The sequence below is a fragment of the Triticum urartu genome, chromosome 3A (assembly GCF_056163025.1).
Source record: "Triticum urartu cultivar PI428250 chromosome 3A, HENAU_Tu73, whole genome shotgun sequence".
NCBI classification, from domain to species: domain Eukaryota; kingdom Viridiplantae; phylum Streptophyta; class Magnoliopsida; order Poales; family Poaceae; genus Triticum; species Triticum urartu.
Genome location: NC_141875.1, coordinates 290,713,577 through 290,785,665, shown reverse-complemented (window position 1 = coordinate 290,785,665; position 72,089 = coordinate 290,713,577).

The following is a 72,089-nucleotide window of genomic DNA, read 5'->3' as shown; positions in this document are numbered from 1 at the left end:
GAAAGATCACCTCTATATGACACCCGTCCAGAGGCGTGTCAAGCAGACAGGTGGAAGGTGACTAAGCGGCACAGAAGGACCGCTGGCTGCATCAAAAGTGTGACACCTAGCAGTGCATTTAATGCAGTTTGTCCTAACTGCCAGAGTTATGTATGATATCACAGTTAGCTATCTAATCACTGGATAATGACCGTCTTGCCATTGTAGTAACCCAGCCTATAAAAGGAGGGCTGATGTCTACTACACAACCTTCTTCTTGTAGAAGTGTGTTGGGCCTCCAACCACGGAGTTTTGCAGGACAGTAGCAAATTTCCCTCAAGTGGATGATCTAAGGTTTATCAATCCGTGGGAGGTGTAGGATGAAGATGGTCTCTCTCTAACAACCTTGCAACCAAATAACAAAGAGTCTCTTGTGTTCCCAACACAACCAATACATTGTTAAATTTTATAAGTGCACTAGTTCGGTGAAGAGATGGTGATACAAGTGTAATATGGATGGTAGATATAGGTTTTTGTAACCTGAAAATATAAAAACAACAAGGTAGAAAGTAGTAAAAGTGAGTGTAAACGGCATTGCGATGCTTGAGAGCAAGTCCTAGGTTTCATACTTTCACTAGTGCAAGTTCTCTCAACAATGATAACATAATTAGATCATATGGCAATCCCTCAACATGCAACAAAAGCCACTCCAAAGTTCCTATCACGGAGAACATAAGATGAAATTGCTTGTAGGGTACGAAACCACCTCAAATTTATTCTTTCCGATCAATCCATTGAGCTATTCCTATAAGTTTCACAAACAACCCTAGAGTTCATAGTAAAATAACACCATATGACAAACATCAATCAACCCTAATGTCACCTAGATACTCCAATGTCACCACAACTATCCATGGGTCAATTATACTATATGCATCAAACAACTTGAGATTCATAATATTCTATCCAACATAAAGAACCTCGAAGAGTGCCCCAAGATTCCTACTGGAGAAACAAGGACGAAAACATGCATCAACCCCTATGCATAGATTACCCCAATGTCACCTCAGGAATCTGCGCGTTGAATGCAAAAACATACATCAAGTTAATCAATAGAACACCCCATTGTCACCATGGGTATCCCACGCAAGACATACATCAAGTGTTCTCAAATCCATAAAGGTATTCAATCCAATAATAGTGAAACCTCAAAGATAAAACTCGATTCATCACAAGAAGGTAGAGGGGGAGAAACACCATATGATTCAACTATAGTAACAAAGCTCGCGGTACATCAAGATCGTGCCAAATCAAGAACACGAGAGAGATAAAACACATAGCTACAAGTACATACCCTCAGCCCCGAGGGTGAACTACTCCCTCCTCGTCACGGAGACTGCTGGGATGATGAAGATGGCCACCGGTGATGGAACAGGCTCCCGATTGGTTTTTCATGGCTATAGTGGCTAGCGGCGGCGGAACTCCCGATTTGGTTTCTTTCTAGGTTTTATGGATTTATAAGAATTTTTGGCGTCGGTTTCACGTGAGGGGGGGGGGGGGGGGGTCCACGGGGCAGCGACAAGGTAGGGGGAACGCCCTCCCTCCACCCTTGTCGTTGCCTCGGGACTCTTCTATCCCAACTCTTTTGCTTCGGGGGCTTCTTCTGGTCCCTAAAAAATCACCATAAATTTTCAGCTCATTTGGACTCTGTCTGATATTCCTTTTCTGTAAAACTCAAAAACAAGGAAAAAACTAGCACTAGGATCTAGGTTAACAAGTTAGTCCCAAAAATAATATAAAATAGCATATAAATGCATATAAACCATCCAAGATGGATAATATAATACCATGGAATAATCAAAAAGTATAGATACATTGGAGAAGTATAAAGCATCCCCAAGCTTAATTCATGCTCGTCCTCGAGTAGGTAAATGATAAAAACAGAAGTTTTGATGTGGAATGCTACCTAACATATTTGTCAATGTAATATTATCTATTGTGGCAAGAATATTCAGATCCATAAGTTTCAAAAGAAAAGTTTAATATTGACATAAAAACAATAATACTTCAAGCATACTAATAAAGCAATCATGTCTCTCAAAATGACAAGGCCAAAGAAAGTCATCCCTACAAAATCATATAGTCTAGCTATGCTCCATCTTCATCACACAAAGTATTTAAATCATGCACAACCCCGATTACAAGCCAAGAAATTGTTACATGCTTTTGATATTCTCAAACCTTTTCAATTTTCACGCAATACATCAGCGTGAGCCATGGATATAGCACTATAGGTGGAATAGAATATGGTGGTTGTGGAGAAGACAAAAAGAAGGAGATATTCTCACATCAACTAGGCATATCAACGAGCTATGGAGATGCCCATCAATAGATATCAATGTGAGTGAGTAGGGATTGTCATGCAACGGATGCATGTAACATCCCAATTTTCCCAGTTTGGATGTTAATAGATCATTCATATGCATCTCATATTTTTCCATGCATTATTTGTTTTCTGCAATATTCTTTTCATTATGCAACTAAAGGAAATTTATTGGAGTGGAGATATCATGACTTCTCCCCTGTTTAAAAATGTTCATAATGTGCAGAATATTATTTCCAGTTCATCTGTTATCTTTTGGTAATTTTTGCAATCTTCAAAATATTTTATTTGATTGTTTTATTGCTGTTTTGTGTGGCCTATTGCATAATTTTTTTCAAAACTGCATTAGAGTAGGAACTAGTTGTTCCTGTAGTTTATATTAGGTGTATAAATTTTACTGTGTGTCTAGGTATTTTTATTTAGATTTTATACTGTGTATTTTATTTATTTATGTTGTTTTCTGCTGTTGTCCTTAAAAAAAGAGAACACAACAGCGCAGCTAGCCACAACCCGGCCTAGCAAGCCCCGTCGCCCGCAGCCCACTTCAAACGAAGCAGTACGCACCAGCGCTCCACCACCTGACCCGACTCGCCCGCACCCGATCCACTCTGAGCCGCTGACCAGTGGGCCCCCCGTGCCCCTGTTCAACCATCTTCTCCTCGAGCCGGACTGGGACGCTGCCAAGCCCGAGTACGCACGCCGAGGCCGACCCGGGTCGAACCCCTTGGACGCCTAAGAGTTCCTAGGGCTCCCCGCAGCCTCGCACGCCCCTTCTCGCTTCGCCACCGCCGATAGAGCTCGACCGCTCGGGATTTGGATCTCGCCATCGAGCTCTGTGTCCATTGCCATTCACCGGATGCTGCCGTCGTTGTAAGAGCACCCCGAGCCTTCCCTCTTGCCCCGTCCAATTCCCCTATCCACACAATTTTCTCCTGACATCTTCTAGTGGCCAGAGACGCAGTAGAGCGAGAGCAACGAGCTCGTCCGCCATTGCCGGAGCACCGCCGCCATTCACGATCTCACCTCCGTCGATACAGTGCGCCTCGCCTCCGTCCAACACCACCACCACCTCCGCCGCTCGAAGCCGCATCCGCCCGCCCCTTCTACCTCATCGGAGCAGCGCTGGAGGGCCACCTCCGCCGCCATTTTCCCTTGTTCTGGTGAGCACACGCGCACACCACACGCACCCAGCCAATCGGCAACGGACACATGGTGCTCGGCTATAGTGTCGCACAGGAGTTTTCTGCTATTTTTTTCAGTTTTCATTAAAAGTTCAATTAGCTATAAGTTCTTTTCTAGATATCCTTTTTAGGTGATTCTTTTTCCTATGCACTCATAAAAATCAGCTCTTTAGGTCAGTACCAATTTTGTACAAGTTTCCACAATTCAAATTTGAATTTGTTTGAATCCGAATCAAATTTTCCGGAGGCCGTAACTTTTAAACTATTTATCAGAATCGAGTGTTTCTTTTTGCGTTGTGACCTAGTGCAATTTAGGTGCTGTTAAGCTACTGTTGTTGGGTTTTGAATGGTTTTCTTGCTGTTGGTTTTATCTTGGCTTTATTCGAACTTCGGTGATTGATTTGTTGTATTGTGTGAATGCATTTAAAACTTGGAGGCCATATCTTATTGGTAATCACTGTGATATATTAGCTGATCATAAGAGCATGAAGTATATTTTTACTCAGAAGGATTTGAACCTCAGGCAGAGGAGATGCTTGGAGCTTATTAAGAATTATGATTTGAATGTGTAGTATCACCCTGGTAAGGCTAATGTTGTTGCTGATGAATTGACTCGTAGGAGCCATGCTAATGCAATTAATATTGATGATATGCCATCGGAGTTATGTGAGCAGTTTAGGAATCTTAGGTTGGAGATGGTTCCTAAGGGATATTTAGAAACACTAGAGGTAAAGCCTACTTTTCTTGACAGGATCAGAGAAGCTCAAAAGGATGATAAAGAGATTGCTGAGATAAAAGAGAATATGGTTAAAGGTGAGGCAGAAGGTTTCCATGAGGATGAAGATGGAGCCATATGGTTTGAGAAGCGTATTTGTGTACCTCAGGATGCAGATATCAGTAAGTTGATTCTTTAGGAGGTGAATGATGACCCACAAGTGTAGGGGATTGTGATGCCCCAAGGCCGGCGCTCTAGATGCCTTCCATGTATTCTGAGATTCGTCGTGTGAGTTGTTGGTTTGTTGCATTCATCATTGCATCATGTGCATTGCATCTTGTCATATGGCACCCCTTTTTAAAAACTCAACTAAATAAACCATATGGATCTTTGATCCATTTAAATCGAGGGAATTCACATGGTGATTGCTCTTTATAACATACCCTCCCAATATTAGGGAGCTATTATAAAATATTCGATTCTTTAGGAATAAACCATAATACACTTATCGTTTAAGTCCCATGCCTTTTCCTTCTTGATTCCTGGCCTCCAACCTTGCTATAAAATCTTTTGTCACCTTCCGAAGCTCCACCAAATGTTCATCGTTTTTGGAAACTTCTAAATCCTACGTCCACTTCTAACTCATTTGGTTTAAATTCAATCATATTGAATTTAGACATTTTTTCAAATTGTTGGAACTGTCTTTGTTGGCTTGGTTTTGCTCCAGTAAGTCCCACAAAAATGCTGCATATTTTTGCCAACCCCTTTTGCTATTTATTTTCTGCCCTTTTCTTTATTCTTTTCTTTTTAGGAGAGAGAGATCGTAGCAGTGCCCCTTGGGCCTCTTTGTTCAATGCCCAGCAGCCTGGGCCTCCCAACCTCCCGCGCCGGCCCAAGGCCAAGGCCCAGCCGACCCCCACCAACTCTAATCCTAGCCGCTCCCTTGCCCGCTCCACCCCTCATCCCTCGATCCCATCTCTCTCCCTCACGCCACCACTCACGCATCGCCATGGAGAGGAGATGCCCTCGCTCGTCTTCCTCCAGACACCGTCGCCCTCCCCTCCTATCCGTGCTCTGCCTCCCGGCCACCAGGATCTCAAGACGCCGCCGCCCCTCGCTAGATCCTGTAGCCCCGCGCTGCCCTCTCCTCCACTCCTTATCCGTCCTCCTGTGCGAGCTGCTCCGGCGCCGCATCCCCACAAGTGCAGCTGCGCATCTCCTCTGCGCCAACACCACGGCCTTCCGAGTTGCCGCCCTGAGCCGCATGGGAGACGAGCACCCCGCAACGGCGCCCGACCCCGCGCTTGTCTCCTCGGCCGGACGGCCACCTCGCTGGCGACCAGGCGCCACTCCACATCCGGCATGCCCCTGCTCCCTTCTCCTCCTCGCCGCTACTCTGCTGCGCATCGGCCAAGTTCCGTTGCCTGCTCGCCGCCATCGCCCTAGCAGGAGCACTGCTTCCCTTGCTCCACGCCAAGGCCGACGCCGGCCCGACTTCGTCTTGCTGCTAGTCTGCCATCGACCTCCTGTTGCTGCCTCCATGCACATGTGGCGCTCGTTGGACCGAAAGCATCCGGCCCCAAACCGACAAGTACCCCGGAGCCCACTTCGACGCCATGTACCTCGACCGTCGCTTGCATCGGTGAGCCGCCAAGGCTGGTTACAACCCATGTACCACTACTATCGCCAAGACCGAACCTGAAAGACCAAGGATGCGCCAAGTACCTCGTCGATACGTGTATGACTACCGTCGCCGAAGACCGCGAGTACAACGACTTCCACAACGCGTCGTGTACGACTACCGTTGCTTGGGTTCGATAAGGCGCTGAGTACCACTACGTTTGCCATGTACATCTACACCAAGACCGGTTCAACAAGTACCCCGAGAACGTCTGTACCTCTACCATCGCCGTGGATCCGAGAAAACCAAGTGTACAACTACCGTTGCCCCGAGGACGTTGGATTCGTCAAGTACCTCTCTGAAAATGAACATGCACCACTACTTCCACTTCCGTCGCAGAGGACAGATAGTACCACTACTTCCCATGAACGTCCCGAGAACGTCTACTTTCGTCTACATCCCATCGAACCCGATCCACTTTGAAAACGCATGCTTCAAAGGTATACCGTGAGACGACGCCCGTGAACGAATGCTTGTGTTGTATGAGATGCATGTTTGGATGTTGTATCCTCCCATGAACGTTAGTTGTTTCCCTCCCTTGGCACCGTCGTCAACCCATGGGAACCCAGTATCCAGGAGCACCCCACCATCCATGCATGACACGCTACCGTCACACTTCCTTTTGCACCGGTATCTCCATGAGCTACCGAAACCGATATTTTGCCGTGGCATCATATTGGGATTCGTTGCCATGGCACCCCTTTCATTTCCGCCATGATGACAAATGCTTCATAACATGCTCTTATCAACATATTCATAAATATTGCATAAAACTTGCAAATGTCATCCGCATCATGATAACAACATCAAGAATGTTTAAATTGTTGTTTGCTTCATTTGCTAGATATGCACATGGGGATTTTCCGGAATGGTTGTTGTTATTTCTGGCCTCGTTTAAACTTGCCTAAATGTGTAGTTTACTTTTGCCTCACCTATTGCCATGTTTAACAACATTTAATATTGTTGGGTACCTAAACGGGAGAGAACTAAATAAATGAATGTGGTGTTTCGTCAATATGCAACTTGTTACATATTGAGCTCCACTTAATTTGTAGTATTGCTTGTTGCACTTTGCCATGCCATGCATATTTAAACCGGCCATGCCTCATCCTTGGTTGTGCATCATGCCATTTTTATGCTTGTTGGTTTACCATGTTGTTTTCTCATTTCCGGTGTTGCTTCTTCTTGTTAGTTCCGGTAATGTCGCGTTTGTGAGGATCTGTTCGACTACGTCTGTTTGTCTTCTTCATGAACTCGTTCTTCTTCCTTGCAGGATTTCAGGCAAAATGACCATACCCTCGATATCACTTCTATCTTTGCTTGCTAGTTGTCCGTTTTATCGCTATGTCATGCTACCTATCACTTGTTTATCATGCCTCCCATATTGCCATGTCAAGCCTCTAACCCACCTTCCTAGCAAACCATTGTTTGCCTATGTTACCGCTTTCTCTTAGCCTCTCTAATAGCGTTGCTAGTTGCAGGTGAAGTTTGTTCCATGTTGGAATATGGATATGTTGGGATATCACAATATCTCTTATTTTAATTAATGCATCTATATAGTTGGTAAAGGGTGGAAGGCTCGGCCTTATGCCTGTTGTTTTGTTCCACTCTTGCCATGTTAGTTTCTGTCATACCGGTGTTATGTTCCTCGATTTTGCGTTCCTTACGCGGTTGGGTGTTATGGGAACCCCTTGGCAGTTTGCTTTGGATAAAACTCCTCCAGCAAGGCCCAACCTTGGTTTTAACATTTGCCACCTAAGACTTTTTCCCTTGGGTTCTGCGGACTCAAGGGTCATCTTTATTTTAAACCCCCGGGCCAGTGCTCCTCTGAGTGTTGGTCCAACCTGTCAACCGCCGGTGGCCACCAGGGGCAACTCTGGGCTGGCCTACCATAAGTTTGGACAATCCGGTGTGCCCTGAGAACAAGATATGTGCAACTCTTATCGGGATTTGTTGGCACATTCGGGCGGCTTTGCTGGTCATGTTTTACCATTGTCGAAATGTCTTGTAACAGGGATTCCGACCTTGATCAGGTCTTCCCGGGAGAAGGAATATCCTTCGTTGACCATGAGATCTTGTGATGGGCTAAGTTGGGACACCCCTGCAGGGTTAAAACTTTCGAAAGTCGTTCCCCGGTTATGTGGCAGATGGGAATTTGTTAATGTTCGGTTGTAGAGAACTTGACACTTGACTTAATTAAAATGCATCAACCGTGTGTGTAGCCGTGATGGTCTCTTTTCGGCAGAGCCGGGAAGGGAACACTGTTTGGGTTATGTTTGAACGTAAGTAGTTTCAGGATCACTTCTTGATCACTTCTAGCTTCATGACTGTTGCGTTGCTTCTCTTCTCGCTCTTATTTGCATACGTTAGCCACCATATTTGCTTAGTGCTTGCTGCAGCTCCACCTCATTACCTTATCCTACCCATAAGCTTAAATAGTCTTGATCTCGCGGGTGTGAGATTGTTGAGTCCCCGTGACTCACAAATACTTCCCAACAGTTGCAGGTGCCAATGATACCAGTGCAGGTGACGCAACCGAGCTTAAGTGGGAGCTCGATGAAGATCTTGGTCGTTGTTATGTGTCCTTCCGGATGATCAGTAGCGGTGCCCAGTTGGGACGATCGGGGTTCTAGCATTTGGGGTTGTCTTCTTTTATTTTGGTTCCGTAGTCGGACCTTGATTGTACTCTGGATGATGTATGTTTAACTTGTTATTTGTGTGAAGTGGCGATTGTAAGCCAACTCTTTATCCCTTTCTTATTCAGTACATGGGATTGTGTGAAGATTACCCCTCTTGTGACAAAACCACAATGCGGTTATGCCTCTATGTCATGCCTCGACACATGGGAGATATAGCCGCATCGTGGGTGTTACAGGTTGGTAATCAGAGCCATCCCCGACTTAGAAGCCCCCTGCTTGATCGAATCATTGACGTTGTTGAGTCTCGAACAAAATGTTTTGAGTCTTAGGATTATATTTATCGGAGAGTAGGATTCTTTTTACTCCGCAGTCCCTTCGTCGCTCTGGTGAGGCCTCCTGACGTAGATGTTTTGACTTTCCTCTCCTCAATTTCATGAAAAAAAATTAGGATCATGCGGGTATCTTGGAATCATTTCGATAGTCTTGTGACGAGAACATTGTTCTTGGTGCCTCCTGACATTTAGGGGTTGTGGCAGTGTCCCGGGGAGTTGAGCTCCGTGGTGTTGTCGTCACAATTTTGTCGTTGCAGTTCTGGAATACCTGAGTCCACCGACATCGAAAATCTCTTTTATGAAGTTGTTGGTGAGATAACCTCAACGCCACCCAGTACTGGGGCGGGAGTTCGGGAGTATTGCCATAACTCATATAACAGATGCTTTTTGAAGGTTGAGGTACATGATTTCCGAAGGGTCTTGGTTATGTGTTGAAGGATGGATACAGCTGGATGTAGGGATTGTTAGTTTGGGTGAGATATTATGCTTCCCCTGTATCCCCAACACCTGATTGGATAAGCACACAGTTTTGGGAGTTTATAAGTGGGAATTCAAGTATCTCGTACGATTTCTTTCCAACAGACACATGATACGATATGGGGTCTATCATATGTTTGTTTCTGGCTTATTCTGCAAGCCAAATCCTTTGTTTTGTTTTTGTTGTGGTATTCGAGTTGCTTCAATGTCAAGTGTTGATTCCATACCTTTTCCATGTGGTGTTCTCATATTTCTATGTGGATGCTAATCCTTCATGATCATCGAGATTGTCATGTCAGTTCTTTCCAACCAGTGTGATTCTCTTCAAGATGATGATATCATTTTCCGCATTCGCGAGATCACCTCTCAGTTTTCCCACCGTTGTTCGTTTCATCCTTACCCAAGTTTCCTTTGTTTTCCAGCCCTCCCACCCTTTTTATTCAAGGACTCAGAGATATCATATCAAATATCCATTTTATTCATGTGAAGTCTCTTTATTCTTCTCTTTCAATGTTCTTATCCGGTGATTCTCGGAAAGACACTAACGAAGCTTCAAGTTCATCACTCTTCGTTCTCTTTCTTCTCCACTGGTTTCAAGTCAAGCTTTGTCGATCATATCTTGTCCTCATTTCAAATGTTTTCTCATGCCGGTGCACCTCTTAATCATCCACTTCTCGCTATTCAATTGTCCCGGAGTGCTGAAGATATCTCAGAAGATTCGTGTTTCCACTCTGCATTCGTTCAAGCTCTTTCGAGGATGTTATCTCATTCAAGCCATTTAAATCAACTGGTGCAATCTCCCTTTCAAGTAATCATTTCAACGGAGTTTCTCTTGAGTGGGCCCTAACCCACAGGTCTTTTCCCAGGTTCTTACCTGACTCATCTAATTTTTTTCAGAGCTATTCTCAAATCTTTTCAAAGTTTGAAGTAAGAATGAATGTTTCATCTGTCAGATGCCTTCCCAAGATTGCTTTCAAATTCTTTTCATCATTGGTTCAGCTTTTCTATTCTTCATTCCGGAGTGCCTCAACAATTCATGGTGGTGTTTCTCGTCGTCATTCTCAGATTTTGAAGACTGAAAAGGAGTTCCTCTTAAATCCTCACCCGTTCTCTCAAAGATTCATAGTTCAAGCTTGATGCCATCCTCTCATAATTGTTTTCGATTGTGAGAATTCTTTTCACCCATCCGGAGCAATTCAGGAGTGTTTTCAGTTTGATTCTCCAGAGCCCATCATCTCAGAATTATTCATTCCAACTTCCATTTCTCGTTCTCCAAATCTTACCGGTGCATCATTCAAGTATTCTCTAATCAGCTCACAATCTCTTCGTTCACTTGTATCTAAATTACCTCAAGTATATTCATTGGTTTTCTAATTCTTCCCGGTGTTTCTTTATCTTTCTTCGTTCATTTTCAATTCTTACGGTGGTTTGTTCAAGATTCCTCTTGCTATGTTCTCATATCAATTCATTCATTCTTTCCAATCCTACCGGCCGATTGTTGAAGACCTTTCTCAAGTTTGCGCTATATCTCTCGTAATCCTTTCTATGAGAATAAGTAGTTTGCCAAATCCGTTGCTTGTCATCAATTTAAATTGGTAAAGGATACACATAACGTAATTCTTATTATTGTTTCATCCAAGTGATCTAATTTATTCTTTTCGGGTTGTTCATCATATCACATTCTCGGTTCGAGAAGCTTCATCTTTTCTTTCCGGAGTTCCAAGTTTTCCGCTTTATCTCATCGCAAAGCTCCATCCAATCATTGCAAGCCTTCAATCTTATTATTTTCATCCTTCACTTCTTTTTGATCATTCTTTACCGGAGTTCTTCATGGAGGCTCAACATGGTGTCTCATCAAGTATTCCTTTCATTCTTCATTCGTTCTTCAAGATTTCTCTTAAAGTTATGGTCCACCAAGCTATACTCAAAGATAAACAGGGTGCTCAACACATGTTTTTTTTGAGTAGTTTAAGTATTCTTCATCTTGCATTCGGAAATGCAATTTGTTCTACCTTATCTTTTGAGGTGGTGTTATGTCACTCTTGAAAATTTCCCTTCGTGTGTCATGATTCAACAGTTGTCAAGAATGAGATAGTTAAACCCATCAATTTCTTCAAGCATGAGCTCTTCGCAATCCATCAATCTCTTCGTTGGAGATATCTTGGGTTATATTTCACCTAAAGCTTTCCCTAAGGATTTTTGCTATCTATGGTGCTCATAAATGACCCAAGTTCTTCATTTATCCTCCCGGCGAAATAAGTTTCTAGTCTCCTTGTTGATATCAATCCAATCTATTTTTTCCGTTGGTGGCAGAATTTCACCCTATAATTTTGAGATGTTTTCCATAAGCCCACTACAAGCTTATTCGTTTCGTTGTTGGTTTTCCAACAATTCCATTATAACTTTCTTGGAAGGGTGCTCTCCAAGCTCAGTTGTGGCAGAAGTTGGCTTTTTCTTCTCCATTCTTATATTCCAATGATCCATCTTCTATTCTTTCTTCGGGAGGCATTGTGATGTTGCACTCTTCGACCCATCATCCCATTTTTGTCAAAGATCATGTTCTTTCCTTTTCTTATCCATTTAACTGGAGTGTTGTGTCCTCTGCTCAAGTTCTTTTCATCTTATCAAGTCTTGTATCTCTTTTCAACGGGAGTGCTGTTTGAATTTTTTATTCCTTGTTTCTTGTTTATCTCGTTTCAACCAGAGTGGTTTCAATTCTTTCTCCTCCATTGTGCTTGGCATTCATAGTTTTGCAACCTCCAAGGTTGACATGGTGTTCCTTGTTCCTCTTTCCTAACAGAGTGTTTTCAAATTCGTTCATGTCCTTCGTTTTTTTATTCTTTCCAGTTGTTCAACCTCTCAAGGTTCTTTGGTTTCACTTGTTTGTCAAGGAAGCAACTTTGTTTTACCTCTTCCTCTTTCGTTTCTCCCCGGTGCCATCCTAGATCTCGGGACGAGATCCTCTTGTAGTGGTGGAGTGTTGTGATGCCCCAAGACCGGCGCTCCAGATGCCTTGCATGTATTCTGAGATTCGTCGTGTGAGTTGTTGGTTTATTGCATTCATCATTTCATCATGTGCATTGCATCTTGTCATCTGGCACCCCTTTTTAAAAACTCAACTAGATAAATCGTATGGATCTTCGATCCATTTAAATCGAGGGAATTCACATGGTGATTTCTCTTTATAACATATCCTCCCAATATTAGGGAGCTATTATAAAATATTCCATTCTTTAGGAATAAAATATAATACACTTGCAGTTTAAGTCCCATGCCTTTTCCTTCTCGATTCCTGGCCTCCAACCTTGCTATAAATTCTTTTGTCACCTTCCGAAGCTCCGCCAAATGTTCGTCATTTTTGGACACTTCTAACTCCTACGTCCACTTCTAACTCATTTGGTTTAAATTCAATCATATTGAATTTAGACATTTTTCAAATTGTTGGAAATGTCTTTGTTGGCTTGGTTTTGCTCCATTAAGTCACACAAAATGTTGCATATTTTTGCCAACCCATTTTGCTATTTCTTTTCTGCCCTTTTCTTTATTCTTTTATTTTTAGAAGAGAGAGAGATAGCAGTAGTGCCACTTGGGGCTCTCTGTTCAATGCCCAACAGCCTGGGCCTCCCAACCTCCCGCGCCGGCCCAAGGCCAAGGCCCAACCGACCCCCACCAGCTCTAACCTTAGGCGCTCCCTTGCCCGATCCACCCCCTCATCCCTCGACCCCATCTCTCTTCCTCGCGCCACCACTCACGCATCGCTAGGGAGAGGAGATCCCCTCGCTCGTCCTCCTCCAGACCCCGTCGCCCTCCCCTCCTGCCCGTGCTCCGCCTCCCGGCCACCAGGAGCTCGAGACGCCGCCGCCCCTTGCCGGATCCTGCGGCCCCGTGCCTTCCTCTCCTCCGCTCCTTCTCCGTCCTCTTTTCCGAGCTGCTGCGGCGCTGCATCCCCGCAAGTGCAGCTGCGCATCTCCTCTGCGCGAACACCACGGCCTCGCCAGCCGGCCATCGAAGTTGCCACCCCGACCACCTCCGTGATCTCCGGCCTCCCCTTTCTCTGCTCCTCTTGACTCCCTCACGCCCGAGCCGCATGGAAACGAGCACCCCCACAATACCCGCGCTCGTCTCCTCGGCCGGACGACCACCTTGCCGGCGACCAGGCGCCACTCCACATCCGGCATGCCCCTGCTCCCTTCTCCTCCTCGCTGCTGCTCTGCTCCCCACCGGCCAAGTTCCGTTGCCTGCTCACCGCCATTGCCCTAGCAGGAGCTCTGCTTCCCTTGCTCCACGCCAAGGCCGACGCCGGCCCCACTTCGTCTTGCTGCTGGTCTGCCATCGACCTCTTGTTGCTGCCTCCATGCACATGTGGCACTCGTTGGACCGAACGCCTCTGGCCCCAAGCCGACAGGTACCCCGGAGCCCACTTCGACGCCATGTACCTCGATCGCCGCTGGCTTCGGTCACCCGCCAAGGCCGGTTCCAACCCATGCACCACTACTATCTCCAAGACCGAACCTGAAGGACCAAGCATGCGCCAAGTACCTCGTCGATACATGTACGACTACCGTCGCTGAAGACCGCGAGTACAATGACTTCCACCACGCGTCATGTACGACTATCGTCGCTTCAGTTTGATAAGGCGTCGAGTACCACTATGTTTGCCATGTACATCTACACCAAGACCGGTTCGACAAGTACCCCGAGAACGTCTGTACCTCTATTGTCGCCGTGGGTCCGACAAAACCAAGTGTACAACTACCGTCGCCCCGAGGACGTTGGATTCGTCAAGTACCTCTCTAACAACGAACATGTACCACTACTTCCACTTCCGTCGCAGAGGACCGATAGTACCACTACTTTCCACGACCGTCCCGAGAATGTCTACTTCTGTCTACATCCCATCGAACTAGATTCGCTTCGAAAACGAATGCTTCAAACGTATACCGCGAGACGACGCCCGTGAACGAATGCTTGTGTTGTATGAGATGCATGTTTGGATGTTGTATCCTCCCGTGAACGTTAGTTGTTTCCCTCGCTGGCACCGTCATCGACCCGTGGGTACCCAGTATGCGGGAGCACCCCACCATCCTTGCATGACACGCTCCCGTCACATTTCCTTTTGCACCGTATCTCCATGAGCTACCGGAACCGATATGTTGCCGTGGCATCATTTTCGGATTCGTTGCCATGGGACCCCTTTCATTTCCACCACAATGACAAATGCTTCATAACATGCTCTTATCAACATTTTCATAAAATATTGCATAAAACTTGCAAATGTCATCCGCATCATGATAACAACATCAAGAATGTTTAAATTGTTGTTTGCTTCAGTTGCTAGATATACACATGGGGATTTTCCGGAACGGTGGTTGTTATTTACGGCCTCATTTAAATTTGCCTAAATGTGTAGTTTACTTTTGCCTCACTGTAACGCCCCAGATATAACTTTCCCAATTTGTACTCCAACTCTTGCCGTTTCCGGCATTAAGTTATATTTATTTCTCGGGTTCGGGTATTTGTCTCCGTGTGTTGTTTTCGTTGTCATGCATCTCATATCATGTCATCATGTGCATTGCATTTGCATACGTGTTCATCTCATGCATTCGAGCATTTTCCCCGTTGTCCGTTTTGCATTCCGGCGCTTCGTTCTCCTCCGGTGGTCATTTCTAGCTTTCTTTCGTGTGTGGGGGTTAAACATTTCCGGATTGGACCGAGACTTTCCAAGCGGCCTTGGTTTACTACCGGTAGACCGCCTGTCAAGTTTCGTACCATTTGGACTTCGTTTGATACTCCAACGGTTAACCGAGGGACCGAAAAGGCCTCGGGTGTGTTGCAGCCCAACACCCCTCCAATTTGGCCCAAAACCCACCTAACTCTGCTCCATCATCTAGAGCGTTCGATCACGATCGCGTGGCCGAAAACCGCACCTCATTTGGACTCTCCTAGCTCCACTTATGCCTATATATAGCCCCCCCGCTTTCGGATCTCTTCTCCTCCCACGAAACCCTAACAAAAAAAATATCAGATCTCGGTCGCGCCGGACACGTCCGACCCCCCCGGACAAAAATCGCCGCCGCCTACCGAGGCGCGCCACGTGGCGCGGGTGCCCCACTTCGCCGCCTCTGGCCCGCCTGGCCCGCGTTGGGCCCCCGAGGCCCGGGCCACCGCCGCCGCCGCCCGGGACCTCGTCCCCGACGCCGATCCGCCCCGCCGCTGCGCCGCACCACCGCGCCATCGCCGCCTCCGGCCGCCACGGCCACCACCTCGCCTCGCCGCCCGAAGCTACCGGGACCACGCCGCCACCTCGCCTCGTCGCCCGGCGCCGCTCCGCCGCCGCCCATCGCCTCGGCCTCGCCGGATCCGGCCCGGCCCCGCCGTCCTCCTCTTCCTCCGCCTCGACGCCGGCCATCCTCAGCTTCCGTGCTCCGATGAACAGTGCGTGCCGGTGAGCCTCAGGAAGCGTGCAGATCTGAGATATGAAATTTGACGGTTTACTTTTCTCCTCCAAACCCTAATTTTTGAGCAAACTTTGACCGGCCATATCTCCGCGTCCGTACCTCTGATTTGGACATATAGTATATCAAAATGTTCGTCTCGACGAGTACATCATTTCATTCCATTGCATCATTTTTATTTGAGTGCATCTTGATGCCCGAGATGCTGTTAGAAGGAGGCTTCGTGAGTTAATTGGCAGATCTGCTAGTTCATCTTAGACTTTTGTCATTTTTGCCATGATTGTTGTGTGCATGATATGTCTGTGAGTCCTTCATACGTTTTGTTAAGCATCTTGTTATCTTTCCACAGGTGCAACCCAAGCATTTTTAGGATGTGTGTGGTGACTTGTGCAAGCTTGCAAAGAGAGTCACCCGGTAAATCTGTTTTCAGGGACTTAGTAGTTTTCACTAAGTCTGGGATTATTTAGTTCATGATGCCATATGTTCATGCTGTTTCCTAGTGATCCGTGCCTCTTTTGAGGATGATCGGTAAAGGAGTTTTGTTAATCTTGTTATGATCTATCCGTCCATGTCTTTAGTTGCAATCATGGAGCAACCTAGCCTGAGTCAATCGAGCTCTACTTTTGCTTCGTTGTGAATCTGGGCAGATCGTCAACTTGTTTGCGATTTTGCCGGTGTTATGGTAGTTGATCCGTGCATGCTATGCCATTGTTCTTGCCATGTCTAGATAGCATTTTGTGCCTTCTTAATGGATGTATGCTTGCCTTGCCATGACTTGCACCGTAGTGAGTGCATCGAGCTCGTTTACATGCCTTCGTGAGTTATTTTTCAGCATGTCTCAGTTTTCACTAAGTCTGAAAACTGATTGTGTTTTAGCTATGTTCGTGTGCTTGTTAGTGTATTTTGCGATCCCTTTTGGCCCCAGGTGACTTAGGGTCTTTTGTTAAGATTGTTGATTATCTCCATGCCATGTTCTTCTTTGTCCTAATCAGGTCATGTATCATGTTGTTTTGTTGCTCCGAAGAGGGCTTCATGATCTGAGATTTCAGACAAGTGTTAATTTCACCAAGTCTGAAATCTGTTTTGCATTTGCGTTTGTGCCATGCTTGTTTGAACCTGTTAGTTGATGATTTGGCCGTAGCTCAGTGCTAGACTTTTGTTAAGCATCTTGAATTCATCCCTGCCATGTATTTTGTTGTCATGTTTGGGTGCCGTAGCATGTTCATCTCATTGCATTTAGATGGTTACTTGCTGTAAATCGCAGACCGGTGTCATATTTCAATCTCTTGCCATTTCCAAACCGTAACTCCGATTCCGGTGTTCTTTATATCGTTTTCAAGCGATTTCATCTCATCTTTCCAGTGGAACACTTGGATTTCCATGTTGAGGCCAGATTCATGCATTCCTTGTCAAATCTCGCATATGCATCCCGCATCGCATCCCGCATAGCATATCATCTTTGCATCATGTTGTTTGAGCTTTGCACGTGGTTGATTGTGTCCTTGTTTCTTGTTTGTCTTATTTGGGTAGAGCCGGGAGACGAGTTCGCTAACGAGGAGCCCGTTGAGTTTGCTTTCGAGGATCCAGTCAACTCTGACAACTTTGCAGGCAAGATGATCATACCCTCGAAATCACTACTATCTTTGCTTTGCTAGATGCTCGCTCTTTTGCTATGCCATTGCTACGATGCCTACCACTTGCTTTAAAGCCTCCCAAATTGCCATGTCAAACCTCTAACCCACCATATCCTAGCAAACCGTTGATTGGCTATGTTACCGCTTTGCTCAGCCCCTCTTATAGCGTTGCTAGTTGCAGGTGAAGATTGGAGGCCGTTCCTTGTTGGAACTTTTATTTACTTGTTGGGATATCATTATATTATCTTGTTATCTTAATGCATCTATATACTTGGTAAATGGTGGAAGGCTCAGCCTCTCGCCCAGTGCTTTGTTCCACTCTTGCCGCCCTAGTTTCTGTCATATCGGTGTTATGTTCCCGGATTTTGCGTTCCTTACGCGGTTGGGTTATAATGGGAACCCCTTGATAGTTCGCCTTGATTAAAGCTTTTCCAGCAATGCCCAACCTTGGTTTTACCATTTGCCACCTAGCCTCTTTTTCCCTTGGGTTTCTGGAGCCCGAGGGTCATCTTATTTAACCCCCCCGGGCCAGTGCTCCTCTGAGTGTTGGTCCAACAGAGCCACTTGCAGCGCCACCTCGGGGCAACTCGAGGGTTGGTTTTAGTTGTACGTAGTGTTCATCTGAGTGTGCCCTGAGAAAGAGATATGTGCAGCTCCTATCGGGATTTGTCGGCACATTCGGGCGGTGTTGCTGGTCTTGTTTTAACCTGTCGAAATGTCTTGTTGTACCGGGATACCGAGTCTGATCGGAATGTCTCGGGTGGAGGTCTATTCCTTCGTTGACCGTGAGAGCTTGTCATGGGCTAAGTTGGGACTCAACCTGCAGGGATTGAACTTTCGAAAGCCGTGCCCGCGGTTATGGGCAGATGGGAATTTGTTAATGTCCGGTTGTAGATAACTTGAACTTTAAATTAATTAAAATGAATCAACCGTGTGTGTTACCGTGATGGCCCCTTCTCGGCGGAGTCCGGGAAGTGGACACGGTGTTGGAGTAATGCTTGCGCAGATTGTTCCTCTAGATTCTCGCTCGCGCTTTGCCTCCTCTTCTCGCTCTCTTTTGCGTATAAGTTAGCCACCATATATGCTAGCCGCTTGCTGCAGCTCCACATATACTTGCCTTATCCTTCCTATAAGCTTAAATAGATTTGATCGCGAGGGTGCGAGATTGCTGAGTCCCTGTGGCTCACAGATACTATAACTCCAGATGTAGGTCCAGGTGATTCCGCTCCAGGTGACGAGTACGAGCTCAAGTGGGAGTTCGACGAGGATTCTCAGCGTTACTATGTGTCTTTTCTTGATGATCAGTAGTGGTGCCTAGTTGGGGTTTGATCGGGACCGTGTCGCATGTTGGGTTATTTTCCATTTTGGCGCCGTAGTCGGGACATGAGTGTTTTGAATGATGTATGTTATTTATGTACTTTGATGTGACGTGGCGAGTGTAAGCCAACTATATATCTCCCCTTTTGTTCTATATATATTACATGGGATGTTGTGATGATTGCCTAACTTGCGACATTGCTTTCAATGCGGTTATGTCTCTAAGTCGTGCCTCGACACGTGGGAGCTATAGCCGCATCGAGGGCGTTACAAGTTGTTATCAGAGCCTTCCCCGACCTTAGGATCCCCAATGCTTGGTCGTTTTTAGCAGCCGAGTTGTGTCTAGAAAAATATTTTGAGTCATTTAGGAATTATATATCGGAGAGCTTAGGCATTCTTTTTACTTCCCAGTCTCCTCATCGCTCTAGTAAGGCATCCTGACGTAGAGTTTTGACTCTTCTCTTCTCAAATTTCAGTAAAAAAATTTTTAGGATCACGCGAGTATCTTGGAATCGTTCCGATGGTTTTATGATGAGAACATTGTCTTGGTGCCTCCTGTCAGGGGTTTAGTGGAAGTGTCCCGGGGAGTTGAGCTCTGAGGTGTTGTCATCATAATTTTATCGTTGCAATTCTGGAATACTTGAGATATGTTCGCCGACATCGAAAATCTCTTTTATGCAGTTCGTTGGTGAGATAACCTCGATGCCACCCAGTACTGGGGCGGGAGTTCGGGAGTATCGCCATAACTTGTATAACGGATGCTTTTCGAAGGTTGAGGTAGATGGTTTCCGAAGGTTTCTTGGTTATGTGTTGAAGGATGGATACAGCTAGATGTAGGATTTGCTAGTTTGGGTGAGATATTATGCTTCCCCTGTATCCCCAACACCTGATTGCATAACCGGAAAATTTCGGGAGTTTCATAGGTGGGAATTCTCGTAGCTCTAGTTCTTCTTCCACGGATATTGGTTTGAGATTGGGATTTCTTACCGATTATTCGTTCTTGAGCCGTACCTTGTTGATTTATTTATCTACCTTCATTCTACGTGACTTCGCAATTTATGGATATGTGACTACTTCAAGAGAAATGCATTCGTTCATTTTGTTCGAATGTGAAGACTTTATGTTGCAATTTTCATTCCGTTGGTTTCAGCTTCATTTGTCTACCTATGTGCTAATGGTGGTCAACCTCTTTAGGATGGCTCCTCCAACGCGCTTGACTCTGAATCCTGATCCGCCACCACCTCCACCTCCTCCGGAGGCATGGCAAGCTGTGATGGCCGCAACTAATGCAAACACACACTTGATGATGCAAATTCTCCAAGAGCGCAATCAAGGCAGTCAAGGGAATCAAGGCAACAATCAGCATCATTTTGCTACACTGAACCAGTTCCTTGCTAATGGGCCAAAGACGTTCAGCAATTGTGTTGAGGCATCCGATGGTGACGATTGGCTTGTGGATCTGGGTAAGCATTTTGAATGCAGCAACGTCAGGCCTGAAGATTTCGTCAAGTTCGCTTCCTTCCAACTCAAAGATCAAGCTGCAGAATGGTTCCAGCAGTACAAGGATTCCAGAGGTGGACGTCTGATCACTTGGGATGATTTCCGTCGAGATTTCCAAGCTCATCATATTCCACAAAATGTGGTTGAAAGTAAGCGTGAGGAATTCCGCAATCTGAAGCAAGGCTCTTTGTCTGTCTATGACTACAAGAAGTTGTTCCAGAAGCTCGCCCGCTTTGCCAAGCAGGACGTACCTGATGAGAAGAGCATGATATACCAGTTCAGGGGTGGTCTCAGAGAAGAAATTCAGCTCGCTCTTGTCCTCTTTGAGCCGTTGAGATACGATGAGTTCTACAACATGGCACTGAAGCAAGAGGCTGCTCAGTTGAGGTGTGATGCTTCCAAGAAGCGAGTCAGAGATGCTACTCCTTCTTCCTCTACTCAAGTGGCCAAGCAGCAGAAGTTTTGGCTTCCTCCTCCTCCGTTCTGTCAGCCATATCAGCAGAAGAGCAAAGGTGGCAGTGGTTCTTCCCACCCACCCAACCCTGGCTTTCAGAACAAGTCTTCGTCTCAACCTCCAAGATCGAGTGCTCCGTACCACCGTCCGCTTTCAGAGGTCACCTGCAACAAGTGCCAACAGGAGGGTCACTATGCCAACAAGTGTTTCAACCAGAGGCGTCTTCCTCCTCCTCCTCCTGTGAGATCGACAAGTACAACTGTGGTCAAGCATAACCCCAAACATGCCAAGGTCAACTTGCTGAATGCAGCTCAGGCAGAGGACTCGCCAGATGTGATCATGGGTAACCTTCCTGTTAACGATATTCCTGCAAGAGTTCTTTTTGACACTGGTGCATCGCTTTCTTTTATTTCAACTCCATTTGTGGCCAAGCATGATTTTGTGACCGAAAGGATTCCTGTTCCGTTGAAGATTATGTCTCCGGGCAAGCAAATGACTTCTAACAATTGCGTCCCGGATGTCTCTATCACACTGGGTGATTACAAGTTTCTCTCTTCTCCGGTGGTTCTTGGTAACTCGGATATTGATCTTATTCTCGGAATGGATTGGCTTTCTAAGCACAAGGCTCAGCTTGATTGTGCAGCCAGGCAGATTCAATTGACTCATTCGTCTGAGGATGTAATTGTCTTTGCCGCTCGTGATGATACCATTCGTCTGTTTTCTCTCAATGAGAAGGGTGAACTGGATGCTATCTCACAAATTCCAGTCGTTTGCGAATATCAAGACACCTTTCCAGAAGAGCTCCCAGGAATGCCTCTGCACCGGCCAGTTGAATTCGTTATTGATCTTGAGCCTGGTACGGAACCTGTGTGCAAACGTCCTTACAAGCTCGGACCTGAAGAGTTGAAGGAGCTGAAGAAGCAACTCGATGAGCAAGAGAGAATGGGTCTCATCCGGCCTAGTTCTTCTCCGTGGGGTTGTGGTGATCTTTTTGTGAAGAAGAAGGATGGTTCGGAACGACTTTGTGTTGATTACCGCCCATTGAACAAGAAGACCATCAAGAACAAATACCCACTTCCCAACATCAATGAGCTGTTCGAACAACTCAAAGGTGCTCAAGTATTCTCCAAGCTTGATCTCCGTATGGGTTATCATCAGATTCGTATTCGTGAACAAGATATTCCCAAGACGGCTTTCAGGACAAGCTTTGGTTCATATGAATACACTGTCATGTCTTTTGGCCTCGTCAACGCTCCTCCGACGTTCTCCCGCATGATGAACTTCATCTTCAACGCCTACACCAATGACTTCGTTTTGGTCTATCTCGACGACATTCTGGTTTTCTCGAAGAACAAGGAAGATCATGCCAAGCACTTGCGTTTGGTTCTTGATAAGCTCAGGGAACATCAGTTCTACGCCAAGTTCTCCAAGTGTGAATTTTGGCTCGATGAGGTTCTTTATCTTGGTCATATCATCTCTGCCAAGGGCATTGCCGTGAATCCTGAGAAGGTGTCTGCAATTGTGAATTGGGAACCTCCTCAGAATGTGAAGCAACTCCACAGTTTCCTCGGTCTCGCAAGCTATTGCCGAAGATTCGTTGAAAACTTTTCTAAGATCGCGAAGCCTCTCTCAAATCTTCTTCAGAAGCACGTCAAGTACGTTTGGTCTCCGGAGTGTGATATTGCTTTCAACACATTGAAAGAGAAGTTGATCTCTGCTCCAGTTTTGACTCCGCCCGGTGAATCCAAGCCGTACGAGGTCTTTTGTGATGCCTCTCTCCAAGGTCTTGGCGCAGTTTTGATGCAAGAGAAGAAAGTTGTTGCTTATACCTCTCGCCAGTTGAAGCCTAATGAGAAGAACTACCCCACTCATGATCTCGAGTTGGCGGCAGTTGTGCATGCTCTTTTGACTTGGAGACATCTTCTATTGGGAAGAAAAGTGGACATTTTCACTGATCACAAGAGTCTCAAGTACATCTTCACTCAGCCTAATATCAACCTCAGGAAAACTCGATGGGTCAAAATGATTCAAGAGTATAATTCGAGTATCAAGTATACTCCAGGCAAGGCCAATGTGATCGCTGACGCTTTGAGCAGGAAAGCGTATTGCAACAGTCTGATTCTTAAGCCTTATCAACCCGAGCCTTGTGAAGCTTTCCGCAAACTTAATCTGCAAGTTGTTCCTCATGGTTTCCTCGCCAACCTTCAAGTCTCTCCTACCTTGGAAGACCAGATTCACCAAGCCCAGCTTCTTGATGCTATGGTGAAAAAGGTGAAGATTGGGATTGCCAAGAGTCAGTCCAAGTACAAGTGCTACCGCCTTGATGACAAGGACACTCTCTTCTTCGAGGATCGAATTGTTGTACCCAAAGGTGACCTCCGTAAAGTGATCATGAACGAGGCTCACAATTCTCTCCTCTCCATCCACCCTGGGAGTACGAAGATGTATCAGGACCTCAAGCAAGCTTATTGGTGGACTCGAATGAAGCGCGAGATCGCTCAATTCGTGAATGAATGTGATGTCTGCAGAAGAGTGAAGGCAGAACACCAAAGGCCAGCAGGTCTCCTCCAACCTCTTGCCATTCCAAAATGGAAGTTTGACCACATTGAAATGGACTTCGTGACTGGGTTTCCAAAGTCCAAGCGTGGCAATGATGCTATATTCGTTGTCATCGACAAGCTCACCAAAGTGGCTCATTTTCTGCCTATCAAAGAGTCGATCACTGCAGCTCAATTGGCGGAACTCTATACCTCTCGTATTGTCTCTCTGCACAGTATTCCTCAAGTGATATCTTCAGACCGTGGCAGCATCTTTACCTCCAAGTTTTGGGATTCTTTTCAGAAGGCCATGGGCACCAACATCCGTTTCAGCACTGCTTTCCATCCTCAAACAAGCGGTCAAGTCGAGCGTGTCAACCAGATTCTTGAAGATATGCTCAGGAACTCTCAACTGGTCCGAAACCGGTGAACGTCAGCTACTGGGTAATGACTTAATCACAGAGGCAGAAGAAATGTGCAAAGTCATTCGTGATAACCTCAAAGCAGCCCAATCCCGTCAGAAGAGCTACTATGATAGTAAGAACCGTGATTTGGCTTTCAAGATCGGAGGTCATGTTTACCTCCGCGTCTCTCCTATGAAAGGTACTCGTCGCTTCGGTATCAAAGAGAAGCTTGCCCCTAGATACGTGGGACCTTTCAAGATTGTCAGCAAGAGAGGCGACCTCGCCTATCAACTCGATTTTCCTTCAAACTTTGCAAATGTTCATGATGTGTTCCATGTCTCTCAGCTTCGAAAGTGCTTCAAGACTCTTGACCGCACAGTCAACTTCGAGGACATTGAGCTCCAAGAAGATCTCGCCTATCGTGAGCACCCAGTTGCTATTCTTGAAGAGACTGAACGCAAGACTCGCAACAAGTCAATCAAATTCCTCAAAGTCAAGTGGTCACACCATTTCGACCGTGAAGCTACCTGGGAACGCGAGGATCACCTCCGTTCTGAGTACCCGGCGTTCTTTCAGTCCTAGATCTCGGGACGAGATCCTTTCGTAGTGGTGGAGTGTTGTAACGCCCCAGATATAACTTTCCCAATTTGTACTCCAACTCTTGCCGTTTCCGGTGTTAAGTTATATTTATTTCTCGGGTTCGGGTCTTTGTCTCCGTGTGTTGTTTTCGTTGTCATGCATCTCATATCATGTCATCATGTGCATTGCATTTGCATACGTGTTCATCTCATGCATTCGAGCATTTTCCCCGTTGTCCGTTTTGCATTCCGGCGCTTCGTTCTCCTCCGGTGGTCATTTCTAGCTTTCTTTCGTGTGTGAGGGTTAAACATTTCCGGATTGGACCGAGACTTGCCAAGCGGCCTTGGTTTACTACCGGTAGACCGCCTGTCAAGTTTCGTACCATTTGGACTTCGTTTGATACTCCAACGGTTAACCGAGGGACCGAAAAGGCCTCGTGTGTGTTGCAGCCCAACACCCCTCCTATTTGGCCCAAAACCCACCTAAATCTGCTGCATCATCTAGAGCGTTCGATCATGATCGCGTGGCCGAAAACCGCACCTCATTTGGACTCTCCTAGCTCCACTTATGCCTATATATAGCCCCCCCGTTTTCGGATCTCTTCTCCTCCCACGAAACCCTAACAAAAAAATATCAGATCTCGGTAGCGCCGGACACGTCCGACCCCCCCGGATAAAAATCGCCGCCGCCTACCAGAGCGCGCCACGTGGCGCGGGCGCCCGACTTCGCCGCCTCTGGCCCGTCTGGCCCGCGTTGGGCCCCCGAGGCCCGGGCCACCGCCGCCGCCGCCCGGGACCTCGTCCCCGACACCGATCCACCCCGCCGCCGCGCCGCACCACCACGCCATCGCCGCCTCCGGCCGCCACGGCCACCACCTCGCCTCGCCGCCCGAAGCCGCCGGGACCACGCCGCCACCTCGCCTCGTCGCCCGGCGCCGCTCCGCCGCCGCCCATCGCCTCGGCCTCGCCGGATCCGGCCCGGCCCCGCCGTCCTCCTCTTCCTCCGCCTCGATGCCGGCCATCCTCGGCTTCCGTGCTCTGGTGAACAGTGTGCATCGGCGAGCCTCGGGAAGCGTGCAGATCTGAGATCTGAAATTTGACGGTTGACTTTTCTCCTCCAAACCCTAATTTCCGAGCAAACTTTGACCGGCCATATCTCCGCGTCCGTAGCTCCGATTTGGACATATAGTATATCAAAATGTTCGTCTCGACGAGTACATCATTTCATTCCATTGCATCATTTTCATTTGAGTGCATCTTGATGCCCGAGATGCTGTTAGAAGGAGGCTTCGTGAGTTAATTGGCAGATCTGCTAGTTCATCTTAGACTTTTGTCATTTTTGCCATGATTGTTGTGTGCATGATATGCCTGTGAGTCCTTCATATGTTTTGTTAAGCATCTTGTTATCTTTCCAGAGATGCAACCCAAGCATTTTTAGGATGTGTGTGGTGACTTGTGCAAGCTTGCAAAGAGAGTCACCCGGTAAATCTGTTTTCAGGGACTTGGTAGTTTTCACTTAGTCTGGGATTATTTAATTCATGATGCCATATGTTCATGCTGTTTCCTAGTGATCCGTGCCTCTTTTGAGGATGATCAGTAAAGGAGTTTTGTTAATCTTGTTATGATCTATCCATCCATGTCTTTAGTTGCAATTATGGAGCAACCTAGCCTGAGTCAATCGAGCTCTACTTTTGCTTCGTTGTGAATCTGGGCAGATCGTCAACTTGTTTACGATTTTGCCGGTGTTATTGTAGTTGATCCGTGCATGCTATGCCATTGTTCTTGCCATGTCTAGCTAAAATTTTGTGCCTTCTTAATGGATGTATGCTTGCATTGCCATGACTTGCACCGTAGTGAGTGCATCGAGCTCGTTTACATGCCTACGTGAGTTATTTTTCAGCATGTCTCAGTTTTCACCAAGTCTGAAAACTGATTGTGTTTTAGCTATGTTCGTGTGCTTGTTAGTATATTTTGTGATCCCTTTTGGCCCCAGGTCACTTAGGGTATTTTGTTAAGCTTGTTGAGTAGCTCCATGCCATGTTCTTCTTTGTCCTAATCAGGTCATGTATCATGTTGTTTTGTTGCTCCGAAGAGGGCTTCGTGATATGAGATTTCAGACAAGTGTTAATTTCACCAAGTCTGAAATCTGTTTTGCATTTGCGTTTTTGCCATGCTTGTTTGAACCTCATAATGGATGAATTGGCCGTGGCTCAGTGCTAGTCTTTTGTTAAGCATCTTGAATGCTTCCCTTCCATGTATTTTGTTGTCATGTTTGAGTGTTGTAGCATGTTCCTTTCATTGCATTTAGATGCCTACTTGCTGTAAATCGCAGACCGGTGCAAATATTGAAACGCTTGCCATTTCCAAACCGTAACTCCGATTCCGGCGTTCTTTATATCGTTTTCAAGAGATTTCATCCAATCTTTCCGGTGGCACACTTGGTTTTCCAAGTTGAGGCCAGGTTAATGCATTTCCTGTCATATCTTGCATATGCATCCCGCATCGCATCCCGCATAGCATACCATCATTGCATCTTATTGTTTGAGCTTGCACGTAGTTGATTGTATCCTTGTTGCTTGTTTGTCTTGTTTGGGTAGAGCCGGGAGACGAGTTCGCTAACGAGGAGCCCGTTGAGATTGCTTTTGAGGATCCAGTCAACTCTGGCAGCTTTGCAGGCAAGATGATCATACCGTCGAAATCACTACTATCTTTGCTATGCTAGTTTGCTCGCTCTTTTGCTATGCCAATGCTACGATGCCTACCATTTGCTTGTCAGCCTCCCAATTGCCATGTCAAACCTCTAACCCACCATGTCCTAGCAAACCGTTGATTGGCTATGTTACCGCTTTGCTCAGCCCCTCTTATAGCGTTGCTAGTTGCAGGTGAAGGTTGGAGCCGTTCCTTGTTGGGACATTTATTTACTTGTTGGGATATCATTATATTGTTATGTTATCTTAATGCATCTATATACTTGGTAAAGGGTGGAAGGCTCGGCCTCTTGCCTAGTGTTTTGTTCCACTCTTGCCGCCCTAGTTTCCGTCATATCGGTGTTATGTTCCCGGATTTTGCGTTCCTTACGCGGTTGGGTTATAATGGGAACCCCTTGATAGTTCGCCTTGATTAAAGCTTTTCCAGCAATGCCCAACCTTGGTTTTACCATTTGCCACCTAGCCTCTTTTTCCCTTGGGTTTCCGGAGCCCGAGGGTCATCTTATTTAACCCCCCCGGGCCAGTGCTCCTCTGAGTGTTGGTCCAAACAGAGCCACTTGCAGCGCCACCTCGGGGCAACTCGAGGGTTGGTTTTAGTTGTACGTAGTGTTCATCTAAGTGTGCCCTGAGAAAGAGATATGTGCAGCTCCTATCGGGATTTGTCGGCACATTCGGGCGGTGTTGCTGGTCTTGTTTTAACCTGTCGAAATGTCTTTTTGTACCGGGAAATCGAGTCTGATCGGAATGTCTCGGGTGGAGGTCTATTCCTTCGTTGACCATGAGAGCTTGTCATGGGCTAAGTTGGGACTCCCCTGCAGGGATTGAACTTTCGAAAGCCGTGCTCGCGGTTATGGGCAGATGGGAATTTGTTAATGTCCGGTTGTAGATAACTTGAACTTTAAATTAATTAAAATGAATCAACCGTGTGTGTTACCGTGATGGCCCCTTCTCGGCGGAGTCCGGGAAGTGGACACGGTGTTGGAGTAATGCTTGCGCAGGTTGTTCCTCTAGATTCTCGCTCACACTTTGCCTCCTCTTCTCGCTCTCTTTTGCGTATAAGTTAGCCACCATATATGCTAGTCGCTTGCTGCAGCTCCACATATACTTGCCTTATCCTTCCTATAAGCTTAAATAGTTTTGATCACGAGGGTGCGACATTGCTGAGTCCCTGTGGCTCACAGATACTATAACTCCAGATGCAGGTCCAGGTGATTCCGCTCCAGGTGACGAGTACGAGCTCAAGTGGGAGTTCGACGAGGATTCTCAGCGTTACTATGTGTCTTTTCCTGATGATCAGAAGTGGTGCCTAGTTGGGGTTTGATCGGGACCGTGTCGCATGTTGGGTTATTTTCCATTTTGGCGCCGTAGTCGGGCCATGAGTGTTTTGAATGATGTATGTTATTTATGTACTTTGATGTGACGTGGCGAGTGTAAGCCAACTATGTATCTCCCCTTTTGTTCTATATATATTACATGGGATGTTGTGATGATTGCCTAACTTGCGACATTGCTTTCAATGCGGTTATGTCTCTAAGTCGTGCCTCGACACGTGGGAGCTATAGCTGCATCGAGGGCGTTACACTCACCTCTTGCCATGTTTAACAACATTTAATATTGTTGGGTACCTAAACAAGAGAGAACTAAATAAATTAATGTCGTGTTTCATCAATATGCAACTTGTTGCATATTGAGCTCCACTTAATTTGTAGTATTGCTTGTTGCACTGTGCCATGCCATGCATATTTAAACCAGACATGCATCATCCTTGGATGTGCATCATGCCATGTTTATGCTTGTTGGTTTACCATGTTGTTTTCTCCTTTCTGGTGTTCCTTCTTCTTGTTAGTTCCGGTAACGTCGCGTTTGTGAGGATCCGTTCGACTACGTCCGTTTGTCTTCTTAATGGACTCGTTCTTCTTCCTTGCGGGATTTCAGGCAAGATGACCATACCCTCGATATCACTTCTATCTTTGCTTTCTAGTTTTCCGTTCTATCGCTATGTCGGGCTACCTACCACTTGTTTATCATGCCTCCCATATTGCCATATCAAGCCTCTAACCCACCTTCCTAGCAAACCGTTGTTTGGCTATGTTACCGCTTTCGCTCAGCCCCTCTTATAGCGTTGCTAGTTGCAGGTGAAGTTGAAGTTTGTTCCATGTTGGAACATGGATATGTTGGGATATCACAATATCTCTTATTTTAATTAATGCATCTATATACTTGGTAGAGGGTGGAAGGCTCAGCTTATGTCTGGTGTTTTGTTCCACTCTTGCCGCCTCAGTTTCCATCATATCGGTTTTATGTTCCTCGATTTTGCATTCCTTACACGGCTGGCTGTTATAAAACTCCTCCAGCAAGGCCCAACCTTGGTTTTAACATTTGCCACCTAAGCCTTTTGCCCTTGGGTTCTGCAGACTCAAGGGTCATCTTTATTTTAAACCCCCAGGCCAGTGCTCCTCCGAGTGTTGGTCCAACCTATCAACCGCCGGTGGCCACCAGGGGCAACTCTGGGCTGGCCTACCATAAGTTTGGACAATCCGGTGTGCCCTGAGAACGAGATATGTGCAGCTCCTATCGGGATTTGACGACACATTCGGGAGGCTTTGCTGGTCTTGTTTTACCATTTTTGAAATGTCTTGTAACCGGGATTCCGAGCCTGATCGGGTCTTTCCGAGAGAAGGAATATCCTTCGTTGACCATGAGAGCTTGTGATGGGCTAAGTTGGGACACCCCTGTAGGGTTAAACCTTTCGAAAGCCGTGCCCATGGTTATGTGGCAGATGGGAATTTGATAATGTCCGGTTGTAGAGAACTTGACACTTGACTTAATTAAAATGCATCAGCCGCGTGTGTAGCCGTGATGGTCTCTTTTCAGCGGAGTCGGGGAAGGGAACACGGTTTGGGTTATGTTTGAACGTAAGTAGTTTCAAGATCACTTCTTGATCACTCCTAGCTTCACGACCGTTGTGATGCTTCACTTCTCGCTCTTATTTGCATACTTTAGCCACCATATTTGCTTAGTGCTTGTTGCAGGTCCACCTCATTACCTTATCCTACCCATAAGCTTAAATATTCTTGATCTCGCGGGTGTGAGATTGCCGAGTCCTCGTGACCCATAGATACGTTCCAACAGTTGCAGGTGCCAATGATACCAGTGGAGGTGATGCAACCGAGCTCAAGTGGGAGCTCGATGAAGATCTTCGTCGTTGTTATGTGTCTTTCAGGATGATCAGTAGTGGTGCCCAGTTGGGACGATCGGGGATCTGGCATTTGGGGTTGTCTTCTTTTATTTTGGTTCCGTAGTCGGACCTTGATTGTACTCTGTATGATGTATGTTTAACTTGTTATTTGTGTGAAGTGGCGATGGTAAGCCAACTCTTTATCCCTTTCTTATTTAGTACATGGGATTGTGTGACGATTACCCCTCGTGCGACAAAACCACAATGTGGTTATGCCTCTAAGTCGTGCCTCGACACGTGAGAGATATAGCCGCATTGGGGGTGTTACCGGGATCTATCGTAGTCCTTTCGATAAGTAAGAGTGTCGAACCCAACGAGGAGTAGAAGGAAATGATAAGCAGTTTTCAGTAAGGTATTCTCTGCAAGCATTGAAATTATCGGTAACAGATAGTTTTATGATAAGGTAATTTGTAACGGGTAACAAGTAATGAAAGTAAATAAGGTGCAGCAAGATGGCCCAATCCTTTTTGTAGAAAAGGACAAGCCTGGACAATCTCATATATAAAGGAAAACGCTCCCAAGGACACATGGGAATTATTGTCAAGCTAGTTTTCATCACGCCCATATGATTCGTGTTTGGTACTTTAATAATTTGATATGTGGGTGGACCAGTGCTTGGGTACTGCCGTTCCTTGGACAAGCATCCCACTTATGATTAACCCCTCTTGCAAACTTCCTCAACTACAAAAGAAGTATTAAGGTAAACCTAATCATAGCATGAAACATATGGATCCAAATCAGCCCCTTACGAAGCAACTCATAAACTAGGGTTTAAGCTCCTATCACTCTAGCAACCCATCATCGACTTCTTACTTCCCAATGCCTTCCCCTAGTCCCAAACAATGGTGAAGTTTCATGTAGACTACCTTCACATGACACCACTAGAGGAGAGACAACATACATCTCATCAAAATATCGAACGAATACCAAATTCACATGACTACTTATAGCAAGACTTCTCCCATGTCCTCAGGAACAAACATAACTACTCACAAATCATATTCATGTTTATAATCAGAGGGGTATTAATATGCATTAAGGATCTAAACATATGATCTTGCACTGAATAAACCAACTAGCATCAACTACAAGGAGTAATCAACAGTAATAGCAACCCATGAGTACCAATCTGAGGTTTTGAGACAAAGATTGGATACAAGAGATGAAGTAGGGTTTGAGATGAGATGGTGCTGGTGAAGATGTTGATGGAGATTGACCCCCTCCCAATGAGAGGATCGATGGTGATGATTTCCCCCTCCCGGAGGGTAGTTTCCCTGGCAGAATAGCTCCGCCGGAGCCCTAGATTGGTTCCGCCAAGGTTCTACCTTGTGGCGGTGGAGTTTCATCCCGTAAGCTTGCTTATGATTTTTTTCTGAACGAAAGACCTCATATAGCAGAAGATGGGCACCGGAGGCCTGCCAGGGGGGCCACGAGGCAGGGGGTGCACCCAGGTGGCAGGGCGCGCCCCACCCTCATGGATGGTGAGTGGCCCCCCTCTGGTGCTCCCTTCGCCCAATATTTTTTATTCTGAAAATGACCCCATGGAGTTTCAGGACTTTTGGGGCTGTGCATAATAGGTCTCTAATATTTGCTCCTTTTCCAGCCCAGAATCCAGCTACCACCATTCTCCCGCTTCATGTAAACCTTGTAAAATAAGAGAGAATAGGCATAAATAATGTGACATAATGTGCAATAACATCCCATAATGCAATAAATATCGATATGAAAGCATTATGCAAAATGGACGTATCAACTCCCCCAAGCTTATACCTCGCTTATCCTCAAGCAGAAGCCGAAATTGAAAAATATGTCCACATCTTTAGAGATAGAGGTGTCGATAAAATAAAATACGGACATGAGGGAATCATGACTATTCTTATAACAGCAACATATATATATATATTGTCATATGATTTCTTATGCTAAAGTAACAATTCATTCACAATTTCAAGTATGAATCAGAAACTTCATTGAAAACTAACAAACTATAATCTCGACCATTGAAGCAATTGCAATTTATCATAACATCAGAAAGAATCAATATAAGAGCTTTTCAGCAAGTCCACATACTCAACTATCATTTAGTCTTTCACAATTTCTAACACTCACACAATATTTATGGGTATGAAGTTTTAGTCGGACACAGAGAAAGGTAGGGGCTTATAGTTTTGCCTCCCAACATTTTACCTCAAGGGTAATGTCAACAATAATAGTTCATGAAAACTCACATCCAATTAGCTATATGTATCAGGATCTTTCTAGCACATAGTGCTTGCCAAAGGATAAAATGTAAAAAGGAAAGGTGAAGATCACCATGACTCTTGTATGAAGTATAAGACAAGAATAAAAGATAGGCCTTTCGCAGAGGGAAGCAGAGGTTGTCATGTGCTTTTATGGTTGGATGCACAAAATCTTAATGCGAAAGAACGTCACTTTATATTGCCACTTGTGATATGGACCTTTATTATGCAGTTCGTCGCTTTTATTTCTTCCACATCACAAGATCGTATAAATCTTATTTTCTCCACACTAATAAATCATACATATTTAGAGAGAAATTTTTATTGCTTGCAATGATGACAACTTACTTGAAGGATCTTACTCAATCCATAGGTAGATATGGTGGACTCTCATGGCAAAACTGGGTTTAAGGATATTTGGAAGCACAAGTAGTATCTCTACTTGGTGCAAAGAATTTGGGTATCATGAGAGGGAAAGGCAAGCTCAACATGTTGTAAGATCCATGACAATATAATTTATTTCAAATGTAATAAAACATAACCCATTATGTTGTCTTCCTTGTGCAACGTTAACTCTTTAGGATGTCATGTTTTAATGAGTGCTCACAATCATAAAGGATGCCCAAGATAGTATGTTTATATGTGAAAACCTCTCTTTATTTATTAATTCCTATTAATTGCAAAGATGACCAAAACTATGCTTGTCAACTCTCAACAACTTTTATTCATCACACTCTTCATATGTGGAGTCATTACTCTCCATAAGATCCATATGATCTCTTTATTTCTTTTTATTATTTCTCTTTCATTTTATTTTTATTCCCTCAAGATCATAGCAAGATAATCAAGCCCTTGACTCAACACTAATCTTTATTATATATAGCTCACAGACTCGATTACATAGAACGATCATAAAGCAAAACTCAAAACTAGATCATACTAAAACATTATTCTACTAGATCAAGATATTACCAAAAGGATCGAACTAAGAAAAACGGTAAAGATAGAAGTGTGATGGTGATATGATACCGGGGCACTCCCCCAAGCTTGGCAGTTGCCAAGGGGAGTGCCCATACCCGATACTCATTTCTTCTTTGGTGGTGAAGAAGATGTTGGTGATGATGACAATTGTGCCTTCAGCTTTTTCATATTTTAATTGAGAAGAGCAATCTCCTCCTTTAAATCGTCGACCTCCGATTCCAGCTTCAAGATCTTGTCACATAAATCTCCTTTGCTTTTTTGCCGAAAACGATAAGGAATAGATATGTTATTAGACAGTTTAGCCCTCTTGTGGAGACAAGACTTCTTGAACTTCACGTGCATATCCCAAGGTTGAGGTAGAGGGACATCCTCCTCCTCCGAACATGAGTCATTGATCATCCTGAAGTGAGCATCTTCCTCATCATCCATAGTTCGACCACAAGGAGATAGGTCCCAATAGGTCTTTGGGTCAGCAACGAGATGTGAGACATAGCTCTCTCCATCGGAGTCTTGAGAAGACATCTTGATCTAATCTGCAACAGAACATCTCGAAGCAAAAACAGAGGATCTTTGCGTGGTATAGTGGTCAAAACCTCCGGGACATTATATAATGAATTTTAACCGACCAAAAGAAGTATCATGCAAGAAAACGGAGTCCGGAGAGCACACGAGGTGCCCATGAGGCAGGGGGCGCGCCCTCCACCCTCGTGGTAGCCTCGTTTCCTTCCCAGACTGCTTCTTATTTTCCTATTTTCTTAAATATTCCAAAACATAGAAAAATTGCTATTAGAACTGTTTTGGAGTCAGTTTACTTACCCTACCACATACCTCTTCCTTTTCGGAGTTTGAAACATTCTGGAAAGTGTCCCTTATGTATTCCTCCAAGGTTACGGTTTCAATAACATTAGTTTCAACATTTATAGGATTACCTGAGATATAATGTTTGATTCTTCGACCGTTCACCACCCACGGATTTGTGCCTTTGAAGTTGTTGATTTTTATGGCACCGGAACGATAGACCTCCTCGATAACGTAAGGCCCTTCCCATTTAGAAAGGAGTTTTCCTGAAAAAAAATCTTAAACGAGAGTTGTATAGCAATACATAATTACCTACATTAAACTCACACTTTTGTATCCTTTTGTCATGCCATCTTTTAACTTTTTCTTTAAAGAGTTTGGCATTCTCATAGGCATGGGTTCTCCATTCACCAAGTGAGATAATGTCAAAAAGCATCTTCTCACCAACAAGTTTGAAATCATAATTGAGCTCTTTAATGGCCCAATATGCCTTATGTTCTAGCTCAAGAGGTAAGTGGCAAGCTTTACCATAAACCATTTTATGCAGAGACATACCCATAGGATTTTTGTATGCAGTTCTATAGGCCCATAATGCATCATCAAGTTTCTTGGACCAATTCTTTCTAGATCTATTGACAGTCTTTTGCAAAATTAATTTAAGCTCTCTATTACTCAATTCTACTTGACCACTAGACTGTGGATGATATGGAGATGCAATTCTATGATTAACATCATACTTAGCAAGCATTTTATGAAAAGCACCATGAATAAAATGTGAACCACCATCAGTCATTAAATACCTAGGGACTCCAAACCTCGAAAAAATAACTTCTTTAAGCATCTTAATAGAGGTGTTATGATCAGCACTACTAGTTGGAATAGCTTCTACCCACTTAGTAACATAATCAATAGCAACTAAAATATGTGTATACCCATTAGAGGAAGGAAACGGTCCCATATAATCAAAGCCCCAAACATCAAATGGTTCAACAACAAGTGGATAATTCATAGGCATTTCTTGATGTCTACTAATATTACCAATTCTTTGGCATTCATCACAAGACAAGACAAACTTATGGGCATCTTTGAAGAGAGTAGGCCAATAAAAACTGGATTGCAGTACCTTATGTCCTGTTCTATCTCTAGTGTGGTGTCCTCCATAAGCCTTGGAGTGACACTTGCGTAGGATCTGTTCCTGTTCATGCTCAGGTACACAATGTCTAATAACACCATCTACTCCTTTATAAAGGTGCGGGTCATCACAAAAGTAATGCCTTCAATCATAGAAAAACTTTTTCTTTTGCTGGTATGTGAAACTAGGTAGTATAAATTTAGCAACTATGTAATTAGCATAATCAGCATACCATGGAGCAGTACAAGAAGCATTTATGATAGCTAGTTATTCATCAGGAAAGCTATCATCAATAGGTAGTGGGTCATCAAGAACATTCGCTAACCTAGACATGTTTTCAACAATGGGGTTCTCAGCTCCCTTTCTATCAATAATATGCAAATCAAATTCTTGTAGCAAGAGAACCCATATAATAAGTCTAGGTTTAGCATCTTTATTTTCCATAAGATATTTAATAGTAGCATGATCAGCGTGAACAGTTACTTTAGAATCAACAATATAAGGTCTGAACTTATCACAAGCAAATACAACTGCTAAAAATTCTTTTTCAGTAGTAGCATAATTTCTTTGGGCACTATGTAGAGTTTCACTAGCATATTGGATAACATTTAATTTCTTATCAACTCTTTGTCGTAGAACAGCGCCTACATCATAATCACTAGCATCAGACATAATTTCAAAGGGTAAATTCCAATCAGGAGGATGAACAATGGGTGCAGAAATCAAAGCTTTCTTAAGTATTTCAAATGCTTCTACACAATCATCATCAAAGACAAAAGGAACATCTTTTTGTAAGAGATTAGTTAGAGGCCTAGAAATTTTAGAGAAGTCCTTAACGAACCTTCTATAAAAACCGGCATGACCAAGCAAACTTCTTATACCTTTAATGTACTTAGGACACATCATCTTTTCAATAGCATCAACTTCAGCTTTATCAACTTCAATACCTCTTTCAGAAATTGTATGCCCCAAGACAATACCTTCATTAACCATAACGTGGCACTTCTCCCAATTCAAGACAAGATTAGTTTCTACACATCTCTGCAAAACTCGATCAAGGTTGCTTAAGCAATCATCAAAAGAAGTCCCATATACGGAGAAATCATCTATGAAAACCTCAACAATCTTTTCACAAAAGTCAGAGAATATAGCAGTCATACATCTTTGAAAGGTAGCCGGTGCATTACATAAACCAAACGGCGTATGCCTATAAGCAAAGGTACCGAAAGGGCAAGTAAAAGTTGTCTTTTCTTGATCCTTTTTTGACATAGGTATTTGAGAGAAACCAGAATAACCATCTAGAAAGCAAAAATGTGTATGTTTGGATAATCTTTCTAGCATTTGATTAATAAAAGGTAAAGGGTAATGATCCTTTTTAGTAGCTTTATTTAATTTGCGGAAATCAATTACCATTCTATAACCTGTAACAATTCTTTGCGGGATCAATTCATCTTTATAATTAGGAACAACAGTAATACCTCCCTTCTTAGGGACACAATGGACATGACTTACCCACTGACTATCAGCAAGGAGATAAATTAAACCTGCCTCCACAAGCTTTAGTATTTCTTTTCTGACCACTTCTTTCATCTTAGGATTTCACCGTCATTGGTGATCAACAACCGGATTCGCGTCCTTCTCCGATTTTATTTTATGCTGGCATAGAGTGGGACTAATGCCCTTAAGATCATCAAGAGTATATCCAACAGCAGCACGGTGCCTCTTCGGAGTTTTCAATAATTTCTCTTCCTGCTGCTCTGAAAGGTTAGCAATAATAATAACAGGATATATCTTCTTTTCAACAAGATAAGCATATTTAAGAGTATCAGGTAAGGGTTTAAGCTCAAACACGGGATCACCCTTGGGTGGAGGAGGATCCCCTAGGATTTCAACAGGCAAGTTGTGTTTCAAAATAGGTCCCTGTTTAAAGAATACTTCATCTATTTCCCTTCTTTCATTCATAAACATATAATTTTCATGGTTGAGCAAATATTGTTTTAAAGTATCATTAGGAGGCACAACAATAGAAGCAAGACCAATAATTTCATCTTTACTAGGTAATTCTTTATCATGGGGTTGTCTACGAAATTTAGCAAAATTAAACTAATGAGACATGTCCCCCAAACCAATAGTAACAACATACTTTTTGCAATCTATCCTAGCATTAATAGTATTGAAGAAGGGTCTAACAAATAGAAAGGGACAAAAGTTATCTTGTGGGGAACCAAGAACAAGAAAATAAGCAGGATATTTAACTTTCCCACACAAGACTTCAACATCTCTAGCAATCCCAACTGGTGAAATAGTGTTTCTATTGGCAAGCTTAATTATAACATCAATATCCTCTATCTCAGCAGGTGCAATATCATGCATAATTTCTTCGTATAACGAATGAGTTATTGCACTTACACTACCACCCATATCACATAAGCCATGATAGCAATGATGTCCTATTTTAACAGAAATAACAGGCATGCCTACAGCAGGTCTATGTTTATTTTTAGTATTGGGTCTAGCAATTCTACCAGCTTCATCACATAAGTAAATAACATGCCCATCAATATTATCAGCCAAGAGATCTTTAACCATAGGAATACTAGGTTCAACTTTAATTTGCTCAGAGGGTGTAGGTGTTCTAGTATTACTCTTACAAACCATAGTTGAAGTTTTAGCATGATCCTTTATTCTAACGGGGAAAGGTGGTTTCTCAATATAAGTAGTAGGAACAACATGATCAACATTATAAGTGATAGTCTTTTCTTCAAATTTAATAGGTGCAACTACTTTTACTTCAGTGGGAGGATTATATTTAAACCACTTCTCCTTAGGGAGATCAACATGAGTAGCAAAGAATTCAAAGAAAGAAGCTACTATCTCAGAGTCAAGTACATATTTAGTGCTAAATTCACGAAATGCATCGGTATACATAAAAGATTTAAAACAATCAAACTTTGGGGTTATATCTGACTCCTTACCTTCATCGAGATCCCAATCTTCGGAGTTTCATTTAATTCTCTCCAAAAATCCCATTTGAATTCAATAGTCTTCATTATAAAAGAGCCAGCACAAGAAGTATCGAGCATGGAGCGATTACTGAGAGAAAGCTGAGCATAAAAATGTTGAATACTAATTTCTCTTGAGAGCTCATGATTGGGGCATGAATACAACATTGACTTAAGCCTCCCCGAAGCTTGAGCGATGCTTTCTCCTTCACGAGGCCAAAAATTATATATATAATTACGATCACGATGAACAAGATGCATAAGATAAAACTTCTGTTGAAATTCCAATTTCAATCGGTTGTAGTTCCATGATCCCATATAGATTAAATAATCCACGAACTTCATCCACATAGATTAGGTGCAAATCAGGATGTAATGTTCCATCACCTGTGAAAGGATTAGCTAGCAGTTTCTCTATCATACCCGAAGGGATTTCAAAGTAAACATTTTCAGTAGGTTCAGTAGGTTGAGGAGAAACTCTTTGCTCTACTGATCAGGGTGAAGATACCCCGAACGAGCCCCTCAAAGTATTATGTTCCATAGTAACAAGTGACAGTAAATTTCAGCACACTATACAAATTTTTCCTTACCAAATTCCACCTACCAAAGGCGTTTCACTCCCCGGCAACGACGCCAGAAAAGAGTCTTGATGACCCACAAGTGTAGGGGATCTATCATAGTCCTTTCGATAAGTAAGAGTGTTGAACCCAACAAGGAGCAGAAGGAAATGATAAGCAGTTTTCAATAAAGTATTCTCTACAAGCACTGAAATTATCGATAACAGATAGTTTTGTGATAAGGTAACTTGTAATGGGTAACAAGTAATAAAAGTCAATAAGGTGCAGCAAGATGGCCCAGTCCTTTTTGTAGCAATGGACAATCCTGTACAAGCTCTTATATAAAGGAAAACGCTCCCAAGGACACATGGGAATTATCGTCAACCTAGTTTTTGTCACGCTCATATGATTCGCGTTCAGTACATTGATAATTTGATATGTGGGTGGACAGGTGCTTGGGTACTGCCCTTCCTTGGACAAGCATCCCACTTATGATTAACCCCTCTTTCAAACATCCGCAACGACAAAAGAAGTATTAAGGTAAACATAAGCATAGCATGAAACATATGGATCCAAATCAGCCCCTTACGAAGCAACTCATAAACTAGGGTTTAAGCTTCTATCACTCTAGCAACCCATCATCTACTTATTACTTCCCAATGCCTCCCCCTTGTCCCAAACAATGGTGAAGTGTCATTTAGTCGACGTTCACATGACACCACTAGAGGAGAGACAACATACATCTCATCAAAATATCGAACGAATACCTAATTTAGATGACTACTTATAGCAAGACTTCTCCCATGTCCTCAGGAATAAACGTAAGTACTCACAAATCATATTCATGTTCATAATCAAAGGGGTATTAATATGCATTGAGGATCTGAACATATGATCTTCCACCGAATAAATCAACTAGCATCAACTACAAGGAGTAATCAACACTACTATCAACCCACGAGTACCAATCTGAGGTTTTGAGACAAAGATTGGATACAAGAGATGAACTAGGGTTTGAGATGAGATGGTGCTGGTGAAGATGTTGATGGAGATTGACCCCCTCCCGATGAGAGGATCGATGGTGATGACGATGGTGGTGATTTCCCCCTCCCGGAGGGAAGTTTCTCCGGCAAAACAACTCTGCTAGAGCCCTAGATTGGTTCCGCCTCGTGGCGGCGCAGTTTCGTCCCGTGAGCTTGCTTATGATTTTTCCGGACGAAAGACCTCATATAGCAGAAGATGGGCACTGGAGGCCTGCTAGGGGGCCCATGAGGCAGGGGGTGCGCCCCCACCCTCGTGGATGGTGGGTGGCCCCCCTCTGGTGCTTCCTTCACCCAATATTTTTTTATATTCTGAAAATGACCCCCGTGGAGTTTCAGGACTTTTGGGGCTGTGCAGAATAGGTCTCTAATATTTGCTCCTTTTCTAGCCCAGAATTCTAGCTGCCGGCATTCTCCCTCTTCATGTAAACCTTGTGAAATAAGAGAGAATAGGCATAAGTAATGTGACACAGTGTGCAATAACAACCCATAATGCAATAAATATAGATATAAAAGCATGATGCAAAATGGACGTATCAACACATGGTTCACCTTATTCTATTCACCTAGGTAATACTAAGATGTATTTGGATTTGAGGGAAAGATTTTGGTGGCCTAGCCTGAAGAGGGAAATTGCTGGATATATTGCAACATGTGATGTGTCCAGAGAGTTAAAGCAGAACATCAACAACCAGCAGGTTTGTTACAACCATTGCCTATACCTGAATGGAAGTGGGTTGAGATTGGTATGGATTTCATTATAGGTCTACCCACGACTCGGTCAGGTTATGATTCTATTTGGGTGGTTGTTGACCGTTTGACTAAAGTTTCTCACTTCATCCCCGTAAAGACTACTTATACCAGTGCTCAGCTAGCAAAGATTTATTTGTCTAAAATTGTTAGTCTGCATGGAGTTCCAAGGAAGGTAGTGTCTAATAGAGGTACTCAGTTCACATCCAAATTTTAGCGTCAGTTGCATGAATCCTTGGGCACCAGCCTGGAGTTCAATATAGCTTTCCATCCACAGACAGATGGGAAGACAAAGAGGGTAAATCAGATTTTGGAGGATATGATGAGAACTTGTGCTTTGGACTATGGGTCCAGTTGGGATGATAATTTACCTTATGCAGATTTCTCATATAATAACAGTTATCGGGCTAGTTTGAAGATGGCACCATTTGAGGTATTGTATGGCAGAAAGTGCAGGACACCATTGATGTGGGATGTGGTTTGAGAGCGTCAATTCTTTGGACCAGACTTGATTAGAGATGCTGAGGAGAAGGTCAAGTTGATTCGTGATAGGTTGAAGATAGCACAGTCCAAGCAGAAGAGTTATGCAGATGCAAAACGTAAGGAGGTGACATATGAGGTAGGAGACCGTGCATATCTCGGAGTTTCACCACTTCGTGGAATTAAGAGGTTTGGAATCAAAGGTAAGTTAGCACCATGTTTTGTGGGGCCTTACGAGATCTTGGAGCATAGAGGAGAGGTAGCTTATCAGCTAGAGTTGCTAGAATCCTTGTCAGGAGTTCATAATGTGTTTCATGTATCTCAGTTGAAGAAGTGCCGTGCAGAGATGATCGATGTTCCACTGAGGGACACAGTGCCACTTGAGGCAATTCAGTCGGAGAGTGATTTGACATATGAGGAGAAGCCTGTTAAGATTTTGGAGATAGCAGATAGAGTTACTCGCACCAAGACAATTAAGTTATGCAAGGTTCAATGGGATCATCACACAAAGGAGGAAGCTACCTTGGAACGAGAGGACGATCTCAGGCAGGATCACCCACATATATTTGCTAGCCAGCCCGAATCTCGAGGGCGAGATTCATCTTAAGGGGGGTAGTTTTCTAACATCCCAATTTTCCAAATTTGGATGTTAATAGATCATTCATATGCATCTCATATTTTGGGCGAGATTCATCTTAAGGGGGGTATGTTTCTAACATCCCAATTTTCCAAATTTGGATGTTAATAGATCATTCATATGCATCTCATATTTTTTCCATGCATTATTTGTTTTTTGCAATATTCTTTTCATTATGCAACTAAAGGCAACTTATTGGAGTGGAGATAACATGACTTCTCCCCTTTTTTAAAATGTTCATAATATGCAGAATATTATTTCCAGTTCATCTGTTATGTTCTGGTAATTTTTGTAATCTTCAAAATATTTTATTTGATTGTTTTATTGTTGCTTTGTGTGGCCTATTGCATAAAAATTATTTTCAAAACAGCATTAGACTAGGAACTAGTTGTTCCTGTACTTTATATTAGGTTATAAATTTTACTATGTGTCTAGGTATTTTTATTTAGATTTTATACTGTGTATTTTATTTCTTTATTTTGTTTTCTGCTGTTGTCCTTACACCGCCCGCAACTCACTTCGACCGAAGCTGTGTGCAGCAGCGCTCTGCCACCCGACCTGACTTGCCCGCACCTGATCCGCTCTGAGCCGCTGACCAGCCCCCCCCCCCCCCCCCGCACCCCTGTTCACCCATCTTCTCCCTGAGCCGGACTGGGACACCGCCATGCCCGAGCGCACACCCCAAGGCCGACCCGGGTTGAACCCAACGCCCTAGCCGACCCCATGCCCCCCTGGATGCCTAAGAGTTCCTAGGGTTCCCTACAGCCTCGCACGCCCCTTCTCGCTTCGCCACTGCTTCTAGAGCTCGGCCACTCGGGATTTGGATCTCGTTGTCGAGCTTCGTGTCCGCCGCCGTTCACCGGACGCCGCCGTCCCCGTAAGAGCACCCCGAGCCTTTCGTCTTCCCTCGTCCGATTCCCCTCTCCCCACCGTTTTCTCCTAACCTCTTCTAGTGGCCAGAGATGCAGCAGAGCAAGAGCAATGAGCTCGTCCGCCGCCGCCGGAGCACCGCCGCCATTGATGAGCTCACCGTCACTGGTACAATGCACCTCGCCGCCGTCCAACACCACCACCACCTCCGCCGCTCGAAGCCGCATCCGCCCGCCCCTTCTACGTCGTCGGAGCACGGCCAGAGGGCCACCACATCCAACGCCCAACCGCCGCCGCCGTTTCCCCCTGTTCTGGTGAGCACACGCGCACACCACACGCGCCCAGCCAATTGGTAGCTGACACATGGCGCTCCGCTACAGTGCCGCACAGGAGTTGCTACAGCCTAGGAGTTTTCAGCTGTTTTTTCTTGTTTTTCATCCAAAGTTCAATTAGCTACAACTTGTTTTCTAGATATCCTTTTTAGGTGATTGTTTTTCCTATTCACTCACAAAAATCATCTCTTTAGGTGATTCTTTTTCCTATGCACTCACATGTTTGCACAATTCAAATTTGTATTCGTTTGAATTCAAATCAAATCTTCCGGAGGCCGTAACTTTCAAACCGTTTATCAGAATCGATTTTTTCTTTTTGCGTTGTGCACGTAGTGCAATTTAGGTGTTACTAAGCTACTGTTGTTGGGTTTTGAATGGTTTTCATGCTGTTGTTTTTATCTTAGCTTTATACGAACTTGGGTGATTGATTTGCTGTATTGTGTGAAACGTGTAGATTGTCCGGAGTGTGACGCGAGCTATTGTCAGGAGTGTGACTTTCTGAACCAGAACCAAGGCAAGTTACATGTTGACCATCCTTTACCTATTGTATTCTATGCATGGAGTTATATCACACTATGAATATATGCATGTATAGGATTATGATATTATTATGCTATATTATTAGCTATATCCTGTCATTGCAGATCGTGGTAGTTGTAGTTTTGCTATGCTTTGTAGACGGGGTGGTTCGAGTATTCATTGAGCTTGTGTGAGGATTATATATTTAACAAATTGAGTGGTAACTAAGGATTTAACTCAGCTCTGGGCGGAAGTGGTATTGCTTGGTATTGAGGGAAGGCATCATGGGGTCTTGCACATTTTCTAAGGCCATGCGCTCATGAGAGTGCACCCTAAGTGGAATGTCGCCTAGGTTCAAAAAGATCAGACAGACTTAGTGACTAATAGCTTCCATATGCGGCCACTGGCTATATGGTCTCTGGCTTAGTTGATTAGTTGTTGGAACCCTGGCCCAGACATTGTCGACAGATGTAGCATATGTAGGTGGGATGTGGCCGTCAGGTGGTTAAGGGAACCTCTTCTGAAAGACTTCAACTCAATCTTCGGATTGGGTCCAGTTGGTAAAGCTGACTGAACTCTGTATAGTATTAAAACTAATCATGATTAGTCGCGCCCCGGTTATGGGTAAATTTGAGTGACTATGCCATTACAGTTGTTGGATGATCTTGACAGATGTGACACTTAATAAATTTATGGGCAACTTAATAAAGGTTAGGTTGGAGTTGATTTTGCCAACTCAACCTTGTGTATATAATTGTAGTAATAAAATAACTAAATAAAAATTTGACTATTAGGTAGTTATGAGGACAAAATCAGCTTTCTGCAAAAATAAACCCTCAAGCCTTCCTTTTGATATACTATGCTTATGCATGTAGGTCTGCTTTATTATTATTCCTGTGTAACTTGCCAATACATTCAAAGTATTGACCTATATGGCTGCAACGTCTCATGTTGCAGGATATTTCAACAAAGAGTAAGGTACCGTTAGGGTCGCGAGTCTGCACTCAACATCGCCAGTGGGCTATGATGGGACTCATTGTTTTTTCTGCTACTTTCCGTTGTTTGATTGAATAAAGCTAGCTATGTGCTATGCAGATTTTTTTATTTTATATACTCTGGATCATAGGTTGTAATAAATGATGCACATGCTATTCTGGTATTCATCTATACTGTGTGTGCTAACGAGTTCGATCCAGGGACTGCACGGTAAGCACAGAGACTCAAATCCTTCAAGGTTTGGTTGTTACAATGCACTAGAGCTATAAGTATATGAATGCTCAAAAGAGAACTAAGTGGGTGTGCATCCAACTTGCTTGCTCACGAAGACCTAGGGGAATTTGATGAAGCCCATTGTTGGAGTATAGAAGCCAAGTTCTATAATGAAAAATCCCACTAGTATATGAAAGTGACAACATAGGAGACTCTCTATCATGAAGATCATGGTGCTATTCGAACCACAAGTGTGGAAAAAGGATAGTAACATTTCCTCTTCTCTCTTTTCTCTCATTTTTTTGGTTTGGCTTCTTTGGCCTCTTTTTTTGGATTCTTTGGCCTCTTTTATTTTTGCTCACATGGGGCAATGCTCTAATAATGAAGATCATCACTCTTTTATTTACATACAACTCAAGAATTACAACTTAGAATAAAATATGACTATTTGAATGCCTCCGGCGATGTACCAGGATGTGCAATGACTCAAGAGTGACATGTATAAAAATTATGAACGGTGGCTTTGCCCCAAATACTATGTCAACTACATGATCATGCAAAGAAATATGACAACGATGAAGCGTGTCATAGTAAAATGGAATGATGGAAGTTGCATGGCAATATATCTCGGAATGGCTATGGAAATGCCATAATAGGTAGGTATGGTGGTTGTTTTGAGGAAGGTAAAAGGTGGGTGTAAAGCACCGGCGAAAGTTGCGCGGTACTAGAGAGGCTAGCAATGGTGGAAGGGTGAGAGTGCGTATAATCCATGGCCTCAACATTAGTCATAAAGAACTAACATACTTATTGCAAAAATCTATTAGTCATCAAAACAAAGTACTACGTGCATGCACCTAGGGGGTAGATTGGTATGAAAAAACCATCGCTCGTCCCCGACCGCCACTCATAAGGAAGACAATCAATAAATAACTCATGCTCCAACTTTGTTACATAACGGTTCACCATACGTCCATGCTATGGGAATCACAAACTTGAACTCAAGTATTTCTATAATTCACAATTACTCACTAGCATGACTCTAATATCATCATCCTCATATCTCAAAACAATCATAAGGAATCCAACTTCTCATAGTATTCAATGCACTTTATATGAAAGTTTTTATTGTATCCCTATTGGGTGCCCATCATATTAGGACTAAATTCATAACCAAAGAAAATTACGATGCTGTTTAGAGAGACTCTCAGAATAATATACGTGAAGCATGAGAGTTCATCAATTTCATCAAAATAAAACCACCGCAGTGCTCTAAAAATATATAAGCGAAGCACTAGAGCAAATGACAAACTACTCCAAAAGATATAAGCGAAGCACAATGAGTAGTTGAATAATTATGTAACTATGTGAAGACTCCTTCTCATAAATAAAATTTTAGATCTTAAGTACTTTATTCAAACAGCAAGACAAAACAAAATAAAATGACATTGCAATGATAGCACATATCATGTGAAGAAGCAAAATCTTAGGCTCAACCAAAACTGACCGATGGTTGTTGAAGAAGAAAGGTCGGATGCCAACCGGGGCATCCCCAAGCTTAGGCGCTTGAGACTTCTTGAAATATTATCTTGGGGTGCCTTGGGCATCCCCAAGCTTGAGCTTGTGTGTCTCCTTAATTCCTCTCATATCACAGTCTCCCTAAATCTCACAGGCTTCATCCACACAAAACTCAACAAGGACTCGTGAGATAAGTTAGTATAAACCATTGCAAAAACTTTATCATACTCTACTGTAGCAAATCACTAAAATTATTATTCAACATTGCATACTAAATGCCTCTGCATATTTAATAGTCCTATCCTCAAATAGAATCATTAAAGAAGCAAACATATCCAAACAATGCAAACATAACAGCAATCTGCCTAAACAGGATAGTCTGTAAAGAATGCTGCAACATCCATACTTCCCTAGCTCCAAAAATTATGAAAGAAAATTCCCACTGTAGTAAATTTATCAGAGGTAAATATGCAAAAGGTTTCAACATTTTATCACATTCTGAATTTTCTAGGGAATTATTTCAACAGCGGTAAACTTTCTGTTTTCAAACAGCAGCATGTATACTTGTAACATAGGCATAGTAAAGGCTATCAATGCCACTTTTATTGAAATAAAGGATGCAAAAAATTGTTCTAAATAACAGCAAGCAAATCCTAACAAAATAAATTGACGCTCCAAGCAAAACATATATCATGTGGTGAATAAAAATATAGCTCCAATAAAGTTACCGATGAACGAAGACGAAAGAGGGGATGCCTTCCGGGGCATCCCCAAGCTTAGGCTCTTGGTTGTCCTTGAATATTACCTTGGGGTGCCTTGGGCATCCCCAAACTTAGGCTCTTGCCACTCCTTATTCCATAGTCCATCGAATCCTTACCCAAAACTTATCATTCTCTAATGTAGAAATCACTAAAATTATAATTTGACATTGCATACTAGATGCCTTTGCATATTTAACACTCATCCACAAATAGATTCATTAAACAGGCAAACATATGCAAACAATGCAATCATTATAGCAATCTGTCTAAAGAAGATAGTCTGTAAATAATGCAAGAGGAATCATACTTCTTTAACTCGATTTTTTTAAAATTACCACACTGTAGATAACTTGTTTTTACTGATTGTGTAAAAATTTCAAGATTTTATCATGTTCTGACTATTCACCAATATTCAAAACATTACATCAAATTTTCTGTTTTCAAACAACAACATATAGACTTGCAAAATAAGCATGGTCAAGGCTATACTTGAACTTTTTATTGAAATAAAAGATGCGAAAGATTATTCTAAATAGTAACAAGAAAATATCAACAAAAGAAAATGACACTCCAAGCAAAACTCATATCATGTGGTGAATAAAAATATAGCCTCAAGTAATTTTACCGATGGATTTGAAGATAGAAGAGGGGATGCCATCCGGGGCATCCCCAAGCTTAGGCTCTTGGTTGTCCTTGAATATTACCTTGGGGTGCTTTTGGCATCCCCAAGCTTAGGCTCTTGCCACTCCTTATTCCATAGTCCATCAAATCTTTACCCAAAACTTGAAAACTTCACAACAGAAAACTTAACAGAAAACTCGTAAGCTCTGTTAGTATAATAATGCAAATCACTACTTAGGTACTGTTGTGAACTCATTCTAAATTTATATTGGTGTTATATCTACTGTATTCCAACTTCTCCATGGTTCATACCTTCCGATACTACTCATACATTCATCAAAATAAGCAAACAACACATAGAAAAAAGAATCTGTCAAAAACAGAACAGTCTGTAGTAATGTGGAAACTTTCCATACTTATGTAAGTCCAACAATTCTGAAAAAATAGGATAACTTAGAAAATGTTCATATAAATCCTGTGCAAAAGAATCAGTACTTGATCACATTCCAGTGAATTTTCAAAATTCTTGGACCGAGAGCAAAAGTTTCTGTTTTTGCATAGAATCAAGTCAACTATCATCCACACTATCCCAAAGGCTTTACTTGGCAGTTTATTGAAACAAAAGCTATAAAACATGATTACTACAGTAGCTTAATCATGTGGACACACAAAAACAATAGGGGTAAATGTCGGGTTGTCTCCCAACAAGCGCTTTTCTTTAATGCCTTTTCTAGCTAGGCATGATGATTTCAATGATGCTCATATAAAAGATAAGGATTCAAACATAATGGAAGCATCATGAAGAATAGGACTAGCACATTTAAGTCTAATGCACTTCCCATGCATAGGTATTTTGCGAGAAAACAATTTATGGGAACAAGAATCAACTAGCATAGGAAGGCAAAAAAGCATAACTTCAAGATTTTCAACACATAGAGAGGAAACTTGATACTATTTCAATATGTAAAAGCATATGTTCCTCTCTCATAGTAATTTTCAGTAGCATCATGAATGAATTCAACAATATAACCATCACATAAAGCATTACTCTCATGATGCAAAAGAATATAAATTTTACTACTCTCCACATAAGCAAAATTCTTCTTATTCAGAATTGTGGGAGAAAATTCAACAAAATAACTATCATGTGAGGCATAATCCAATTTAAAATTAAAATTATGATGACAAGTTTCATGGTTATCATTATTCTTTATAGCATACATGTCATCACAGTAATCATCATATATAGCAACTTTATTCTCATAATCTATTGGAACCTCTTCCAAAATATTGGATTCATCACTAAATAAATTCATGACCTCTCCAAATCCACTTTCATCAATATAATCATCATAAATAGGAGGCATGCTTTCATCATAGTAAATTTTCTCATCAAAACATGGGGGACAAAAAATATCATCTTCATCAAACATAGCATCCCCAAGCTTATGGCTTTGCATATCAGTAGCATCATGGATATTCAAAGAATTCATACTAACAACATTGCAATCATGCTCATCATTCAAAGATTTAGTGCCAAACATTTTATAAACTTCTTCTACTAACACTTGAGCACAATTTTCCTTTCCATCATTTTCATGAAAGACATGATAAAAATGAAGCATATGAGGCAACCTCAATTCCATTTTTTGTAGTTTTCTTTTATAGACTAAACTAGTCATAAAACAAGAAACTAAAAGATTCAATTACAAGATCTAAAGATATACCTTCAAGCACTAACCTCCCTGGCACCGGCGCCAGAAAAGTGCTTCATGTCTACTACACAACCTTCTTCTTGTAAACTTGTGTTGGGCCTCCAAGCGCAGAGTTTTGTAAGATAGTAGCAAATTTCCCTGTAGTGGATGACCTAAGGTCTATAAATCCGTGGGAGGCTTAGGATGAAGATGGTGTCTCTCGAACAACCCTGCAACCAAATAACAAAGTGTCTCTTGTGTACCCAACACACCCTATACAATGGTAAATTGTATAGGTGCACTAGTTCGGCGAAGAGATGGTGATACAAGTGTAATATGGATGGTAGATATAGGTTTTAGTGATCTGAAAATATAAAACAGCATGGTAGCAAGTAGTAAAGTGAGCAAAAACAGTATTGCAATGCTTGAAAACAAGGACCAGGGTTCATACTTTCACTAGTGCAAGTTCTCTCAACAATGATAACATAATTAGATCATATGGCAATCCCTCAACGTTCAACAAAAGTCACTCCATAGTTCCTATCATGGAGAACATAAGATGAAATTGCTTGTAGGGTATGAAACCACCTCAAAGTTATTCTTTCCGATCAATCCATTGAGCTATTCCTATAAGTGTCACAAATAGCCCTAGAGTTCGTAGTAAAATAACACCATATGACACACATCAATCAACCCTAATGTCACCTAGATACTCCAATGTCACCACAATATCCGTGGGTTAATTATACGATATGCATCAAACAACTTCAAATTCATAATATTCAATCCAACATAAAGAACCTCAAAGAGTGCCCCAAGATTCCTACTGGAGAAACAAGGACGAAAACATGCATCAACCCCTATGCATAGATTACCCCAATGTCACCTCGGGAATCCACGAGTTGAGTTCCAAAACATACATCAAGTGAATCAATAGAACAACCCATTCTAACCATGGGTATCCCACGCAAGACATACGTCAAGTGTTCTCTAATCCATAAAAGTATTCAATCCGATAATGTGAAACCTCAAAGGTAAAACTCAATTCATTACAAGAAGGTAGAGGAGAGAAACACCATATGATTCAACTATACTAACAAAGCTTAGGGTACATCAAGGTCGTGCCAAATCAAGAACATGAGAGAGAGAGATCAAACACATAGCTACTAGTACATACCCTCAGCCCGGCGGTGAACTACTCCCTCCTCGTCATGGAGACCACCGGGATGATGAAGATGGCCAGCGATGACGGTTTCCCCCTCCGGCAGGGTGTCGGAATGGGCTCCCAACTGTTTTTTCGTGGCAACAGAGGCTTGTGGCAGCGGAACTCCCAATCTAGGTTTCTTTCTGGGAGTTTCTCTATTTATAGGAATTTTTGGTGTTAGTTTCACGTGAGGGGGGTCCATGGGGCAGCGACAGGGTAGGGGGCGCGCCCTCCACCCTTGCCATTGCCTTGGGACTCTTCTGGTCCAACTCTTTTGCTTTGGGGGCTTTTCTGGTCCATAAAATTTGCCGTAAATTTTCAGCTCATTTGGACTCCATTTGATATTCCTTTTCAGTAAGACTCAAAAACAAGGAAACAACTGAAATTGGCACTCAGCTCTAGGTTAATAGTTTAGTCCCAAAAATACTATAAAATAACATATAAATGCATGTAAAACATCCAAGATGGATAATATAATAGAATGGAATAATAAAAAATTATAGATATGTTGGAGATGTATCAAGGACCGTGGCAAGCTTACGAAGGATTCGGACCCTCGTGTACTCATACACGCGTAGCTGCTCTCCCCGTGACGACCTTGTCGGGCTTGAGCGTCGCGCATTCTTCACGGTCCCTCCATCAATCCACCAAACTAGGAGTAGGGTTTTATGCTTCTCAACGGCCCGAACCTGGGTAAAAACCACCAGTGTCGTCACTTCTGTGCTGTCCCATGGCCTCCGCTCTTTGTGCAATGCGATCTCCCCCTTGCTGAACCATAAAGCGGCAGATGGCCCCATAGCTAGCCGTGTTGTACCATGACATCTTTGGCATGCCAGGTAGGGGGGATCGCTTGTGCAAACTCGAGGTCGTGAATAGCGTGTCAGTCTTCATCATCATCTTCTTCATCGTTTGATTCATCATCCATGGCGCCCAAGAAGAAGTCCAGCATAACTGCTCATTCTTCCACCTCGAAGGCCCCCTCGTAAGCAGCCACCGATGCTATGGGGGCTGCAGCGGCGTCACCAGAGGAGGGCGGCACCAAGAGCATTCCGATGGTCATGCTCCACAATGCACGTGTGGGGAGAAAGTTATGTCTCCACCTCCCCACCATGCTGGAGGACACAGCCGCAGTGATAACGCTCGCTCTGGTGTGAACCGCGGCCCCATGGCTGTCCCTACAACGGGCGCAATGGTGGGGCAAGCACCTCCCGCGGGGCGGGTTAACCAAGACGAGGCGTCGAACGGGGTCATCAACCCCCATGCGCACCCTTCTCGCCACCGTACCACCGTGGCGGCTGGCTCACGGCGACGACAACACAGTGTCATCGCCACTAGTACTGGCAGGAGCCGAGTGGCATCACAGTCTGCGTCGTCTATGTGGAGCACAACTTCAGAAGCCATGGCGCGAGCTCAACTCCTGCTGAGATTCCCACCAGCGACCGATCAAATGGATGATTCGAGATCCACCATCCAGAGTCTGATCGGTTTTGCTGAAGCGGGAGGATCGCAGCAGGCGGACCTGCCGTGGCACCCGCAAGCGACAGGCGCGGCCCAAGCTGCAGACTGTGCTGAGGGGGCCACTCCAGTGGTACAGTCCCCTCCGTGATAGCCAACGTATGGGCTGCAACCGAAACCACGCAACCAGGAGCCCGACAAGGTATCTATGGCTTCATCTTACTCCCGGGCCTGTCAAGATCAGTAGCAAGTCCTGGATGATCGGTGGAGGGAGGATGCGCGTGCCAGCATAGAACGACACCCGCGAAACCCGCCGCCAATCTGACAGGTGCAATGGCCCAGATGTCGACGAACCTCCGCCCAGTGAAGGCGGATACTTGCCTTTCGAGGTTCGGTGCCCTGCCTTCACTCTCGAGCTGCGGAAATTCCGTTGGCCATCTACCCACGTTTTCAAGCCTGAAATACTAGAAAAGTATCTACACTATCGCTATTCAAGCCGCTAGAGGAAGAGATGAGAAGGTGTTTGCCAATTACATCCCATGGGCACTCAAGCCAAATTTGATGTCATGGCCGATGCACCCTCTGGAGAATTTCATCACATCATGGGCTGACCTGTGCCATGAGTTTGTTGGTGCCTTCACGGGCGGCCATCAAGAACTAGGACGGCCAGCGATCTACAACTACTTCCATAAAAGGAAGGGGAGATCTTGCGAAAGTACATGTAGAGGTTTAGCCGGGTGAACAGAAACATTCCAGACATCCACCCGGCAGCTGTGATTGCCGCGTTCCAGTCCAACATGTGCAATAGGAGGATATATTCCAAGATGAACCGCTGGTTGCCCAAGACTGTGAATGAGCTGTACACCTTGGCTGCTGAGGGCTCTGACACTCTTAGTACCGGCAAGAAGGCTAAGACTGAAGCCCCCAGCAAGGAAGTTGTCGTGTGCACTAATTGCTGGGAAGCTGTGGCGGCCGAAAGGGCTGGGAAGGCTGACGGGCCATACTGCATTATCCACCAGACCAAGGGCCACGATCTTCAAGAGTGTCACCAAGTTGAGCAACTTGTCAAAAAGCAGAGAGCTGAGTACGAGAAGTGTGGCAAGGAGAGAGACCAAGAAGGTGTTGGTGGTGTTAGAGTTTTATTAGTAATGACTTTCGGTCTTTTGCATTCTTGCCTTTTGGCATCCTCATGTATTTGTATATATGCTGCCTTTGGCCTACTAATAATATTAAGTTGCTTTCCTAACCTAGTATTAGAGCTCTAGGTATTTTTTTTGCACATCGCAACTCGTTCTACTCCCGATCCAATCTCCTGCACGGCCGCCATTGCTCTCTTTCCTGCCAACCGTGATTTTTCTTTTGCCTACGTCCATCTCCAGCTACACGCGCTTGATGTTCAGTTAGCTGATCCATCGCTGTGTTCGATCCTATCGGATTGAGTCCCGATGGATCAAGCCACTGGCCGCTTGTATTCCTCCAAGGTCGCCACCGGCCGTTTGTCTTCCTTCATGGCTGCCGGCCATCGACTTCGTCTGTGCCAATGTTGTTTTCTGTGGCACCGTCGGCCGTCGGCCTCGTCTGTGCCGCTGCTGCCTTCCGTGGCGCCGCCGGCCATCGGCCTCGTCCGTGCCGCTGCTGCCTTACGCTACTATCCGCGGGTGCTCGAGTGGTCGCGCATGCGTTCGTAGCTGCTATTGTTTTGTGTTCGGGCATTCATCCACTCCTGATCGAGCCGGCCATCGGTCCAGCTCTCTGGATCAAGCAGAGGCAGTAGATATCGGAGTTCCACTGCTCCGCCTCGGTTGTTCGTCTGCTGGATCGAATCGAGTTGCCGTAGTTGGTCTGCTTCGTTTTTGGCATGGGGTGCTGCCTTTGGGACTCGGTTGTTGGCTTGAGGCCTGATTCTTTGGCTATTTCCTGATCATCCTGCTATTGTCACACATAAAAAATGGAAGAAAAAGAAACTTGCATGATGTTTTGGTCGGGCCTGCTTCTCCGTCGCTACCCGCGGACTTTCGAAGGTGTTCCCTATATTGATCCCGTCTCGCACATGCGCCAACGCTCGGTGCTTGGTGCATGTCCGTTTGCAATGTTGTCCCCTTCAGAGTGTTCAACAGGCTGTGCTGGTGGCTATACGCCGACTCCTCTTGCGGCTTCCGTGCACGGCGATGGCTGTTCTACGTGGACTCTTCCCACAACTTCTACACCTGGTGATTTTCATTCTACGTCGTCGACCCCCTCAGTGGCTTTCTCATGCGGCCCTACGTCGACTCACTACTCCCGGTAGACTCTGGATGCAGCTTCCACGGGTGGAGGCAACTACTCATCATCGGTAGGTGTTTCTACCTTGACCACTTCGGTCGTGTCCCTGTCCGTGCATGAGATTGCACAACTGAAATGCAGGCTTGATGCTTGGGATTCTTCACCTACGGTTTCTACAGGTTCTCTGGCTAACTCTTTTGGCACTGAGAGACCACCTTCCACTCATTTAGGTACATCCCCATGGATTCTTAATACTAGAACGTCATTTCATATGACTAATGATTCTTCCACTTTGACCTCTGTTCAACTTGTGGAGTCTCATTTTCGTGTTCTTACAACTAATGGCACTCCCCTCCCTGTAGCCAGTAAAGGCACTCTTAGCACTTCTTCATTTCATGTTCCCTCTATCACTCATGTTCCTCGACTTACCATGCCACTCATATCTAGTGGTTAGATTGTTCACTCTAGTTGTAGGGTCATTCTCGACTTTGATTCATGTTCTGTTCAGGATCGTCCCACGGGCGCTCTGCTTGGTGCGGGCCCTTGAGGGCTCTGATGGTCTCTGGGAGCTTGACTTGTTTCGTCTTCCCTCCACTGCCAACGCCGCCAGTCTCGCAGCCCCTATAGCTGCATCTACCAGCTCTTTTCAGCAGTGGCATCATCGTCTTGGCCATTTATGTGCTTCTCGTCTATCATCTTTGGTTCATCGTGGTGTTCTGGGGTCTATGTCTGGTAATGCTTTGTTGGATTGTCTGGGTTGTAGGCTTGGTAAGCAGATTCAGCTACCCTACCATGACAGTGAGTCGGTATCTGAGCGTCCTTTTGATTACGATGAGAATTTTGCTCCTGTGGCCCATATGACTATTGTCCGCACACTTCTTGGCGTGGCCTCTCCTCGCCACTGGTCTATGTCTCAGCTTGATGTTAAGAATGCATTTCTTAATGGTGAGTTGTGTGAGAAAGTTTATATGCAGCCACCACCTGGGTATTCAGTTCTTGATGGCATGATTTGCCATCTACGTCACTCTCTATATGGCCTTAAGCAAGCCCCCTGTGCTTGGTTTGAGGATTTTGCCTCTGTGGTCACTGCAGCTGGTTTTTTGCCCAGTGCTCATGATCTAACCCTGTCTGTCCACCTTTTTTCTCGTGGTCGCACTCTTTTTCTTCTATATGTTGATGACATGATCATCACTGGCGATGATTCTGAGTACATTGCCTTTGTTAAGGCCCGTCTCAGTGAGCAGTTTCTTATGTCTGATCTTGGTCCTCTATGTTACTTTCTTGGGATTGAGGCTTCCTCCACATCTGATGGCTTTTCTATTGCCAAGAAAATTATATTCAGGATGTTCTTGCTCGTGCGGCTCTTAGTGATGAGCACACTACTGAGACTCCCATGGAGCTCAATGTTAACCTTTGCGCTTCTGATGGCGAGCTCCTGTCTGATCCGACGCGTTATCATCATCTTGTTGGGAGTCTTGTCTATCTTGCTGTCACTCGTCCGGATATCTCATATCCTGTCCATACTCTGAGCCAGTTTGTTACCGCCCCCACTTCAGTTCACTATAGTCACCTTCTTTGTGTTCTATGATATCTTCGTGGCACGATCTCTCATCGTCTCTTTTCCCCCGTTCCAGCTCATTACAACTCCAGGCCTATTCAGATGCTACGTGGGCTAGTGATCCTTCCGATCGTCGTTCACTTTCTACTTGTTGTGTTTTTCTTGGTGATTCTCTCATTACCTAGAAGACGAAGAAACAGACTGCAGTTTCCCGTTCGAGTGCTAAGGCCGAGTTGAGAGCTATGGCTCTTATGAAAGCAGAGGTGACTTGGTTACGATGGCTACTGGAGGATTTTGGTGTTTCTGTTACTACACCTACCACTCTCTTGTCCGACAGTACAGGTGCTATCAACATTCCGGGGGACCCCATGAAGCATGAGCTTACTAAGCATATTGGTGTTGATGCTTCCTATGTGCGCGTTGATGTGCGGGATCATGTTATTGCTCTTCAGTATGTACCTTCTGAGTTATAGCTAGCGGACTTCTTCACGAAGGCACGGACTAGAGTGCACCATAGATTTCACCTCTCCAAACTAAGTGTTGTGGATCCACCATGAGTTTGAGGGGGGGGGGTGTTAGAGTTATATTAGTGATGACTTTTGATCTTGTGCATTCTTGCCTTTTGGCATCCTCATGTACTTGTATATATGCTGCCTTTCGCCTCCCAATAATATTAAGTTTCTTTCATAACAGGCGGGAAGGGTCGCGGCAGCAGAGGAGGCCACCGTCGTAGGGTCCCCAGCATCAAGGAAGACAGACAAGAGGCTATGAGAAAAGAGAAGGCGATGACAAAAGTGACGAAGGGGATGAAGAGGGAACCAGCGAGCAAGAGTTTCAGAAGGACACTGTGGCCTTATGCTGTAGTGCCAAAGATGCGATTCTATCCCAATCACGCGATGAACCCGTGATTGGGGCACAACCACATTTCAAGCGCGTAGCCAGGTGGATATCATTACAAAATACCATGTAGTGAATAGATGAGAACACAAGATAAAGTCTTACACTCGCCACAAGCTACAACATGAATACATCAATACATAGCAATCATGATACAGAAGAGCAGGATCCGACTACGGATGAAACCAAACGAAAAAGAAGAACGACATCCACCCTGCTAATCCTAGGGTCCTGGCATGGAACCTATCCCTTAATCGAAGAAGAAGAAGAAGCAGGAGAAATCCAAAATCAAGCATGCATCGCTCTCACGTCAAGGCATCGCTTTACTTGTACCTTCACCTGTTGTTGTAGTAAACTGTGAGCCATGAGGATTCAGCAATCCCATTACCATGGGTATCGAGATTAGCAAAGCTTAATGGGTATGGAATGGATAAGTGGTGAGGTTGCAGCAGGCATTGAACATTGCATGGTGGCTAACTTACGAGCACTAGAAAAAAAAGACACATCCATGACATTTTGTGCTGAACAAAATTTTTTCCTGTCATACTTATGACACTTCTATGACAATAATTGTGGCAAAACCCGGTATCATCATAGATGTGGTGGGATCCTACTTCTATGACAAAAAATCATGACAGAAAATGGGCTTTTTGTCCTGAGCGGGCCGGAGACGCATTTGCATGACATTCTTTGGGCCGTCCATGATGGAAAAAACCATGGTAGAAACGAGGGCGAGGAAAAAATCGGGCTGTTCCTGGTTACGGTGGGTGGTCGCGGACGAGTGATGCACGGAGGTTTGCGCGTTTCTCTCATACACGAGTGCGCGTGGGTGCGAGGCGTTGGGCTCTAACTGAACCCGAGCGAGGCGTTCACCGACTAAACCCGAGCGATTGCACTACAGGCTACGCGTTACTGAACCCGAGCGATCGATTGATGGTTGTTAACTGAACCCGATCGAGCGATTCCTTCGCTACTACTGCTAACTGAAGCCGATCGATGCTGCCTCTGGATGAACAGTGAGCATTGCTGGGGGGTTTGGATGAACAGTTCTCGGTGGGGATGGATGAACAGGACCCCGTGGTGTTGCCTTTGGATGAACAGGACCCCGTGGAGGGCTGGATGAATAGGACGACCCCCTGGAGGGCTGGATGAACAGTAGATGGTGGAGGGCTGGATAAACAGTAGCCCGTGGAGGGGTGGTTGAACAGGAGCCTGTGGAGAGGGCTGGTTGAATAGTAGCCGGTGGAGTAGCGTGCAGTGGAGGCTGGATGAACAGGAGCCCGTGGATGAACAGTCGCAGGTGGAGGTTGGAGGAAGTCAATGGTGGTTGAATAGTAGCCCATGGAGGCTGGAGGGGGTCGACAGTGGAGATGAACAGTACTCCGTGGAGTCCCATTTTGCGGTACGCCACACCCCTCCCGATGAACAGGACCCCCGTTTCGACCGTAGCGCTCCAACACAAGTTCGTTTCCTTCGTTTTGCGGTAGGCCATACCCCTCCGGATCAACAGGACCCCGTTTCGACCATAGGATGTCCGTTTCCTCCGTTTTGCGGTATGCTAGACTCCTCCCGATGAACAGGATCCTGTTTCGAACAAGGCCGGTCGAACACAAGGCCGTTTCCTCCGTTCTGCGGTACGCCAGGCCTTGTTTCCATCGGCTGTTCCGTTCGAGCCCTCCCGATGAACACGACGACCCATTCCGTTCCGACCCAGCCGGTTGGCTCCCCATGAACACGACCACGATGCGGTTTCTCTGTTCTGACCCAGCCATGTACAAGAGCCCTGGCCGTACGTATGCACGAGTAGGTGCTCGAGACCCTGCCTATATGTACGTACGTGGTCGTATTTTCTTTCTTGCACACTGGCCATTGTACATACGTGTACATGCTACGTGCGCGCCTCTACTATGACACGTGCGCGCCTCTACATCGACCAGTATGTACGTACACATTCGCGACCAGAATGACAATGCTACGACACTTCGACCAGGTGGGTCCCGACTGTGAGGCACTTCCTTGCGTGCGAAGATGTAGCTGGTGGGTCCCAGCAGTCAGGGGGTGAATCGTTTTTTTTGCCCGGACGCACTTCCTTGCATGCGAAGATGTAGCTGGTGGGTCCCAGCAGTCAGGGGGAATTGTTTTTTTTGCGAAATACGGTGTCTCGTCCGATGGGTCCCCGCTGTCAGGTGGAGGAATAATTATTTTGCGCCTAATAAGGAGGCACTTCCTTGCTGTGGCCGTGGACCCAGCTGTCAGCCTCTCCATGTACTGTCCACGTCCGATGGAAGTTGTTCCTTGACCATGTTTACCATGCCGTGCCGAGAGCACCAGGGCTGTGGACGACGGCAAGGCCTAGGAAGGGGACGACGCGGAGCCGGGGAAGACGCGGCAGTGGATGCCCACGCGTAGAGGAGTATGAGGATTCACTGGTTCGCTGTAGTGTGAGGCCGTCGTCACCGCAAAATAACAGGGGGTGTGGGTGAGTAGAGGAATGACCTGGCCAGCGGTGGGAGTAGTAGGGGGTGAGGCCTCCGCTGCATCGCAGCCGGCCACAGGAGGCAGGAGCACGAGACACGACCAGCGCTGGTTTGGGTGGATGGAGCAAGAAGACCAGAGGTTGAAGAAGCACTACGGACGTTGGATGGACACTGTACGGTCAATGGAGCTAGAATCGTGCATATTGACTAAGTTGACAAAGCCATCCATCCCCGTCAACTTAGTAGGCCCACAAGTCTGTCTGCCACTATACTGGGTCCCAGCTAGCAGGGGGAATATTCATTTTTTTGTGCATAATAAGGAGGCCCTTCCTTGTGTGCGAAGATATAGCTGGTGGGTCCGAGCTGTCAGCGGCAGTAACGTTGTTTTCGCAAAATAGAGAGGCCCTTTCGGTGGGTCCCAGATGTCAGGTGGAGGAATCATTATTTTGCGCGTAATAAGGAGGCATTTCCTTGCGTGCGGACATGGACCCAGCTGTCAGCCTCTCCATGTATATTCCACTTCAGATGCATGTCGGTCGTTGACCACGTTGACCAGGCCGTGCCGAGAGCACCAGGACAGTGGACGACGGCGAGGCCTAGGAAGGGAACGACATGGAGCCAGGGACGAATCGGCAGTTGTTTCCCACACGGAGGGGAGTACGACTATACGAGGGTTTACTGGTTCGTCTGCCGTCGCTGGAGAATAAGAGCAGGTGTGGGTGAGTAGAGGGATGGCTAGGCCAGCGATGGGAGTACGGTGGGGCGGTGAGGTCTGCGCGGTAGCACAGCCGGCCGCGGGGAGGAGGGAGCAGGCAGTCATGCGGCGCTTGTTTGAGCGGCCGGATCAGGAGGAGCAGAGATTGAAGAAGCACAACGGCCGGTGGATGGACATCCAACAGCCACTGCTTGTGCGTCAACCTTCTTTAGGAAATCCTCAAATCTGTGTAAAACCGCATACAGCCCATCTGCCATTATTTCTAATAATTTGCAGCCCATTTGCTAATTCTTAAGGTTTTCTTTGGAGCCCATATTCTTTTTGTTAGCATTACATGCCATATTGTGCCCACGGTTAAAAAATTATACGAAATTTTGCATATTTTGGTGCGGTCCGAACTGTTTTTAATCCCGAAATTTTGAGTCACATTCGAACTGATATTAAAAATAAATGTATATCAATATAAAATCCAACAAATTGTCCACGCATAAAAATCAATGCAATTTAAAATCTCGAAATGAAAAAAAGAAATTTGAAACTAATTGCCGGTTTGATGTGTTTTAAAAATGTACAGCTCATTTCTCATTACTGATAGGCCATTTTCTCGGCCAGCCGAATGAAGCTCTCCTCGTCTTGAAAGATTTGCAGCCCAACAGGCCTGACAAAGCGACTTACTTGGCAAATCACAAAAAACTAGGCTGTGGCCATGGACCTAGCTGTCAGCCTCTCCACGTACAGTACTCTTCCGATGGAAGTTGGCCGTTGACCACATTGACCACGCCGTGCCGAGAGCACCAAGGCGGTGGACGACGGTGAGGCCTAGGAAGGGGACGACGCGGAGCTGGGGAAGACGCGACAGTGGATGCCCATGCGGAGAGGAGTACGAGGGTTCACTGGTTCGGCTGTGGTGTGAGGCTCCTGTTGCCGCATAATAAGAGGGGGTGTGGGTGAGTGGAGGGATGGCCTGGCCAGCGGTGGGAGTACTATGGGGGCGGTGAGGCCTCTGCGGCCGCACAGCCGGCCACGGGAGGCAGGAGCAGGCGACACGACCGGCGCTGCTTTGGGCGGCTGGAGCAAGAAGACCAGAGGTTGAAGAAGCACTATGGTCATTGGATGGACACCGTGCGGTCACTTGAGCTAGAATCGTGCATATTGACTAGGTTGACAAAGCCCTCCGTCCCCGTCAACTTAGTAGGCGCACAAGTCAGCCACCCACTATGGTGGGTCCCAGTTAGCAGGGGGTATTCATTTTTTGTGCGTAATAAGGAGGCACTTCCTTGCGTGCAAAGATATAGCTGGTGGGTCCGACCTGTCAGTGGGGGGGGACGTTTTTTCGTGAAATACAGAAGCCGTTCCCGTGGGTCCTCGCTGTCAGGTGGAGGAATCATTATTTTGCACGTAATAAGGAGGCATTTCCTTGCGTGCGGCCGTGGACCCAGCTGTCAGCCTCTCCACGTACAGTCCACTTCCGATGGATGTTGTTCATTGACCACGTTGACCAGGCCGTGCTGAGAGCACCAGGGCGGTGGACGACGGCAAGGCCTAGGAAGGGAACGACAAGGAGAAAGGGAAGACTCGACAGTTGTTTCCCACACGGAGGAGTACGAGTGTTTACTGGTTCGTCTGCCGTTCCCGGAGAATAACAATAGGTGTGGGTGAGTAGAGGGATGGCTAGGCCGGTGATGGGAGTACGATGGGGCGGTGAGGCCTGCGCAGCAGCATAGCCGGCCACGAGAGGAGGGAGCAGGCCGTCCCGTCGGTGCTTGTTTCAGCGGCTGGAGCAGGTAGAGCAGAGATTGAAGAAGCACGACGGTCGTTGGATGGATATCCAATAGTCACTGCTCTCGTGTGAATTATTTCTAATAATGTACATCCCATTTGCTAATCCTTAATAAATTTTTTGGATCCCATCTTCATTTTGTTAGCATTACACCCCATATTGTGGCCACGGTTAAAAAGTATATGAAATTTTGCATATTTCGGTGCGGTCAACTATTTTTAATCCTGAAATATCGATTCATGTTCAAACTATTTTGAAAAATAATTTATATAAATATAAAATCCAAATAATTGTCCACGCATAAAAATCAATGGAATTTAAAATCTTGCAATGAAAAAAAAATTGAAACTAATTCCCGGTTTGACGTGTTTTAAAAATGTACAACCCATTTCTGGGCAAACCGAATGAAATTTTCCTCGTCTTGAAAGATTTGCAGCCTAGCAGGGCTGATAAAGCAAGTAGGCCTCGTTTGGGTATTTCTTTAAAAAATAGAACTAGGCTAGCCATTTTCAGCAAGCAAAAAACACAATTGGGCCCATGATGTGGTAAACGTAAATAAAACCCTCGCTAGACGGGCCATAGCCCCCACACAGCCCCGTTGTTACCCTGATCCGTTTCTAAAACTAGTATAAATAACAACTTCTTGTTCCTAAAAAAAACTGTGCGACCTGCTGGATCCCTGGTGTCAGCTGCTTGTAGTGTAATTCTCTTGTTTATTGACTACGTACAGAGGAACCATATTTTTGGGCTTGTAATACAAAGGAACTTGCTTGTGTACTGCCATGACGCCGGTGGGTCCCTACTGTCATCCTCTCCACGTACAGTCATCTCCTTGTTCCTCTCGGTTGTTGACGACGTTGACAACGCAAGAGGGAGGCGCACCGTGCATGGCGAGCGAACCAAGGCCGCAAGGCGGAGGACGACGGTGAGGCCTCAGACGGAATGAACAAGAGCCGTTGAAGATGCACTGGTCCAGTCGCAGGAGGAGGGTTGTACGAGGGTTGACTGGTTCGGGTGCAGGTGCATGTTGGGGCTGACATCGCCGCAGAATAACATGACACGTGGGGGAATAGAGGGAGGGACTGGCCAAAGTTGGAGGGTACGTACGATAGGGTGGCGGAGGCGCAGCCAGCCATGGGAGGCGGGAGCAGGCGGAGCAGACAGGGTGGTTTGGTTTGGGTGGCTGGTGGAAGAAGACCAGAGATAGAAGATGCATGACAGATGTTGGTTGTCAATCCAACGGCTGGTAGGCAGAATCGTTTGTTGACTGGCTAGTAAGTCGACACCACCTTGGATAGGCTATTTCCTCGCGGGTCCCAAATGTCAGAATCCAAATTTGTCACGGTCATGCAGCCTTTCCTATGAAAATTTACAGCCCATTTGATGTGCTAGTTCGAAATAAGTTTGTGGGTGCTGGTGGGGGCTAATCACTTGGCTTCTGTAATGCACAGTGAGCTCAAGTAGCCGGCGAGAGTGATGTTATTTCCCTTGGTTGGGATTTGTTAGTTGTTACAATATTTCACTCTCAATTAAACGACTAGCAAGCCATTTACCTTGGATGTTTTATATGCATTTATATGCAATTTTATATGATTTTTGGGACTAACCTATTAACCTAGGCGCTTGGTAAAAAAATGCTCCCACCCACTCCCCGGCGATCGCCACCACCTCCGGCGATCTCCTCCCCTAGCCACCAAAACTCCTCTTTTCTCCAATAGATCTCTCCGGCGCTCTGAGATCTACCTTCTAATACCCATCTCCATGGGTTCTGATGCTGGATCCACCCTTGGCTTGGATTTCTCCAAGGGCTTGGCTTTTGCGGATAAGGTTTTTCAATCTACTGGTTTTACGTTGCATCCCATGGATGACACGGGTTTCTTCACCATGGTAATCTCTTTTGGGCGGCATGTTTTCCGTTTGCATGAAGATTCAGTGGCAGCAGCAATTGAGGCGGCCATTGGGGTTCTGCAATTGAGTTTATGGTTTCTCCGCTCGAGGATAAGGTTTTTGGCTTTCAAGTTTCATGTAAGGATGTGGCTATGATCGTGCTGCAGCTTCGTTCTTATTCTTGTGATCATTTTAAGTGTTACTTCCATCTTTGGGGTAATGGGGGTCCAAATTGAGGCCGCGAGTTCAAGCTTTGGAAGTTGGAATGTGATGTAGAATGGATACTTGTTATTCCTTCTAAACGTCGAGCTGCACTTGGCATGCTAGCCATGCATTCCAAGCCCCAAAAGTCCTCGGTAAGATCTTCACATGTTCAAGCCAAGAAGCTCTCTTTTTCAACGTTCCAGAGTTATCCTGCTTGCCATGGGTATCGTTATCCAGCCACACAGGACTGTATACAAACCATTGAAGATGCGGGGTATACTCTCTCGGAGCATGAGAGGTTGGTCATCCATCCCCCGCCGCCGGCTGAACTCTGGTGGACGTCAACCGCTCCATCCATATCTTTTGGTACGGTTGGAAACCTCCCTCCTTATGCGGCTCGGCCGCCGTCTATCTCGGGCGGGAATTTTGCTTCTTTGAATGTGGACGTGTCTCCCCATGTTGGGCCTTCATCTACACGTGCCACGGATCAAGTTGGGCCGGTGTTACCTTCTGGGCCTTCCACTATTCCTTCCTCTCAACAAGCTGCAGTCGAGTTTGATAATTTAGTTTCAGGTATGGTGGAAGAAATCTTAACGTGTCAGAAATGTTTGCGCAAGGGCCATTTTGCTACGGCGTGCACGTCCGGGTTGCACTGTATCTCTTGTCTGCGGGCGGGGCATGTTGCAAAAGATTGCAACTGGTTTGCAAAGATCTTGGGTCTGGTTTGGAAACCGAAACCCGGTAACGTTGCAACTTCCGAGGATCCCTCAGCTTCCACTGAGAATATCTCTCTGACGCAACTTTTACCAAACTTGGACTACTCTTGCACTTCCACATTAACTCTTTCGCCCTGTTCCATCAGCCCTGGCCCCAAAACACCATCAACTGCACCACCTGAAACCCCACCTCTGCCGGAGTCCTCGCTGTCTGCTGCAAGCTCGGAGCATGCCTCTCCGATGGCCAACTTCCACCTTGACCCTCTACTCTATGTGCCGGCGGGACACCACATTGTGGATGGCGGGGAGGCTCGGGTGCCGCGCACCTTTGTGACACCACATACCCCAATTGTGCGTCGCCATGAGGAGTTCATGTTGGCCGAGGTAATGCCCATCCCCCCTCCTGATCAGATAGGGGCTGCTAGAGAGGAAGTTGTCCAGTGGCTGCAAGCTCATGGGATTTTGGTGAGGTCTGCTCAACCTTGGATTAGATCGGTGGGTCTTTTTGAGCTACGGGATGCTGCTGTTAGATTTTCACTTCTTCAGATGCCGCCTCAGCCCCTGGGCAATGATCGTTTTGTTCGGTTTATGAAGCATGATGAGGGGGAATCTTTTAGAGGTGTTCAGGGTTTCCGACAGGGTTTGCTTATGTTTTTGGGGATTCCGCTGGATCTTCGCAATGAGAATGGTCTTCGGGCAGCAGTTAACACCTTTGGGAAGTTTCATCACTGGATTAGTGAGGACCCATATCTGGTGCGCTCCTTGGTCTTTGCCTCTTTCCCGGAGGATATTCTTGTGCCCCGGGACGTGGTGTACATGGAGTATGCAGCTTGGGGTGGTGCCAGAGTGTCTTGGACGGCGCCATTGTATATTCTGGGTGCCAACTTCGTTGAACAAATGCCTCAAGATGAGGACTGGATGCCCATCAATGGCAACCCCCATCGCTAGCCCGGTGTGCCCTTTCCAGAAATGCCGCCTTTTATCCTGCCTCCGTTCCCAGCTCTGGGGTGGAACGATGTGCCACCGCCGCCAGCTCCTGCCCATGATCAACAGGACAATTGGGGCAACTGGGATGAGCCTGCTGTGGAACCAGTTGTGGAGGACCAAGAGTCCATGGTATTTGATGCTTCAGCACAGCAAAGCTCCACCCAGCCAAGTTCAGATGTGCAGCTCCAGGAGTCTCCTGCAGTTATTATAGTTGGTGAACCTGCAACGGAAGTCCGAAGTGATCCTGTGAACATTGCCACGGACGTGGAAGATACTAACAATTGGGCGATCGTGGTTTATCAACCCCCAGTTGTTGATGTTTTGGCCCTTGCTCAACCTGTTATTAAGGTCCCTTTTGGGCCCCCTCTGCCCCCTGAAATGATATGGAGGCGTTCATTTGAAAACTTGCTGAATGCACCAGTGGTGTTTGAGGTACCGCAACCTCTGATGCCTAAACCTTTGTCGCCAGTAAAGAGAAGATGGAGCCTTGCTTTTCAGTCTGACGATCTCCCTCTACTGACATGGAAAGAGCCGGATCCGGTTAGACCTGTGGCAAGAGCTCTCTTTGTGGACGAAGCAGATGAAGCTACGCCTACTGTGGTCCCCTCTCCACCTGTGTGTGCAAGATCAAGGAGGCCTCGCAAAACTATGGCGCCAACACCTCTGGTTGAAATGTCTGTTTGCAGATGTACCAGAAGTTCAGCCCAGCGTGATGGGTTTAAGCCCACTTTCCATGAGCTGGTCCTACAGCCCAAGAAGAAGAAGCCCAAGGCTAAGCCCATTGCTGCTGAGAGGCCCAGCACCCCTGCACATGGAGATGTCCCTCCTCCCACTCCTATCAGTCATTTGCAGGCTATTGGCAAGGAGTTAGACATTGATGCAGCTCTGCTCACTGAGGATGCACTTATGGTGGACCCTTTTGCCACAACCAACAAAGCCTCCAATGAATAGTGTGCTATCTAACTGCTGGGTTTTGCAAGCCCCAAAATTTGCTCCCTGCATGTTTTTACTTTCTGAACTTTGGATATGTAATAATGTTGGTTCAGACCCTAATGTGGCTTTTGGACATATGGCATTGTGTGTTATGTGGTTTGGGAAACTGTTTATGATCTTTATCCATGAATTCTCATTGTAAAAGCTGGAATGTCTTGTGCTGGAATGTAAGGGGTTTAAACTCTGAAAGTAGGCAAAGAGCTGTCAGGCAAAAGATTGATGAGAGTCACTGTGCAACTGCATGTTTGCACGAAACTAAATGTGCTTCATTTGACTCCAGATCAGTTAAAAGTTTTTGTCCTAAAATATTTGACAGTTTTGCTTTTGCCCCTTCTTTGGGGGCCTCTGGTGGAATCATAGTTGTTTGGAACTCCTCTATTTTTGAGGGGACCTTATTAGAAATCCAACAATTTGCAGTAGTGATTGAGTTTGTTTCCAGATAAAATAATGAGAGGTGGACTCTTGTTGCTGTTTATGGTCCTTGTCAGGGGGAAGCTAGGGATAACTTTGTTACTTGGTTGTACCACCTCAATATTCCAGTGGATGAAAATTGGCTACTCCTGGGGGATTTCAATTTTTTGCACTCGCAGGATAACAGAAATTTGCCTGGAGGGGACCTGAATGACATGTTTATCTTCAATGAGATCATAGGGCACTTGGGCCTTTTGGAATTGCCCATCAAAGGCAGATCATACACTTGGTCTAATATGCAAGATAATCCCCTCCTTGAGCAGCTAGATTGGTTTTTCACGTCTGTTGATTGGATATCTGACTATCCCATGACTGAGGTGAGGCCCCTGGCAAAAACTGCATCTGACCATGTGCCATGTGTGGTTTCAATCAAAACTTCTATTCCCAAGTCTAACATTTTTAGATTTGAGAACTATTGGTTAGAGCTAGAGGGTTTTATGTACTGTGTGGACTCTTCATGGCAAAGAACTTCTAGAAAGGGGCATATCACAGCTAGAATAGCTGACAAATTCAAATCCCTGAGAATGTGTCTCAAGAGATGGCAGATGAGCATCTCCAAGCTGAAAATGCTTGTCTGTAAATGTAATAAGGTTATTCTGCTACTAGATGACCTTGAGGAGCTCAGACCACTATACAGGCATGAATCCAATTTTCGAAGAGTGGTTAAAAGTCATGTGGAAAAGCTACTCCACCTTCAATGGCTTTATTGGAAAAAGAGATGTACTATCAGATATATAAAGGTGGGTGGCGAAAACACTAAGTTCTTTCATGCTATGGCTACTGAGAGGCATAGAAGGAATTCTATTGCTAGTTTAAAACTACCTGATGGCACTGTGGTATCAGACCACTCTCAAATGGAGGGTATTATCTGGAATTGTTTTAAAAATCGAATGGGCTCTTCTAGGGGTATCCAGATGGGCTTTGATCTCTCCTCTTTAATTGTTCCAGTGGAGGGATTAGATGTTCTCACTAAGCCCTTTGAGAAAGAGGAAATGGACAAGATTGTAAAACATATGCCAGTTGATAAAGCTCTAGGCCCAGATGGTTTTAATGGGCTTTTCTTCAAAAGGTGCTGGCACATTATCTCTCCAGATTTTTATGAACTGGCACATGCTTTTTATGATGGTTCTGCTCATCTAGAAAACATCAATGATTCATATATCACATTGGTGCCGAAGAAACATTCACCGGAGGAGGTGGGTGACTTCAGACCTATTTCTTTAACAGGAATGGGTCTTAAGTTCCTTTCCAAAATGACAGCAAATAGGTTCCAAGAAATAATAATGCATTGCATCCATAAGAACCAGTATGGGTTTATAAAAAGCAGAACTATTCAGGACTGTATTGGATGGACTTTTGAGTACTTACACCAGTGTCACCAGTCCAAGAGACCAATTGTCATACTTAAATTGGATTTTGAGAAGGCCTTCGATTCTCTTGAGCATGAGGCAATTATCCAAATCTTGAGACATAAGGGTTTCAATGAAAAGTGGATTCTTTGGATGAAACAACTTTTGTCTACAGGTACATCATCTGTTCTGCTAAATGGTGTTCCTGGTAGGAAATTCATATGTAAAAAGGGTGTTAGGTAGGGTGATCCAGTTTCTCCTCTGCTTTTTGTATTAGCAGCTGACCTATTGCAGACTGTTATTAATGACATGTTCAGAAGAGGCATACTTCACCTCCCAATACCTTGTCATGACCAGGACTATCCTGTGATTCAATATGCTGATGATACCTTGATTATCTTGCCTGCTGACAAGGTACAGTTAATTGCTTTGAAGGACATGTTACAGGTCTTCTCTGTGTCTACTGGGCTGGATGTGAATTATCATAAATCCTTTATCATTCCTATCAATGTGGACAATGCTGTCATGATAGATTTAGCTGCTGCTTTTGGATGTCAAATTGGGAGAATGCCTTTCACATACCTTGGATTGCCAGTAGGTACTACTAGGCCTAAAATGGTGGACTTCATGCCTCTGGTGGACTGCATGGAGAGAAGAATGACAGCTAGCTCCTCTTTTTTAAATCAGGGGGAGAGATTGCAGTTTCTGAACTCAGCATTGTCTTCTATGCCCATCTTCTTTCTTTCTAGTTTGGGTGTCCCTGCTGGCATTCTAAAGCAATTGGAGAGAATTCAGAGACAATGCCTATGGAGGAAAAACAGGGGTGAACCTGCCCCTTCTCTGGCTGCTTGGGACCTTATTTGCAGGCCAAAAAACAAGGGAGGCCTTGGTATTCTAAACCTGGGTGTTCAGAATGTGGCTCTACTGCTCAAACATGCAAATAACTTTCTCAATAAAAAGGATATACCTTGGGTGTCCTTAAATTGGGACTCTTACTATCATGGCAGAGTACCCCAAGGAACTTCTGATTGTGGCTCCTTCTGCTGGAAGGATATATGCAAGGTCTTGCAAAACATTAGGGACTGTGCTTGGGTTCAGATCAATGAAGGAGACACTGCACTCATGTGGTCAGACACTTGGAAGCTTGATGATCAGGACTCTAAGCTTCAATTCAGATTTCCTAGGCTTTTTTCATATGTCAAAGATCCCTGGATTTCTGTTAAGGATTTCTTGCACTCTCAGGACATGTATCACCACTTCCATCTTCCTTTGTCTAGCTAGGCCTTTGATGAGCTGGTTATTCTCCAATCTCTGTTAGAAAGCCATGATAGAGACACTGGGTCCAAGGATATTTGGCTTTGGAATGGCACTGCCATGGGATACTCTCCGAAGCTTTTTTACTCCCATGTGTTTGTGTCACAATCTTTCAACCCCCTAACAGCTTGGATCTGGAAGTCCTCTTGCACTATGAAAATAAAGGTCTTTGCTTGGATGCTCATTATGGATAGGCCGAATACCAAAGATATGGTGGAACGGAGGCATTGGCATTTGGAGGATGGAGTAAACTGTGTTCTCCGCCCTTTGCAGGCTAGGGAAACAAGAGATCATCTGTTCTTCAATTGCAATTTTAGTGTCAGGGTTTGGAACTGTTTGCAAATTTATTGGTCATCAGGTGACTCGATGAAGGAGCTGGTCCTCAATGCCAAAAGGAGTTTTAGGAAACCTTTCTTCACTGAAGTGGTCTTCATAGCTTGCTGGAATATATGGATTGTCAGAAATGCTAAGGTCTTTAGGCATGAGAGAGCTGGATTTAATAAATGGAGAACAGCTTTTCTACATGATATTACTTTAATGCAATATAGGATTAAGCCTTCTTATAAGGATGATCTCCTCAAATGGATCTCTTTTCTACCACCTTGAGCCTGTTTGTTGTTCCTCCTTTATTTAGATTACCTTGATTACCCCTTGTAATCCCACTTGTACTTGTACTTGTTCTGCCTTTTAATAAAGTTTTGATATGCTGTGGGGGTTTTCCCTACAGTCCCCAGTCAAAAAAAAACCTATTAACCTAGAGCCCAGTGCCAATTTCTGTTTTTTCCTTGTTTTAGAGTATCGCAGAAAAGGAAAACCAAATGGAGTCCAATTGGCCTGAAACTTGACGGAGCTTATTTTTGGACCAAAAGAAGGCCATGGAGTAAAAGAGTTGGTCCAGAAAAGTCCCGGGCTTCCCATGAGGGTGGGAGGCGCCCCCCTGGGCGCTCCCCCTACCTCGTGGACAGCCCGGAGACCCCCCTGACTTGTTCTCGACGCCAAAACATCTTATATGTACAGAAACCTCCAAAAATTATCCTAGATCAGAAGTTCCGCTGCCGCAAGCCTCTGTAGCCACGAGAAATCAATCTGGGCCCTCCCTAGCACCCTGCCGGAGCGGGCCATCATCATCGGAGGGCATGGAGGAGGATCCGAGAGGGGCCATCAACACCATGAAGACCATGGACTAGAGGGAGAACCTCTCCCCAGCTAGGGGGGAGGCCATGGAGGCGGAAGCACAAGGGGGAGAACCTCTCCTCCTCTCCCTCGGTGGCGCCGGAGTGCCATCGAGAGGGGAATCATCACCGCGGTGATCGTCTTCATCAACATCACCGTCACCTTCACCATCCTCATCTCTTTTACGCGGTCCACTCTCCCGCACCCCGCTATAATCCCTACTTGAACATGGTGCTTTATGCCACATATTATGATCCAATGATGTGTTGCCATCCTATGATGTTTTGAGTAGATATCCTTTGTCTTTGGGTTGATTTATGGTCTAGATTGGTATGAGTTGTATGTTTTACTTTGGTGCTGTCCTATGGTGCCCTCCGTGTCGCGCAAGCGTGAGGGATTCTCGCCGTAGGGTGTTGTAATATATCCATGGTTTGCTTATTGTTTGCGTTGCGTGAGTGACTGAAACACAAACACGGATAAGCAGGACATGGCGTATGGGAATAAAGAGGACTTGATACTTTAATGCTATTGTTGGGTTTTACCTTAATGATCTTTAGTAGTTGCAGATTCTTGCTAGAGTTCCAATCATAAGTGCATATGATCCAAGAAGAGAAAGTATGTTAGCTTATGCCACTCCCTCATATGAAACTGCAATAGTGATTACCGGTCTTGTTAACAATTGCCTAGGACAATCCCGCATACCAACCCATCATTATTCCACACTCGCGATTTATAATATTTAGTAATACATTCTAACTTTATGATAACAACACCTACTTTTATATTTTAGCTCTCCAATATCATGCAAAGTTATCGTCTTCATACCCACAACATAGTTTTATTTCTCGTTTCTAGTTGGAAGCGAACGTTCGTCGTACGTAGAGTCGTATCTGTGGCAGATAGGGCTTGAGAGAATATTGATATTACCTTTAGCTCCCTGTGAGTTCGACACTCCATACTTATCACTTCCACCTTTGGGAATTGCTATGATGATTCCCTGCACTTGGGGATTATAAGATTGAAAACAGTTAAGGTCTAAAAAAGAGTGTCGAAAGAGCAACAACTGAACGGTTAACTCTAGTACACTATATGCGGGCTTCCAACCTGCGTGAAATTTTTACCTTTATATACAACTTCTCCAGACATGGAAAGCATTGCAGCAAGCCAATAATCTTGTTCAGATCAAAACTATTCATTTGGATATATAAGATCTTGGCAGAATCCAGCACCATTGATAGGCCATCCATGGAGAAACTCTTCATTGAGCATAAAACATAATATTAGTACAAAATGTGTA